Here is a 72,089-nt window from a genome sequence, read left to right on the forward strand (position 1 = left end):
CCAAGACTTCTCCCAAGTACTGCCCTTTTTCTGGAATTCTGTGCCCCAACACGTCCGATTGTCCACCACATTTGGACACTTTCAGATGGAACTTGAAAACCCATCTCTTCAAGAAAGTTACAGCCTGCAATAAACCCACCTCACCACCACCGGAGCTGCCGTAATCTTCCTAATTTATTACCTTCCCCATCACCCTGTAGGCTGTAGGCCCTCAAGGTCAAGGTCCTCTCCTTTCAGTACCAGTCTATCATTGTTAGTTTCTTGACTGTATTTTGTATGTAACCCCTTCGCAGGGAATCAATGGTGCTCTGAAAAAAAGAAATAATTTTAGCAGACCGAATTTGCACAAGTCAACCATATTCTATTTTTTTCTTGCCTATCGCTTTTGTTAGATGTACCACTTTACCAAATGTTCTCTGTAGGCTTTCTATAAAATGCAGAGCGAGTACCCTGTGATCTAGTCTGAAACAAGGTGCTGATCCAGCAGTGATCATAATCAGGATTGCATCGAACGTGCTGTGCCCTGTCTGTGCTCGGAAAATGGATGGTCTTCACAAATTAGCACACAGCATGTGCAGCTCCGCGCGCTAGGCGTTACAGATTGTACAGACATGGGGCTGTAAACAGCTTTCATGCTGCACCATCTATCATGCCATGCTCGGTTACCTCACCATCATGTTATTTTATGCTTCCTGAGCCCTAAAACACCAAAGGTTGCCCACCGCTTGCGAGTCACGTTGACGCCTGATAGCATGCAGTAATGAATGCTCAGCCAAGTGTGCCCTGTTCCTGCTTGTGCAGTGCTGTAATTTGTTTATCTGTCTAAAGATTATACAGTTGGAAATCCACAATTTTATGCTGCCTTTCTAAATTATCAAGTCTCTTTTTGATGAATGCTTTTCCACTTGCAAAGGAAGTGCCATTATGATCTTGAAATATTGGAAAGTGCTCATGCATACAATGCGGGAAGGTTATGTTTTCTTCTATGATTTTGGCAGGCAATCATAATATAAAGTAAACCTGACCTTAAGCCAGTCTAATGCATTAACATAATTTAGTTTTTAAGTCCAAACACTGATGTATATATTACACTCTTATTCATTCAAACTTGACTGATTTGAACTGGGAAAAAAATAATAATAACGGCTGACATGTCGACAATGCATGCAGCCAGAGGTTTTTTGGGTTTGGAATTTTTTTTTTTTCACGTCTCTAATATCAAAATAATCTTTTCTATTAGATATTTAGCAAGCAAATGCAATTTTAAATCTTTGGGTTTTTTCAACGCTCTTTATCCTTCGTTCTTGTGCATTGAGCGAGGCTATGTTCACACAGCGCTTTTGTTGCATTATTTTTTTCTGCAGAAAAAAAGCTGCGTTTTACAATAGCAGCAAAAGCGGAGATTTCAGAAATCTCATGCACGTGCTTGATTTTATTTTTTTTTTTGACGATTGAATTTGAGAACTGCAAAGTTTTTGAAAACTGCGGCATGTCAATTTTTAGCGTTTTTCCAGCTGTTTTTCATACACAGAAAGCAATGGGACAGTACAGAAGCACTGCAAAAAAAACTGATGAATAAAAGTAACTTTATTAAACATGTACTGTAGTCAAATCACACTTTATCCACTGCAAAAAGCCACTAAAAACACTCAAAAACTGCATTTTGAACTCCGCATCATACTGCTAAGGCTATGTGCACACAGTGCTTTTTTTTGTGTGTTTTTGATGCAGTAAATCCACACGGAATTGGCCCCAAAAACGCATTGCAAACCTTATCCCAGCATTTCCTATCAGGATTTTTCCTTACAGAATTTCATGTGCGGAAAAAGAAGCAGCATGTCCATTCTCTGCGCGTTTTTGCCTGCGTTTCTCCTATACAATGCATTGGAAAAAACACATGGCAAATCCACAGGCAATAACGCACAAAATTTTTTAAAAAAATGCATCAAAAACACGCGGAATTTCTGCAGCATTTCTGCAAGGTTCTGCATGTCTTGGCATCAAAAACGCTGCAGAAATTTCTGCAAGCAAATCCTGAACGTACGCATATAACCTAAGAGAGCAGGTTTTGGCTGCAAAAACTGTGCATGTGAATATAGCCTAAACGTTGGCTAGAAATAAGATGATTATCATTAACAACCACAAGAAGTTTACCTTCATTAATGATTTGTTTTTAGGCAAAATTATAAATTCTGACCGGTTGAACTTTAAACAAACATTTAGAAGACTTATCGTTTATCCTAAAGGGTACATTCACAAGTGCAGAATTTTTCATAATTGCAAGTGGAATATCTACGTTGGCTTCCATGTGGGTGGAATCCCTAGTGGAAATAGATCTGTGCTGTGGTTTTTACATTCACAATATGTCAATTTATGCTGTGACTTATCACACAGATTTCATATTTACAATGTGAAGGGGGAAATCTGGGACTAATTCACATTTACCAAATCCAGATTTTCTTATCCAGATTCTTATCCAGATTCAGGGCCAAATCCTCAATGGAAAATTTTTACGTGTGAATTTATCCTAAAAATGTTTGTCATTAAAATGTGCTAGTTTACGCCTTCATCTGAGTCAACAGTCACGCATGGTCCGCATACACACTGTAAGACCCCTTCTTCTTTTTTTCAATATGTCCTTTGTTCATTCCACTTGCATACGGTGCAATGCGATGAGGTTTACTTTTTGGAGACCAGGACTTTTTCTACTTTTGCCTTCAAATTTAAGGCTTTTTTTCCATGTTCACATTTTTTTAATATACTGGTTTACTCTGTGTAAAAATTAGAAAATCAGCTTTAGACCACTGCAGCCACAAGCAGCACACGTGCACCAACCAAACTTACACTTGTAAACCCCTTTAAAAATATTGCTAAATATTCCTTTCTTTTTTCTATTGAAACCAGTAAATACTGTCAAGGGAGTTTCAGTACAAAATGGCTGCTCAAACCAAGCACAGCACCTTGTAGGGGACATAACCATAATTAAAAAAATCAAACTTTAGTGTCCAAATCTGTTGCTGTGTTTGACAGAATAATGATCCTCTCTGTGCACCTTTGCCATTGGCAAGCAGTTCAGTGCACCTTCCTAATGACTTATTTTAGTTCTCTTTCCGCCCCCTGTTTCTTGATTGACAGCTCTGGTTTTATCATTCACAAATTTAAATACAGAATGACTTCTGGCAAACGCATTAATGAATTTTGAATTTACGATTGCAATTAGCTCTGAAGGTGCTGTGTTTGGCTTGAACAGTAATTTTGTGCCGATAGACCATGTAAAATGAGCACAAAAAGTGTCTGTATGGGCATAGGCACAGGTTTTTTTTTTCAGGCGAATTCCGTCTGGAATTCGGTTAAAGAGGCGTTGCAAAACCACCGCTAAAAATAATATATATATTGCACAGCAACGTCAAAATGACATTGCTGTGCACATGTTCTGTCTTGGGTTACTTTTTTAAATCGCTTCAAGGTTTCTGCTCCCTGAAGCAGTTAGAAGAAGGAATATGTTCATTATTTGGACAGCTTCATATGCTTGAAAGAACAAAGCAAAATTTACTGAAAAGAGAGCGGGCAGGATGGATAGAAAGGGGGAGGGATATAAAAATAAGTTTATGTTCTGTATGTATGTTTAGGTATGTTTATGTAAGTTGGAATCCTGAAGGAGGTTTTCTTCATTGTTATATGTCGGGTCGCAGTGGCGAGGGCGGTGGTTCTTGGAGTTGGTGTTTAAATTCTGTTGGGGGGGGATCAGATGGAGGATTCCCCCTGTAAGTATTGAAGTAATAATGGGCGATCTGACACTTAATGGGGCTCTGGACGGGGGTGGACCCTCTGAGCCGGTGGTTTGGTGTTAATTCTCACCACGGAACGTGGTTTGGTGCCCTTAGGCTTAGGCTTCATGACTGAGGGTAAAAAAGGATGGTTATAAGTTAAAAGTAATTGCTGGAGGTGTGTCAGATTTTGATAGCTCCAAGGACCTCCCCTCTTTTAAAGGTAATGGTTATTTGTCATTGTATTATTTGTTAAATAAATGTCTGCTGTGGCTAATTTGGCCAATTTATCCAAAGAAATAGGTCTCCGTGTTTGATTATGAAAAATGGTATTGGGGGGGGAAGGGGTTTAAAAAGTCAGCTATAAGGGGAAGTAATTGCGATTCGGCCATACCAGGTCAAGACGCTGGGCGAAGACCCTTTAGGAGAACGACCGCCTGTGTTTTGCTGAAGTGTATCTGCCCGGAAAAACTCAGCAGTTCCCTCGTCTACATGTTCAATCATAAAGTGCTAAAACCTTCTCTGTGCAGACTGGAAAATGGCATCCCTGTCCAGAATATCTAACGTTATTGTAAGACGGCACATTATTGATTTTACCTGTTATACATTGTTTTTCAGTCTGAAAATGATGAAAGGATAGTGATTTATGACAGCATCGGGCCAAATATCTGCATGGGGGACCACAAGGTAAAGTACAGCTTTTATTTTACTTTTTGTTTCTATTCCGCTTGATCAAATCAAAGAGCCAGCTTATAGAATAATTACATTTTTAATTTTTATTTTGTAAATCAATAGTACACGCGAAAACATCTATTACTTTCTTCCAAAACTGATCAGTCATTGTCAAAATTCTTAATTCTGATGTAAAATCTGTATTCAGTGAAGTCAGACTTTCCCATTACTGAGATAGGAGATGGCAGCTGCTACGGATACCATTCTATGTCGATGGAAGTATGGAGGAGCTTAGAGACAGAGATCCTTCCTCCTCCATCCTTCCATCTACATAGAATGGTATCTATAGAAACTGCCATCTCCTGCAGATCCTCAATTGAAAGCCATAAGATGGGTTAAGTAGTTTCAGGGCTTTACTATTTGTCCTGATGAAGAAGTGGCATACTGCGAAACGCGTTGACAAACAGATTTTATAACTCTTCGATCCTGGGATCCACTATTGAACACCCTGGATCCAAAATGCCGATATCATTGGCAGCACAACATAAAACCCCGAAACTCCTTTACTCCTCTTCTTCGGCTCAGTAATGCGTCTGATCTGAACTGTCAATCATTGGGAGCTGACCGGCCTCCCCTGTCCTCAGCAAATAGGAAATTGGAAGGGAGGGGAGCGATGCACTCCTAAAGTATGATGATGGGACAAACGTTTAATGTGCCCCAATTTTATTTTTATTTTTTCATTTTATTTTTCCACATTAGTGGTCTGATTATCTTGATGCATCATTCCAAGTTGTATTTGCCTGAACAATAAGCCATTAGGATAGTGTGAATGACTACTGCAATTCTAGACAGGGTGTCACCAATTAATCTCAAAAGTCCCCCTAGCTTGGTCATTTATATATGCACAGGCTTTTCAAATTAATACCACTTCACCAACGCAAAGACTAGGTGATATTTATTGCATACCCTTTTATGTCACGAGCAGTGACAGCAATATTTTGGCCAGCAAAAAACTTTAAGCCATGTGCAATATCGAGGACCACCATGACTGAGTTGGTGGAATGGCATTTTCTATGCTTGGCATTCACACCACAAGAAGGTTTCGCCCTAAACCACTAATTGCACAATCTGATTTAGGTCGGTGGTGGAGGATGTTTTTGGAAAGTATTGGATATGCACAGGGTAGGTACAGGTCCCAGAAGTGAAGACCAGCAATTGACTTTTGGCAAATCATGTTGGTACCTCATTTACAATAGGTAAAGGGCTCTGAAAAGTTCTTCAAACTGCATCACTGATAGATACAATTTATTCCAGCAGAAGTTCTGGACTTCTGTATTTGCTGCACATGGGGGCTGCTACATAATTACACTGCTCAAAAAAATAAAGGGAGCACTCAAATAACACATCCTAGATCTGAATGAATGAAATATTCTCATTGAATACTTTGTTCTGTACAAAGTTGAATTTGCTGACAACAAAATCACACAAAAATCATCAATGGAAATCAAATGTATTAACCAATGGAGGCCTGGAAAACACACTACAGGCTGATCCAACTTTGATGTAATGTCCTTAAAACAAGTCAAAATGAGGCTCAGTATTGTGTGTGGCCTCCACTTGCCTGTATGACCTCCCTACAGCGCCTGGGCATGCTCCTGATGAGGTTGCGGATGGTCTCCTGTGGGATCTCCTCCCAGACCTGGTCTAAAGCATCCGCCAACTCCTGGACAGTCTGTGGTGCAACGTGACGTTGGTGGATGGAGCGAGACATGATGTCCCAGATGTGCTCAATCGGATTCAGGTCTGGGGAACAGGCGGGCCAGTCCATAGCTTCAATGCCTTCATCTTGCAGAAACTGTTGACACACTCCAGCCACATGAGGTCTGGCATTGTCCTGCATTAGGAGGAACCCAGGGCCAACCGCACCAGCATATGGTCTCACAAGGGGTCTGAGGATCTCATCTCGGTACCTAATGGCAGTCAGGCTACCTCTGGCGAGCACATGGAGGGCTGTCCGGCCCTTCAAAGAAACGCCACCCCGCACCATTACTGACCCACTGCCAAACCAGTCATGCTGAAGGATGTTGCTGGCTGCAGATCACTCTCCACAGCGTCTCCAGACTCTGTCACGTCTGTCACATGTGCTCAGTGTGAACCTGCTTTCATCTGTGAAGAGCACAGGGCGCCAGTAGCGACTTTGCCAATCCTTGTGTTCTGTGGCAAATGGCAAGCGTCCAACACGTTGTTGGACTGTGAGCACAACCCCCATCTGTGGACATCGGGCCCTCATACCACCCTCATGGAGTCGGTTTCTAACCGTTTGTGCAGACACATGCACATTTGTGGCCTGCTGGAGGTCATTTTGCAGGGCTCTGGCAGTGCTCCTACTGTTCCTCCTTGCACAAAGGCGGAGGTAGTGGTCCTACTGCTGGGTTGTTACCCTCCTACGGTCCCCTCCACATCTCCTGGTGTACTGGCCTGTCTCCTGGTAGCACCTCCAGCCTCTGGACACTACGCTGACAGACACCGCAAACCTTCTTGCCACAGCTTGCATTGATGTGCCATCCTGGATGAGCTGCACTACCTGTGGGTTGTAGAGTCCGTCTCATGCTGCCACGAGTGTGAAAGCACAACCAACATTCAAAAGTGACCAAAACATCAGCCTGAAAGCATTGGTTCTGAGATGTGGACTGTGGTCCCCACCTGCAGAACCACTCCTTTATTGAGGGTGCCTTGATAATTGACAATGATTTCCATCTATTGTCTATTCCATTTGCACAACAGCATGTGAAATTGATTGTCAATCAGTGTTGCTTCCTAAGTGGACAGTTTGATTTCACAGAAGTTTGATTTACTTGGAGTTATATTCTGTTGTTTACGTGTTCCCTTTATTTTTTTGAGCAGTGTACATTTGGTAGTCCCTTCTTTTTCCTTACATGTTTGAATGTGGAAAGGAAGTTTCTAGAAACCAGTCTAACCCGTTAATATTTTACAGGAAATGCATCTGCTTCATTCTCAAAAAAATGGCCTGTATAGTCTTTTTAATATGTAGTGTTTTTAAAAGGAACCTGTCACCTGATTCATGCTGATCAAAACCATGAACCAGAGCCTGTCAGCAGCAGACTAGTCCGGCGCCACCCCTGGCCGGCTCTTCCCAGCACTGCTATAGGTGATTGACAGGTCTCTTTCATCTCACAGGTGCGTTTTAGAAGAAAACATATCTGATTTCAATCGTACAGCCAGGCTCTGATTTATGCTGCCCGCACATTGGGCAGCATGAATAGAATGACCTGTTCCCTTAAGCATTGGAGAATTCAATAACAATAACTAAATGGAAGGGCTAAAGGTTAAAGTCAAGAACTTATTAAAGGGAACCTGTCATCTTATTCATGCTACTAAACGTTCAATTGCGGCCAGGTATATTTTTCTCACATATCGGTAAGACCTGTCAATCACCTCTAGCAGCCCTGGGAAGAGCCAGCCAGGGGTGGAGCCAGACTAGACTTGTGCAGCCAGACTAGACTTGTGCAGCCCGGCTCTGATTCATGCTGACTGTAGTTTGGGCAGCATGAATCAGATGACAGGTTCCCTTGACTTCAACCATAAGTCTATGTATTAAGTCATTTTGTTGAACTCTCCCATTATATTGAGTTTTTGCTTTACTTTTGAACATATGAGATAGGAACCTTCCATATTTAATGAAGTTTTCTCGTTTTTTTCTGTCCAGCCTGTCTTCCTGTCCTTCCGAATAGGCGCTGGGGCAGGTAAAGCTAATGCACATGTGCACAAGTGTTGTATCGTGCAGTGATGTGGTGGTAAATATCCATTTCTTTTCTAATTTTTTCTTTTATTTCTTTTACTTTAATTTAGTAGTGTGATTTATTTTTCATTTTATTTTTTTTCTGTCTTTCTGCATGTTGGTCTGATGTGTTCTTTGACACAATTTCAATTTATTAACGAAATCTGCCTGTTTGACAGGGAAAAGATGCCAACTCAATGAAAAGATCTACCGAGAGACCACTCTGTGAGGATGCCCACCTGCAGTATAGCGGACTCCTTGATCGGTCCTCACGGCTACATTTGTACAGTACGGATCATCCTCTAGGCTTCATCTTCCCAACCAGGCTCACATACCTCACTATCTCTCGTACGGTTACGTAACATCCAGTAGAAACATATGGATACATGTATATATAATTTTTTTTTTTTTTTTTTACATCACTGTTGTGTTGCCAAAACGCTAGCAAGACAATGCATATCTGACAATCTCCTCTGTTATCTTGCGGCATCGCAAAACGGAAGCAGAGTTTGCGCACGCACGGTCACTTTGTGGAGGTTAATCGACAAGGGGGGGGTGTGGACAGTGCAGTGCCTGGCGCCTTCATTTCTATAAGGGTTAAACCTTTCCTGGCTGGATCAATCAATGTCATTTCCAAATTATGCCCACTACATGCCGGTGGAAATCCGCAAGCGGCCCCGTTATCACTTTTCACCATCCCCTGCTTATATTTCAAACTCTAATGACGTCCATAAAGGCTTGAAGTTTGGCAGCAGATGGGAAGATTCAATAGGCGTCACCAGGATATTGGTGGTTTTTAATACATTTTCGTTGCTGACTGCGGCCTGTGTGCCTAACGTTAGGCTAGATAGGGGTGTAGCCACTAAAGTGCAATAATCATAAAATGACCATTTAAATCAATAGCCATTACCAAAAGTCAATGGCGTCACACTCTAGATCTAACACCCCCTTTCCACCTCCCGTCTTCCCCCCATGCCACCTTCATTTTTACTGTTTTTAGAACGAATTTTTCAACATCCATGTTATTTACTACACTGCCATTTAACATGGGTTTTTTTTCCAAGTCACACAGCAGCTGCTTTTCATTTTTTTTATATATATATAATATATATATGAATATAAAAAAATATATATATATACTTTTTAAAATAATTTATAAATCTTACCAAAACCTATGCTAAGTATTCTTTCCAGTACTGGCGCATGTGCCATATCAGTAACGAACAGTCGGGAGTAGCAGTTTTTAGATATCTATATATAATTCTATATGTACATCAGCAACCAAAATTTCTATGTAACCTTTTTTGTGTCGTCCTCCTTGATACGAAAAAAAAATAAATACCCACCATAGTCGATACAATACGTATATATACAGTAGCAGTTTTCACTTTATTACTCTTGTAATAAATTATTTGTATGTGACATTGAGGACTGAATGTGAAGTTTCTAGCTAGATTTGGGTGTATCTTTTAAAGGTTTTGTAAACTTTTTTTTTTTTTTGTCATATTTTTTTTTTTTACTGTATCATGGTGCCAATTACTCTCTCTATACACAGTGATGACATGGGAGACGCATTATATAGAGTTTCTAGATTAGTTAAGGTAGTGTCAAGTTTTAGAATTTTTTTTTTTAGGACAAAAAAAAGTCACTTTTGGCAGGTGACCCTCCCCAACCCCCAACACCCCCGTCTACATCATGTAAAGGTGATTAGAGAGTTTTTACTATTAATTGTATTCAGAACACTACAGTTTTAAAGGATTATGTGATTGCATTAGATTTAAAGCTCGATATATATATTTTTGGTATAAATCACTACTATTTGGAAATTTTATTCTATGTCCTCTTGCAGAATCGGTCTTCCCAGATGCATATTTGTTAGTGTGTTAATAGACGGAGACTGTATTTTGCTAACGTGCCATGTTCGTTGTAATAGCATCACAAAAGTGTGTTTCTGCAAATGAAAAATTCCACCGATAGATGTGTGAATCGCCTTTAACATCATGGGCTATCTGGTTCTCAACTTCAAGCAATAAACTGTTTATTGTGGCAATCTGGTCTCCTGTTGTATTTTTTGTTGTTTTGTACTATGTCCTTGATGTTGTTGGTCTCTTACCATAAATGTGTAATTTTCTTACCAGGTGTTATCTGACTATCGCTGAGAGCCTCCCAACTGTTATACACGGAATAAATACATTTCTTCATGGATTTAAACACAACATGGTGATTGCCGCATTTTTATCCTTTGTGGACTACTCTGTTGTATGATTGATATCACTGGTGCCCAGTTGGTCCATTTGACTTAGAAGACTCTCTCGGCTTTCAGTCCTTTTCACGGGACTATTTTTCAAAGTAACAACATTCTAATAGTGGTCAGAGATTCTGGTCAATGTGTTCAGGATATAGTCTAGTGGCCATAGTTTTTGTGACGGGCGTAGATCTGTAAGTCAACGAGAGAAGATGAATTCTTCATAGTTTGCATACAACTTCCACAACAAATGTCACTAGTTTTAATATTGCTACTCTCTTTTTTCCTCTATATATAGCTTTAGTTAGGTGTTTCCAGGTATAGGACTTGGAGTGAGATGATTAAGAGAAACTGCCAGGGATAGACTAGTCCATGTAATGTGGATCGTACCCATGGAAAATCATCATTGCAATAAATTCAATATCTGGCTGTATCATTAAGCTGACCGTACACATTACACTCATGGGCTATCCTATTTTGGTGTAATGAACTGACAACCATCTAACTCTCCATCTGCAGATATGCACGCTTGGCTGATTTCAGCATGCATGTTTGTGGAGAAGTTTAGCACCATAGCGTTTAGCCAGACTGCTTTTATTTGCACTTTTAGCATAACTCCATGTGAAAATGAAACATCTCAGGTGTGATAGCTAGAGATGTGCCATTTAAAAGTTGGGGGTTCATCCTGGTGCTAAACGCCAAACACTGACTTCCCCCAGAAGTCCGTTGCAATGTTTGGAGTTCCAGGAGAAGTCCCGGGGGGAGAGAGAATTTTCCAGCTCAAAAGTTCAGGTCTCCATTGTTTTCAATGAGGTTCTGGTTCAAGTTCGGGAACAGTTGTGGTACCCGAACCGAACTTTGGAATGAAGTCCGGGTCTGGTACCAGAACCCAAACTTCCACGGGTCCACTCATCCCAAGTGACAGCAACTGACCTCAGTATCCACCCTCAAAACCACAGCACCTTTTGGGTAGGGAATGGTATTTTTTAGACTCTACATCCGTGGTGTTGCCTCTGAGAGTGATGATAATTAAATGGTTTCTCTATATTAATGGGTAATTGCCAGCATTTAAAGGATATCTTGTGGATCGGTGGGGAATGACCACTGGGACCCCCACTACATCTCCAACAGTCTCATAGACAATAAATGAAGCAGGGGCACTGATTCGTTACGACAGGTGCTCTCAGGATCGGTGGGGATCCTAGCATTTGCAACCCCACTCATCTGCAAGTTATCACTTATCCTTTGAATGTTGGTAAAAACTCTTTGAATATTTCTTAGTTGGGGTCAAACTGCTGAAAGTTATCATCATAGAAGTCCCATATTCCCTGTTTGCCTTAAGAAAAAGCCTATACAGATGTGAGCCCGCTCCGTAATTTTTTTTTTCTGTAGGAAATAGAAAAACAGCAGGCACTCACTGGAGTAAAATAAAAATGGTGGACTTGGGACCCCTGTTTTTGTGATCAATGGAGGTCTCCCCGTATCTCCCCTTTTAGTATCTCTCATTGGAGTGGAGTCAGTCGTTTGGTAAAAGTTGTTTAAGTGCACATTATAGAAAATAAATACATTAACATGTAGTAGTTTTGCTTTTTGGCATAGATGATGATACTTCATATGAGGAAGGATGTATGTTTTCTATGCACTTTTTACAATCAATATTACATGACCGGCTGCCTAATACTTTGCTGGCTTGAATCAAGCCTTAGTCTTTGGGTTTTTTATTTCTGGTCCACCCGCTGAAAACTTTAACAATTTTTCTAGAAACTCTAGTGCTGCTTCTTCTTCTACTCAACCATCAACCACCATCATGGTAATTTCTCTATGAGATTACATCTTTTTTTTTTGTTATTGTTTCTTTGTCGTTTTATTGCACCCTACACTACCTCTGGGGTGCGCTAGTGCAAAACAGAATCCTACTTTCAGAAAATCTACGTGTGTGTGTGTGTCCTCGTCACCTGTTCTCTGCTGGATTTCTAGCCACCACATTTCTATACTGGGCTTGAAAGGGTTTGGTCTCCCCTGAGTAACCAAGAACGAAAGTAATAAATTGAGCCTATTTATTACATCATCAAATTCTAATTAGAGATGTTGCAGCTGTGTGCTTTTCATCTGCCTGAGATGATTAATGAAATGGGTTTTAATTAGGTTGCATGCTAATCCTTCAAATGAAAGTCAATGATATTAGAGGGAGCACAAGAAAAAAAAAAAGTGCAGTGAAAAAGTTTAGTAAATTGGTTACGTCTGGTGAAATGAAGTCTCAAACAATTAGGCCAGGTTCACATACTGCATTTTCAGAACAGTTTTTCTTTCTGCCATATTTTTTTAGGAAAAGCAGTAGCATATCGTAGTGAAGGCATGGTCATGTTTCAAATTTTATTAGTACATAGGCTTAAAGTGAACTTTTACCCCACTTCCCTTGGTCCAGCCCTGATTCTCCACTGCTGCTTCATTCCTCGTTGGTCGTCTGCAGTGGTGATGTTACATTTACAGTGCTCTTAACCGCTGCAGTCATTCATTGGGCTCAGCAGCTCGTGCTATCTACTGTAAGTGCAGCGATGATGAGCGCTGCAAAGATGTCATCGGCGCAGTGATATTTTAGAAACTTGCCAGTTTATAGATTCATAAAATTTGAAATAAGACTATCCCTTTTAGTTGTCCTTTATTATGTTTTTTATTTTTATGTTTTTTTAGTGATTTTAAGGAGAAAAAAAGAAAATTAACACCCTTTTGAGATCTCATATTTACAAAAAATATATATTTTAATTGAATTTTTAAACCTATATTTTTAGTAGTTTTTCTTTTTTACTATTTATAGTAAAAAAAAAAATAATCCTGAAATTTTGCAGTTTTCTCCTTGGCAAATTAGCCTCTTAATAGTCTGACACTTGTTTTGTAGAAATCACTCCTCAATAATCTCCTTAGTCATAGACAAGATTACAATGTGAAATATAATGCCTCTATATACAGAATATACTGTTCTCATCATAACTTTATCATGACGTTTTTCAAAGTTTGTATTCTATTGGATAGATCTTAGAAGTTACTCTATGTTCTAAAACAAACCCTTTATAAAAAATATAGCTGTTATGTCATGTTTATAGCACATTTCATGGGGACACAATTTAGGTTACCAATTTGACTGTAAAGTCAGCATTTATCCAATGTGATTTGCCAGACTAGGTGTTTGCTGTGTTTGTGAGAATCTGGTATAATGTGAATGTTGCAATGCAAGATAGAGTAGTTGCTTCTTGGTAACTGGGATTCAGTTATCGTATCTCTAAAAGAAAATCTGCATTTGAGGCTCATATGAAGTTAAAAGCCCCAAAATCACTTGAAGTCCAGACCATCAATCAAATTACATTTAAGAACAGTTAGCCATGTAGGAACCAAGGGTCGTAATGAACGCAGTTGCAGAGCGTGCGACTGGGCCCGTGGATTCAGGGAGCCTGCCAATGCTATTTTCAGCTGAATGTGCACCTTCGGACGCACATTCAGCTGACATGTATTGCTACGCAGAGAGCTGCCTGCACCTCAGTCACTATACACACTACCGGCCAACTGGAGGCCAGTAACTGACATCAGCTTGCTCATCGCGGACAGTGAATTATATCCCTGGCATGCTCCACCCCCCTGTTCTGGTTATCAAGCAGAAAGTGGACTGGTAAGACTATTTGTTTATTTTTTTTTTAAATGTGTTAGCGAAGAGCACCAGAATGGGGGACATTATTACAGGAAGGGGGCCAGGATCGGGGACATTATTACAGAAAGGGAGACAGGATGGGGGACATTATTACAGGAAGGGGACCAAGATGAGGGACATTAGAGGAAGGGGACAAGGATGGGGGACATTATTACAGGAAGAGGGCCAGGATGGGGACATTACAGGATGGGGGACATTATTACAGAAAGGGGACCAAGGATGGGGGACTTTATTACAGAAAGGGGACCAAGGATTGGGGTCATTATTACAGGAAGGGGGCAAGTATGGGGGACATTATTACAGGAAGAGGGCCGGAATGGGGACATTATTACAGGAAGCGGGCCAGGATGGGGGACATTATTACAAGAAGGGGGTCAGGATAGGGGACATTATTACAGAAAGGGGGCCACGATGAGGACATTACAGGAAGGGGGAAAGGATTGGAGACATTATTACAGGAACAGGGACAGGACGGGGGACCAAGGATGGGGGACATTATTACAGGAAGGGGACAGGATGGGGGACATTATTACAGGAAGGGGGCCAGAATGGGGGATATTACAGGATGGGGGAAATTATTACAAGAAGGGGGCTAGGATGGGGGACATTATTACACGAAGGGGACCAAGGATGGGGGTCATTATTACAGGAAGGGGACAGGATGGGGGATATTACAGGATGGGGGACATTATTACAAGAAGGGGGCCAGGATGGGGGACATTATTACAGGAAGGGGGCAAGTATGGGGGGCTTTACATGAAGGGGGCAAGGATGGGGACATTATTGCAGGAAAGGGAACAGGATGGGGGATATTATTACAGGATGGGGACAGGATGGGGGATATTATTACAGGAAGGGGGACAGGATAGGGAAATTATTACAGGAAGAGGGCCAGAATGGGAGACATTACAGGAAGGGGGGCAGGATGGGGAAAATTATTACAGGAAGAGGGCCAGAATGGGAGACATTACAGGAAGGGGGCCAGGACAGGGGGCCATTATTACAGGAAGGGGGACAGGACGGGGGGACATTATTACAGGAAGGGGGCCAGGATGGGGGGACATTATTACAGGAAGGGGGCCAGGACGGGGGACATTATTGCAGAAAGGGGGCCAGGATTGGGGACATTATTGCAGAAAGGGGGCCAGGATTGGGGACATTATTGCAGGAAGGGGGCCAGGATTGGGGATACTATTGCAGGAAGGGGGCCAGGATTGGGGATACTATTGCAGGAAGGGGGCCAGGATTGGGGATACTATTGCAGGAAGGGGGCCAGGATTGGGGATACTATTGCAGGAAGGGGGCCAGGATTGGGGATACTATTGCAGGAAGGGGGCCAGGATTGGGGATACTATTGCAGGAAGGGGGCCAGGTTTGGGATACTATTACAGGAAGGGGGCCAGGATTGGGGATACTATTACAGGAAGGGGGCCAGGATTGGGGATACTATTACAGGAACGGGGACAGGATGGGGGACCAAGGATGGAGGACATTATTACAGGATGGGGGACATTATTACAGGAAGAGGGTCAGAATGGGGGACATTACAGGAAGGGGGCCCGGATGGGGGACATTATTGCAGAAAAGGAGCCAGGATGGGGATATTACAGGAAGGGGTCCAGGATCGGGGACATTATTACAGGAAGGAAGACTGGACGGGGGACTTTATTACAGGAGGGGGGCCAGGATTGCAGACATTATTGCAGGAAGAAAGACAGGATGGGGGACATTATTACAGGAAGGGGGGCAGGATTGCGGACATTATTACAGGAAGGGGACCAAGATGAGGGATATTACAGGAAGGGGGCAAGGATTGGGGATATTATTACAGGAAGGGGCCCAGGTCGGTGCACATTATTACAGGAAAGGGGCAAGGATTGGGGATATTATTACAGGAAGGGGCCCAGGTCGGTGGACATTATTACAGGAAGGGGGCCAGTATTGGGGATATTATCGTAGAAAGGGGAACAGGATGGGGGACATTATTACAGGAAGGGGGCCAGTATTGGGGATATTATCGTAGAAAGGGGAACAGGATGGGGGACATTATTACAGAAAGGGGACCAGGGATGGGGTACATTATTACAGGAAGGGGGCCAGGATGGGGGGTACATTATTACAGGAAGGGGGCCAGGATGGGGGGGACATTATTACAGGAAGGGGGCCAGGATGGGGGGGACATTATTACAGGAAAGGGGCCAGGACAGGGGACATTATTACAGAAAGGGGACCAAGGATGGGGGACATTATTACAGGAACATCTGACAACATGCTGGTGGGGGCCCAGGATGAGGGACATCTGACAACATGCTGATAGGGAGCCTAGGTTCCAATTTTGCATTGGGGTCCATAGAACTCTAGTTATGGCACTGTAGGGAACCCCTCATATCTTTCTAAATTTCTTAATTTTGGGAATATGCATTACTGTTACATGTTTTTCTACAATTGGGCACAACGATTTGGGAATTATGTTCACTTAATAGCCCAATATCTGTACAGAGAAAAATATCAAACATTTTTCACAGCTAAGCGTTTAATTTAACAGGTAAATTGTACTAGAAAATGTTTTTACAGATCATTTCAAAGTAGATTTTACCAGAAGTAAATTCATTTTTAGATACAAGATGAAAGTTAAGAACTTCTATTTTTTTGCCATCAAGATCTTTCCTGAAGTCCAGTTTAAATGGATCTGTAGCTGACATGCTCAACGACTGCTTCATTCCAACTCCGCTCTGTGGTTGTTGCACTTGGGAGGGATGGAGACTGTAGAACCTTGCTCTGGTAAACTTGGGTTTCGAATTGGAACTACATCAATTTAGCTTTTACCACCCATCCTGTAGAAAAGTGATGAAGGTTTGTGGCTGGAAAAACCTTTAGCGTATGTGCACACAGTCTTTTTTAAATGGATTCCACCTGGAACCAGCCTGAAAAGGCTAAAAAAAAGCCAAACAGAATGAACATGTGCACAGCAATGTCAAAGCGACTTTCTGTGCATATGTCAATCTTTAAAGGGAGTGTCAGCACAGAATGACTGTTCAAACCAAGTATAGGTGCTCAGTGCACCCCTGGCATGGCCAGACATTTAAGTGCACCTTCCCACATACTTGTTTTCCCTCTATCTCCACCCCCCTTCTTTGATTGACAGCACTGGCTTTATAGAGCAAGAAAATGGAGGAGATTGAGAGCGAACAAGTAGGTGGGAAAGTGCACATAACTGTTTGGCCACACCAAGGGTGCACCAAGCGCCTGTACATTGAACAGTTTGCATATATTAAAATACTTGAAGAGGTCATGTTGCCTTACGCTGAAGAGGATATGCCCTTGAAATGGGTGTTTCAACAAGACATCGACCCTAAACACACCAGTAAACAAGCAAAATATTGCATACAGTGCAACAAAATTGAGGTTATAGAGTGGCCAGTCCAATTCCTGGACCTTAATCCGATAGAACACTTGTGGGGTGACACATTAAAAATGCAGTTTCTGAGGCAAAGCCAACAATTCCCAAAAATGTTGGGATGTAGTCAAGACATCCTGGGCTGGAATAACAGTTGACAGGTGCCAGAAGTTGGTTGACTCTATGCTACATAGATGTAAAGCGGTTCTAAAAAACTGTGGGTATACAACTAAATATTAGGTTAGTGATTCACAGGAATGCTAAATCCTCAAAAAAAAAGACATATTGTGACACTATTTTTTAGAACAGCCCAATGTTCATTTTTTGTTATTTTCTGTAAAGTAGTCAAAAATTATATACATTTCCCTTCATGTTTTGAATTAGAAACCCGTGTGCAATGTTCCCAATGCAGGGAAATAAAAACTAGTATAAAGATTTTGTGCTTAACTCATGTTTTTGAACACTACTGTATATGAATTTAAAAAAAAAAAGTCTGTTGCAAAGCCGCTATAAAGATTGTGCAAAAGATGTCAAAGAACATGCTTCAGTAAAAAACACTGCAGGCATTTTCCTGAAGTGTCCTCTGGTTCAGCGACAGCCCCAAAACATCACTGCTCTAGAGGAGATCTGCATGGAGGAATGGGCCAACATCCCAGCAACAGTGTGTGCCAACCTTGTGAAGACTTACAGAAAACGTTTGACCTCTGTCATTGCCAACAAAGGATATATAACAAAGTATTGAGATGAACTTTTGTAATTGACCAAATACTTATTTTCCACCAAAATTTAAAAAAAAAATATTTCCAAATCAGACAATGTGATTTTCAAGATTTGTTTTTCTCATTTAGTCTCTCATAGTTGAGGTCGACCTATGATGTCAATTACAGGCCTCTCTCACCTTTTTAAGTGGGAGAACTTGCACAATTGTTGGCTGACAATACTTTTTTTTCCCCACTGTACCCTTAAAATCCCACTCATTCGGTTGATTCTGTCCCAGTCTCCACAGCAAAGCTGACAAATGTTCTGTAGAACATAGGAAATAACAGCCTATTGCGTGTGCTCCTAGTTTGTTTGTTTTTAAATATACATACATATTCGGATAAAAAAAAAATGTTCACAATAAATTATAATTTAGAATATTTTGCTAAGACATTCGATTTAGCTAAATGTCTAATATTGCAGATTCCCCATATAAAGGGTTAATGTACAAGAATCCTTACATCTGCTGAAATGTGTTAATTTAAAATGAAGCAGAACCTTATATATCAGTGATATGTGGATCCTTTCAATAATGAGCTGGTGAGAAGATTAATGACCGTCGCAGGCACTGGTAATGTGCTCAAGCAAAACAGTAGAGGTACTTGTCTTTAAGGGGCAATTAAGTTATCTGAAAAGTTGTAAGTAATTTTCTAAATTGTTTTGTGATCTCAGCATATCCCTTATCTTAACATTATTGCTCTCCGCGCTCTATATCTTGGCAAGCGTCTTCCCTAATTATCCCACTGTAAATGTTGTAGTAAGGGTTCTCCGAACATCTGCTACCATAATCTGGTAGGATAAATATATAAAAAGAAAAATGTCTCTCTAAATTAAAAAAAAAAAAAAACTCTTCTAATATTTTGTGTACCTTCTAAATAAAGAACCATTAATTTTTTTTAGAGTATGTTGGTTCAAGTTTGGCTCAAGATTTGTCAAACGATTTAGATGTAGGGTAGGTTTCAGATGGAATCCATAGTGCATATTCTCTACAAATCTATAAAATGTTGAAAGAGAAAATATTCCCTTTTTTTTTTCTCTGTCTGCAACCCATTCTACTGTATAACCTGTTGAAATAAAAAAAAAATGCTCTTAAGACCCCCCCCCCCCCATACACATTAAGTTAAAGTTGGCCAACAGTGGCCCTGTCCTGCCATTATGTGTGTGAAGAATATTGGGGGGGAGATGATTTGCACATTTTGTGTTCCTCAAGCTAATAAGATGTTATTAGGTATATCTGGCCTCGGCTTACTCTTCTCTGTCTATAGAAAATGCATGAACACTCCACCGAGAATTAATTTGTATGGTGGAGGTGGGAAATAAAATCAGATCTAGCAAAGGTTACCTTGACTCAGATAAAACCACATTGGGATTGGGCGGCACAAAAAATTGTGATTTGACACTTAATGTTAAGTGATGGTATATGAGAACCTTTGCTATAGTTATAGTTGTCTTTCACATTATCTAATATGTATGGACACCCTAAACGGGTTGTCCGGTCTTACGCACACTATGTGAAATCTCTGATTTACAGTCCAATATGGCACTTCTTCAGAGTCTTCTCTGGGGGGTGGGTGTGCTTTCACCCCTCCTTAAATGTTGCGAATCACAGCTCAGCATCTTGTGAGATTACTAGACTGCTAGATTAGCTGCTGAGCTGTGATTGGCAGCATCTGAGGAGGAGAGGTGAAAGTGCAAGCCTCCAAAGAAGAATGCTGGTGTCCAACTTGGTGTTTCTTCAGTGATTTCACATTCTGCGCTCTAGGAGAAACAAATGTGAAAAATCTCTGCAAAGAAGTGACGCAGTGCAAAATAGAAAATGGCAGAAGAATCCAGGGAGATCAGGGATTTTTAGAAAGTGATTTAACTCCATTTTTATAGCAAGGGAATTTTTATAGCAAGGGAATGCTCCTCTCTAAGCCGGATTCTAAATAGTCTTAATTAAAACTTTTATCCTGTTTTGCGGCTGCAGAGTGTCTTTAAGTTCTTTATCTAGTACTTTTTTGAAATGTTACAAATCCTTCAGAGTTCCATGTTCTGATGGTTCTCTGCTTCCACTCCTCTCTGAGTTAATAGCAGGAATGGGGGCGGCGGGTTGCACCTAATATCATAAATGGAAAGAAAGAAGAAGTATCTTTGAAGGCACATAAAACCAGATATGGACAACGCAGAGTGGAGATAGAGAGGAAAGTACAGCATTGGAGTTCTTGAATGAAAGCCAGTGAAGACAGCGGAGCCCTGGATCCACAGAGGTCACATCCAACCTATATTACTGGGAGAGACAATCCTACGAGAAAAATCTTCCTGTAAACTGTATATCAGGAGTGATGAAAATTAGTGAATAAAGGAAAGAAAATTGCAGACTGAAACTTTGTGGTGGTTACCTTTAGTTAGTGCAATTTTATTAACATGTAAACAAAAAAAAACTCTTCCATGTTAAATGTGTCTGTATCCTTTAATACATGTTCTACACTATGAGCACAGTTATTAGATAAGTGAGTTTTTTGACCATATCCTCATTTTTATGCAGATTTTCCCACTCCGCACTGTATAAACATGAATGCTTATTAGATGAAGCAGATCAGTTAATGTGTATTTGTTTAATGAGGGGGAGGAGACCTAAGGATACAACACCATTTATCGAGGTGCAGAATTATTAGGAGGTTTGTTTTCTTCCGGCTAAATAGGCTAAAAATAGATTTAATTGACTCTGAAAAGTAAAAAATAGTTTCAAGTCTTACTGAGAGGATGCAGCACTCTTGAAATTACTAAAATATTGGGTGTGATAACAGAACCAGCAAAAGTTTTGTTGCAAAAAATGTGTTTAGGAAAAAAGCCACACGTTAACTGCCAAAGAATGGAGAAGAACCAAAAGTGAAGTGGCCAGAAAGCCATTATCCTCTAATGCTGTCATATTCCAGAGCTGTAACCTCCCTGGAGGACCCAGAAGTACACAGTGTACAGTTCTCAGAGACACGGCCGAGGTGAGGAGGCGGATTCCAGCCACCACTGAGAAAGACACATAAGACAAACGTCAAGACCTGGGCCAAGAAATATCTGAAGACAGGTTGTTCAAAGGTTTTATGGACTGATGAGTGACTCGACCAGGGCCGGCTCCAGGTTTTTCTGGGCCCCGGGCAAAAGAGTCTCAGTGGCCCCTTTAACACATACCACGATTCATGATGCACGGATACCGCAGAGAAATATATATATAGTACAAGGCCAAAGATTTCACTTCTTACATTACATGACCGATATCTATTGTAAATTCCACAATAGCTCAGAAACCGGCGAATCGCTCCACACAGTATACTGGCCCCCATAAGATGCTCCATACAGAATACTGGCCCCCATATAACGCTCCATACGTAATACTGGCCCCCATATAACGCTCCATACAGGATATTTGCCCCCATATAACGCTCCATACAGAATACTGGCCCCCATAAAACGCTCTATACAGTATACTGGCCCCCATATAATGCTCCATGCGGGCTGTTCCCCCACATAATGCCCCATGCAGGCTGTCCCCCCCCCCTTATAATGCCCCATGCAGGATGTCACCCCCCATATAATGTCCCATGCAGGATGTCACCCCCCATATAATGCCCCATGCAGGATGTCACCCCCCCATTTAATGCCCCATGCAGGATGTCACTCCCCCCCATATAATGCCCCAGACAGGATATCACTTCTCTCCCCCCCCCATATAATGCCCCATGCAGGATATCACTTCCCCCCCATATAATGCCCCATGCAGAATATCACTTCTCCCACCATATAATGCCCCATGCAGGATGTCACCCCCCATATAATGCCCCATGCAGGATGTCACCCCCCATATAATGCCCCAGACAGGATATCACTTCCCCCCCCCCCCATATAATGCCCCATGCAGGACATCACTTCCCCCCCATATAATGCCCCATGCAGGATATCACTTCTCCCCCCATATAATGCCCCATGCAGGATGTCACCCCCCATATAATGCCCCATGCAGGATGTCACCCCCCATATAATGCCCCATGCAGGATGTCACCCCCCATATAATGCCCTATGCAGGATGTCCCTTTCCCTTCCATATAATGCCCCATGCAGGATGTCACTCCCCATATAATGCCCCATGCTGGATATCACCCCCCCCATATAATGCCCCATGCAGAATGTCACTTCTCCCCCCCATATAATGCCCTATGCAGGATGTCCCTTCCCCCCCATATAATGCCCCATGCAGGATGTCCCTTCCCCTATATAATGCCCCATGCAGGATGTCCCTTCCCCCAATATAATGCCCCATGCAGGATGTCACCCCTCATATAATACCCCATGCAGGATGTCACTTCTCCCCCCCCCCATAAAATGTCCCATGCAGGATGTCTCTCCCCCCCCCATATAATGTCCCATGCAGGATGTCCCTCTCCCCCCCATATAATGCACCATGCAGGATGTCGTCCCCCCCATATAATGCACCATGCAGGATGTCCCCCCCCATATAATTCCCCATGCAGGATATCACCCCTCTCTTTAAAATGCCCCATGCAGGATGTCACCCCCCCTCTTTATAATGCCCCATGCAGGATATCACCCCCCCATATAATGCCCCATGCAGGATGTCACCCCCCCATTTAATGCCCCATGCAGAATGTCACCTCCCCATATAATGCCCCATGCAGGATGTCATCCCCACTCTTTATAATGCCCCATGCAGGATGTCACCCCCCCTATATCATGCCCCATGCCTCCATACAAGGAAAAAAAATCAAATACCTCACTCCTCCTCACCTGCAGCCGCTGCTTAGGTCCGGACCCTCTAACCTGAGACGTCACAGAGAGCGCACAGCAGGAAGACAGCGGATCTGTGGAGGCACGCAGAGAGTTAAGTATCCGGCTGCCGGGACCCTGAGCAAGCAGAGGAGAAGGGCGGGTGCTGGCACCGCTTTCCTCTGCCCATAGTCCGGCGGGGTGCCCGACTGCGAGTGGGCCTCCCGCCTGCTCAGGGCCCCGGCACTTGCCCGGGTGCTGACGCCGGCCCTGCTCTTGACGGTCCAGAGGATGGTCCGTTGCTGGATCAATAACGGCACAGACCTTCACTTTGACTCAGATATCAGTTTTTAGAAGACACTTTCTTCAAGCAGTGGTACAGGAAAAAGTCTGCACCTTTCAAGTAAACCATGATGATTCTGCAGGACAATGCTCCATCTTAGCATCGAAGCCTCCACAGCTTGTCAGTAACGGCCTTAAAGATGAAAAAATAATGACATGACCCTTTCTTCACCGGACCTAAACACTACTGAGAACTTGTGGGCCCTTCCTAAACAGGAGATTTATGATGAAGGAAAACAGTCACCTCTCTGATCAGTGTCTGGAGGCTGTGGTTGGTGTTGCCCAAAAAGTTTATCGTCAACAGATTAAGAAATTGACAGACTCCATGGATGGAAGGTTTATGACTGTTATTGAAAAGAGGGTGGATATATTGGCCATTTTTGTAATGTCAAAAATATATTTTTGTACATGTTCTTGTTGAGTTGTCGGTGGTTATTATTCTCACTTTAACAGATGAAAATAAACAATTGAAATGGGAAAATTTACAGTTTTCATTTAGTTGCATAATAATTCTGCACACTAATAGTTGCCCGATAATTCTGCACACATAGATATTCTTCTAAGGCTTTTTGCCCATGACATGTGTCCTATAACACGCATATGTTTAGTTAACTATTTCCCGCATCTAATAACAGTCCTATGGTGAATTTACGCAGCGGAGACTAGCGCTACAGAAATGGACATCCTGCAGCTCGTAAACCCACACCACGGGTGAGTTTACACAGCGATAAATAGAAGGACAAGGGGCATTGGATTTCTGAAAATCCCATCCACTGTGTTTGCAATGTAGAACGCAGCATTTTGGACACAGCGAAAATACCCTGCGTCCAAATGCTGCACTTCCTGATCATGGACACGAAGCTGCGTCCAAAACGCTGCTCTTCCTAATCGTGGACACGCAGCCTAAGAAAGACAAAACCTCACATTTACTTTCTTAAATATTCAGATTTCAGGTTCATTAACCTTTTATCTGACAGCACTGGAGCTGTTCAATAATTAAATGAATCCTCAGAAATACCCATTGCCTAATAATTCTGCACACCGTGTATATTCTTCTGTACTTTTAGTACAAATTTTTCTGCTGCATAAAGGATTTGTATGTTTGCCTATTTCTGAAAATGTCACCAATTAGGTTAAATGTTTTAGAAATTTTCATGTAAAAAAAAATCTGCAGCACAACACTATTAGCATAGTAAATGAGATTTAAAGAATCTCACCTATAACTTGCGGACATTTTCCCACATAAATTGTCCTGCAGTGTGGATTTTGAAATTTCAATTGTTTCTCTGGAGTTTTTTTTATTGCAAATTTCACCCTTTGCATTACATTATGTAAAACCTCCATGTAACCTATGCAAATTGTATTGCCGAATTGCTGCAGAAAATCCAGCGCAAATCTGTTTAGTCTACATTTATCCTAATCAACCAGGCCAGCACACGAAGCTATGGTTCCCTATGTGTGATGGTCAGTCGGTCTTTGTAAGGCTCCCATACCCTTGTCTAGCTCATTATGAAGATCATTGCTGGATTGACCGTTTCATTGTGAGTCAGTGGTGTATGTTTTAAAAGTGTCTTAAGTAGTCAAAGGTTCAAGGCCCAGAATACTCACGTGCTGCTGTTTCTTTGGGATAATGAACTGATGAGCCGCAGTTTACATGAGTTGTTGTTTTTCAATATAAATACACATACTTCTTATCTATCCTGTGCAAAATAAATGGTTTCTATTATGTATCTGTCACAAGCTTTTGGCAGGGACTTGTCTCATTTTTCTCCAAAGATCCATACAGTGATCACACTCCGTCAATAGGATCATTCATTCATTGGGATTTATTGCATATATTCACTAAAGTACAAAAATGCATTAGAAGGAAATGATTCTTAGTTATCTGCTATTGGTTTAAGCTACATAGCATCTTATTTATTCCACTTATTCCCTCCTGAGAGTGCGATTATTAAGAATGAAATTATAGTGGCAACTAAACAAATAGTAACTATAACCCAATTTTCCACAACAGTTTTTATGATCCGTGCGCTGTCTGTTTAAAAATGGGCAGGACATTGACCCAAGAAAATCGATGAGTTCCTCGTACATGCATTCTACTATGGATCCGTGTCAATCTCGGTCATTCAAAAACCCAAGTCTCTTAGGATGGGTGCACACGACTGTTTTCTCTCCATCTGAGAAGACCGGTCCGATTATTCTGATCAGAGTTTGACCAGAGTGCCATCAGTTTTTCTCGGAGGTGGAGAGAATTTTTTTTTCTCCATTCTGTCATTCAGGTTCGGTCCGAGGTTTTTCATAAACCCATAACTTGCATCGCCGACTTTGATCAGACATTGGGATCAAAATTGGACAGGTCTCCATTTGGTTTGAGTAAAAAATCGGACATATTCACAGTCCCATAGAATATCAAGGGTGAGTGCTTTCCGTAAAAAATACGGCTAGCACTCATCTGATATAATCGGTCGTGTGCACGAGCCCCTGTAGTTGTTTCAAGAGAAAAAAAAAAAACGGAAAATTGAGGAATATTTTAAATTTTCGTGTGACCTTGTACTACAAATTGTGAGGCCCAGGGATCATTTTTGTCTGTTTGATGAGGTCGTAGTTTGGAAAGCACTCTCAGCTATTCCATCTTGACTGCGTATAAACCAATGTTCATAATATCCGGGTGTGAGGAGTTCTGTGTCAAGGGATTGTACAGAACCCCGAATGCTACCCGATCAAACTCCTTTGGGATGAATTGGAACTCTAATTGTAAGCCAGACCGTCACGTCCAATATCGTTGTTTGACTTTTGCAAATGATCTATTGGCAGAATGGACACACATTTTTTCACCAAAATCTAGTACAAAGCTTGTACCCCTGCAGCCACATATTACTATAAATTTTCTCCCCTGACTACTGGCAATTTTTCTACTCCTCACTGTATACACTATCTGACTTCTGTATGCAAAGTTTAACCCCAATTTCCAATGTTGTGTATTTATGGGACCACAATGCTATTTAAGGGTTACTAGATTAAAATTGGCCATACGTGCCGTGCTTGGTGGGACCAGCTGACTATTTCATGCGTCTAGGGCTTCCCGACTTTCTTTGTACAGATCGGGAGAGAGAAGGGTCGGGCATGTTAAATGCTAATCCCCATCCTGTTTTCTTTTCGGTATATAAGCCACCCAGAAAGGTGTCTGACATTGGCTTACTCCACTATCACAAGTGAAAACGCATGAAAGATCGACCCAAACTGCTCATGCCTGTGTGTTAAGGAGTTAGGAGAGGCATCTGTCGGCTGAACTGGCGCTTAGTTGATCACTGTCTATTGTGTATTAGCACCATAACTGACCGCTATTTCTGCTATCCATTACAACTGCCAGATAAACAGTGGATGTAGATATACAGTACAGACCAAAAGTTTGGACACACCTTCTCATTTAAAGATTTTTCTGTATTTTCATGACTATGAAAATTGTACATTCACACTGAAGGCATCAAAACTATGAATTAACGCATGTGGAATTATATACTTAACAAAAGAGTGTGAAACAACTGAAAATATGTCATATTCTAGGTTCTTCAAAGTAGCCACCTTTTGCTTTGATGACTGCTTTGCACACTCTTGGCATTCTCTTGATGAGCTTCAAGAGGTAGTCACCGGAAATGGTCTTCCAACAATCTTGAAGGAGTTCCCAGAGATGCTTAGCACTTGTTGGCCCTTTTGCCTTCACTCTGCGGTCCTGCTCACCCCAAACCATCTCGATTGGGTTCAGGTCTGGTGAATGTGGATCCCAGGTCATCTGGCGTAGCACCCCATCAATCTCCTTCTTGGTCAGATAGCCCTTACACAGCCTGGAGGTGTGTTTGGGGTCATTGTCCTGTTGAAAAATAAATGATGGTCCAACTAAACGCAAACCGGATGGAATAGCATGCCGCTGCAAGATGCTGTGGTAGCCATGCTGGTTCAGTATGCCTTCAATTTTGAATAAATCCCCAACAGTGTCACCAGCAAAGCACCCCCACACCATCACACCTCCTCCTTCCTGCTTCACGGTGGGAACCAGGCATGTAGAGTCCAACCGTTCACCTTTTCTGCGTCGCACAAAGACACGGTGGTTGGAACCGAAGATCTAAAATTTGGACTCATCAGACCAAAGCACAAATTTCCACTGGTCTAATGTCCATTCCTTGTGTTCTTTAGCCCAAACAAGTCTCTTCTGCTTGTTGCCTTTCCTTAGCAGTGGTTTCCTAGCAACTATTTTACCATGAAATCCTGCTGCACAAAGTCTCCTCTTAACAGTTGTTGAAGAGATGTGTCTGCTGCTAGAACTCTGTGTGGCATTGACCTGGTCTCTAATCTGAGCTGCTGTTAACCTACGATTTCTGAGGCTGGTGACTCGGATAAACTTATCCTCAGAAGCAGAGGTGACTCTTGGTCTTCCTTTCCTGGGGCGGTCCTCATGTGAGCCAGTTTCTTTGCAGCGCTTGATGGTTTTTGCAACTGCACTTGGGGACACTTTCAAAGTTTGCCCAATTTTTCGCACTGACTGACCTTCATTTCTTAAAGTAATGATGGCCACTCGTTTTTCTTTACTTAGCTGCTTTTTTCTTGCCATAATACAAATTCTAACAAATTCTAACAGTCTATTCAGTAGGACTATCAGCTGTGTATCCACAAGACTTCTGCACAACAAAACTGATGGTCCCAACCCCATTTATAAGGCAAGAAATCCCACTTATTAAACCTGACAGGGCACACGTGTGAAGTGAAAACCATTTCTGGTGACTACCTCTTGAAGCTCATCAAGAGAATGCCAAGAGTGTGCAAAGCAGTCAGCAAAGCAAAGGGTGGCTACTTTGAAGAACCTAGAATATAAGACATATTTTCAGTTGTTTCACACTTTTTTGTTAAGTATATAATTCCACATGTGTTAATTCATAGTTTTGATGCCTTCAGTGTGAATGTACAATTTTCATAGTCATGAAAATACAGAAAAATCTTTAAATGAGAAGGTGTGTCCAAACTTTTGGTCTGTACTGTATCTGCTACTTGTCTGGACACCATATGACACAATTTATGTAAATGCTGTATTTCACTATATATTGTGTATACATTATAGAACAGGTGCGATTTGAGCATCTGATCCATTTATGAGGTATCTAACATCATCTCACTAGTCTCTGAAAAAAGCTGACCCTTCTTATTTTGCACAGATGCCTTTTGAGCTTTACTGTGTACACTTTTAGCAGTCATCTCTATCATCACAGATAGGGATACAATTAATGGTTGTAACACTTCCATTCTAATGGAGGCAAAACATGGGCTCCCACTACTAACGATAGATAATGAGCTCCTTCTCCCAACTGGTATTCATTATGGTGAGCGAAATGATATCTATTATGGAAGCAAGTTTCTACTGCAAAGAAACATGAAAAATCGCAGTAGATATTAGTCCCATGATTACTTTTATGGGAACATATTATCCTTGATGCTTAGGTTATTTATCATTCAGGAAAGCAATATAAACTGTATTTTATTATAATACACTCCTCAACATTAAAATCGTGACACCAAGAAGGAAAAGTCGTGAAGTCATGGAAATCACAATGGTTGTCTGAGGTATCCTGTAGCGCTGAATGCAAGCGGGCAAATCATCAAGATCTGCTGATGGAAGCTCCCTTTGCATTTGCCGATCAATGGCGTTTCAGCTGTGCTCGGTAGGAGACAAGTCTGGAGACGCTGCAGGCCAATGGTAGTACGTTTAGGCCATGCAGGCTGCACACAGTAGTAAAAGCAACATGCAACCTGACATTATGTTGAAAAATGGCTCCTGGGATGCTTTGGAGAAATAGCAGTACCACTGGTTCCACAACCAAGTTAATATAACGCCAAGCTGTTAGTATACATGGAATGAAGACTAGAGGGAACTGGCTACAATATAAAATTCCACCCCACTACATAATCCCAGGAGTAGGACCAGTGTGACGTTCCTTTATGAAGGCCTTTTCACGTTATTTCATTACCCACGTGGTCTCCAGATGAAGGCTGGAATGGAGCAATGGAGGTTGAATGGAAGTTTATTGTCTTTAGTGATGAATCCAACTTTTATCTTGGGCATAATGATAGCCAGAGATTAGTCTGAAGACCATGTTGGCAATCATTAATAACCACATTCTTAGCAGTCAATGTGTGTAATTTTGGGAAATTCTGCACGTGGTACTCATTCTCAATACTGAATAAATCTAGATATTTTGGAAAGATTTTTGCAATTTTTTTTACAATTTGGATACCATTAACATGTCTATCCAACCTGTAATTTCCTTAATTCTATAACTTTTCCTACTTAGCTTTCCAGTTCAATGTTTAGGAATGTATTTACCCCAAGCAGTACCAATACACAAACTATACCACAAAGCGCATTACTGCAGTACAATCCATACAACAAGTTGATACATATTGGGAACCTACTTTGGGAGTTAAATGATTACAATTTATGTGGGTGATACAGCTAGCATGTGGAAGAAGGTGTTCTGGTCAGATGAGACCAAAGTAGACCTTTTTGGGCTAAATGCAAAATGCTATGCTAACAATGCATCACCATAAAAACACCAACCCCACTGTCAAACATGGTGGTGGTAGCATCATGCTGTGGGGGTGATTTTCTTCAGCAGGGACAGGAAAACTGGTCAGAGTTGATGGGAAAATGGATGGAGCTGAATACAGGGCAATTCTGGAGGAAAACCTGTTAGTCTGCAAAAGGCTTGAAACTGAGGTGTAGGTTCACATGCCAGCAGGACAACGACCTTAAACATACTACCAGAGCTACAATGCAAGGTTTAGATCAAAGCATATTCTTGTGTGTGAACGGCTCAGTCACAGTCCAGAATGAACGAAATCCACTTGAGAATCTGTGGCATGACTTGAGGTTTGCTGTTCAGACGTCTCCATCCAATCTTACTAAGCTAAAACTATTTTGCAAAGAAGAATGGGCAAAAATTTCATCCTCTAGATGTGCAAAGCTGGTAGAGACAGACCCCAAAATACTCACAGCAGTAATTGCAGCGAAAGGTGGTCCTACAAAGTATTGGCTCAGGGGGGCTGAATACAAATGTATATCACAATTTTCATATTTATATTTTTAAAATATTTAGAAAATCATGTATCACTTCCTTTATACTTCACAGATACTTGCTACTTTGTGTTGGTATATCACATAAAATCCCAGTGAAATACATTTAGCTTTGTGGGTGTAACGTGAAAAAATGTGGAAAAGTTCACATTTCTGTACGAATACTTCTTCAAGGCACTGTATCTTGGTGCACACTGTGGCTGCTGCACTTTTGCTGCAGTCACATTAGCTTCTGCCTGTTCACATTTGCTTTAGTATGTTAGGAGATGCTTGTTGAATTTGTTTCTTTGCAGCATACATTAGGGGGTGGCGACTGCTTCATATTTGACTGAGCTCCTCCTATCGGACCACGCCTGTTTTTAATTAGTGCTGTCCTACTTAGTAATTACCCTTTAAATTTGTAGACTTTTGTTCCAGAAGAGGTATGTTTGATAAAACAAAGGTTAGGGTCCTATCAGAGAAAGGTACACCCTGTGGCTGGTGGGCACACACGAATTGGCCAAATCATGTGCAAAGTACCTTAATTTTTTAAGTATAGTCTACAGGTGCATCTCACTAAATTAGAATATCATGAAAAAGTTAATTTATTTCAGTTCTTCAATACAAAAAGTGAAACTCCTATATTATATAGAGTCATTACAGAGTGATCTATTTCAAGTGTTTATTTCTGTTAATGTTGATGATTATGGCTTACAGCCAAAGAAAACACAAAAGTCATTATCTCAGTAAATTAGAATACTTCATAACAACAGCTTGAAAAATGTTTTCAAAATCCGAAACGGCCTACTGAAATGTATGTTCAGTAAATGCCTCAATACTTGGTCGGGGCTCCTTTTGCATCAATTACTGCATCAATGCGGCAATGTGGCATGGAGGCGATCAGCCTGTGGCACTGCTGAGGTGTTATGGAAGCCCAGGTTGCTTTGATAGCAGCCTTCAGCTCGTCTGCATTGTTGGGTCTGGTGTCTCTCATCTTCCTCTTGACAATACCCCATAGATTCTCTATAATAGATTCTCTATGGGGTTGAGGTCAGGCAACTTTGCTGGCCAATCAAGCACAGTGATACTGTTGTGTGTAAACCAGGTATTGGTACTTTTGGCAGTGTGGACAGGGGCCAAGTCCTGCTGGAGAATGACATTTCCATCTCCAAAAGCTTATCGACAGAGGGAAGCATGAAGTGCTCTAAAATTTCCTGGTAGACGGCTGCGCTGACTTTGGTCTTGATAAAACACACTGGACCTACACCAGAAGATGACATGGCTCCCCAAACCATCACTGATTGTGGAAACTTCACACTAGACCTCAAGCAGCTTGGATTGTTGCCTCACCACTCTTCCTCCAGACTCTGGGACCTTGATTCACAAATGAAACTTGGAACTCTGGGACCTTGTGGAGTGTGTCAATGACTGCCTTCTGGACATCTGTCAAGTCAGCAGTCTTCCCCATGATTGTGGAGACTACTGAAACAGACTAAGTGGCCTTTGCAGGTGTTTTTTTGTTAATTATTTTCATTTACTGAGATAATGACTCTTGTGTTTTCATTGGCTGTAAGCCATAATCATCAACATTAACAGAAATAAACACTTGAAATAGATCACTCTGTTTGTAATGACTCTATATAATATATGAGCTTCACTTTTTGTATTGAAGAACTGAAATAAATTAACTTTTTCATGATATTCTAATTTAGTGAGTTGCACCTGTATGTTACCTTGTGTATCTTAGTGATTTGTACTTTCTGTTGTTTGTTACAGAAATATATTTTCCAATGTGTTAATATTTTTTTCATTCTGACTTAGAGAGAAAAAAATAATACAGTGGCTTGCAAAAGTATTCACCCTGTTGTCATTTTTTGTGTTTTACTTCCTCACAGCCTGGAATTTTGCTGTTTTTTGAGGGTTTGCATCAGTTAATGTAAAAAACATGCCTACAACTGTGAACATTTGGTTCTCTTTATATTTTGAGGCAAACAACAAATAGGATAAAATAACTGAAAACTTCTGTGTGGATACCTAGTCACCCCTCTAAAGTCAATACTTTGTAGAGCCTTCTTTTGCAGCAATTATGGCAATTATAACTGCAAGTCGCTTTGGATAAGTCTCTTTGAGCTTTCCACATCTTGGCACTGGGATTTTTGCCCATTCCTCAAGGCAAAACTGCTCCAGCTCCTTCCAGTTAGATGGTTTCCTCTGGTGAACAGCAATCTTCAAGTCTGACCACAGATTCTCAATTGGATTAAGGTCTGGGCTTTGACTAGGCCACTCCAAAACATTTACATGTTTCCCCTTAAACCACTCGAGTGTTGCTTTAGCAGTACACTTTGGGTCATTGCCTTGTTGGAAGGTGAACCTCCGTCCCGGCCTCAAATCACTGACAGACTGAAACAGGTTTTGCTCAAGAATATCCCTGTATTTCACACCATCCATCTTCCCCTCGACTTGCACCATTTTCCCTGTCCTTGCTGCTGAAAAACATCCCAGCATGATGCTGCCACCACCATATTTCTCTGTGGGGTTGGTGTTTTTGGGGTGCTGAGCTGTGTTAGTTTAGTGCCAGACATAGCGTCTAACTTGGTGGGCAAAAAGTTCAATTTTGGCCTAAACTGACCACAGCACCTTCCTCCATACATTTGGGGAGTCCGCCACATGTCGTTTGGCAAACTCAAAATGAGCCTTACATTTTTTGTGTGTAAGTAAAGGCTTTTTTTCTGCCCACTCTTAGATAAAGGCCACCTCTATAGAGTGCATGGCTTATTGTGGTCGTATGAACAGGTACTCCAGTTTCTGCTTGGGAACTCTGCAGCACCTTCAGGGTTACCTTTGGTCTCTTTACTGCCTCTCTGATTAATACCCTCCTCGCCTGGGCTGAAAGTTTTGGTGGGCAGTCCTCTCTTGGCAAATTTGTTGTGGTACCATGTTCTTTCCATTTGATGATAACAGATTTAATGGTGCTCCGGGGATAATCAGAGATTGGGATAATTTTTTATAACCCAACGCTGACCTGTACTTCTCAACAACTTTGTCCCTGACTTGTTTGGAGATCTCCTTGGTCTTCATGGTGTTTGGTTAGTGGTGCCTCTTGCTTGATGGTGTAGCAGCCTCTGTTGCCTTTCAGAAAAGGTAAAGTGTATAGTTGTGCTCAAAAGTTTACATACCCCGGCAGAATTTTTCCTTTCTTGGCCTTGTTTCGGAGAATATGAATGATAACAAAAAAAACTTTTTCTCCACTCATGGTTATTGGTTGGGTGAAGCCATTTATTGTCAAACTACTGTGTTTTCTCTTTTTAAATCTTAATGACAACCAATGACAACCAATATTCTCTGAAACAAGGCAAAGAGAGCAAAAATTCTGCCAGGGTATGTAAACTTTTGAGCACAACTGTATATACTGACAGACCATGTGACACTTAGATTGCACACAGGTGGACTTTCTTTCACTAGCTATGGAACTTATGAAGGTAATTGCTTGCACTAAAATAATTTAGGGGCTTCATAGCAAAAGGGGTGAATACATATGCACATGCCAATTTTTAGTTATTTGATCCCATAAATCTAATTTATGCCTATTGTTTTCTCACTTCACCAATTAGACTATTTAGCGCTGATGCATCACACTCAAATCGGATTACAAAAATATTTAAACACAGGTTGTAACGTAACAAAAAAGATAAAAAGCCAAGGGGGTGAATACTTTCGCAAGCTGCTGTTAGTCTTAACTTTCTGAAAATACCAATGTGTTTTACTGTGCTTGTACAGATCCAAAAAAAGGCTCCCAATATTTTTGCTAAAATTTTCTCTCCTCACACCACCATGAAAAAAGGGGGTTGGTTTATCCAAGGGTGAATAGACCATTACTTTCAAACTAACTATGAATTATGTCAAGTATTGCCACAAATTATAGTGAAAATCTACTTCACATTACATAATTCAATTTTTAAGCCTCTCAAAAGCCACCAAGTCTATTGTGAGATGAGCACATCTTAATCCAATGCATATCCGTCTAAAGCTGACCATACACATGAGATGGCTGTTGTCCAAATGATGCTTTGTGCCCAACTGTTTGGCCGACAGTCATGTCTGCCATCTCTTCCAAACACAGGAACGCTCGTTCGGCCAAGTGCTCCTGTGTTCTTTATGAGAGAGCCCCGACTGACATCTTTGCCCGATGGCTTATCTGTGTAAGAACAAAGCGATCGTCAACCTTAAATTGGACATGCCCAATTGCCAACTTCCTCGACCATCAGTCGACAAGCGCCCCACATACAAACCTAAAATAATGTGGTTGCATAAGTGTGAACACTCAATTTAAATTAAGAATGAGGTTGTGTTTACTATTTAACATGAGTTTATATGTGCATGGCTAATTATAGTCAGTACACAGCTGCCATCATTTACAGCGATTCTGATTAACCCATATAAAGTTTAGCTGTTTTAGTAGGATTTTCTTTGCATTTTCTGATTTGCATTTTACAGCAAAAGCCATAGTCTGTAAACAGCTTACAACACAGCAAAGGGATCTCAGGTTGAAAGTTATCAGTCACGAGATGGGTAAAAAAAATATTTAGATTCATTACCTAGAATTAAACATCCATCAAAACTGAAAAAAAAATTGGTCTGGGAGGCTGCATAAAAGCCTACATTAAATGAGCTGCAGGAATTTCTGGCAAGTACTAGTTGTGTACTTTATGTAACAGCAAACTCCCGTATTCTGCATACGTCTGGCCTGTAGGGTAGGATGGCAAGATGGAAGCCTTTTCTTACAAACAAAAACATCCAAGCCCGACCTATGTTTTACCAAAACCTACATCAGGTCTTTCGAAAGCATGTGTGAAAACGTGTTACAGTCTGACCAGACCAAAGTTGAACTTTTTGTCCATAATTCCAAAGAGTATATATGGTACAAAGACAACACTGTGCATCACCAAAAGAACACCATACCCACAGTGAAGCATGGTGGAGGCAGCATTATGCTTTGGGGCTATTTTTTCAGCAGTTGAAACTGGGGCTTTAGTAAAGGTGGAAGGAATTATGAACAGCTACAAATATCAGTCAATTTTGCAACAAAACCCTCAGTCTTCTGCTAAAAAAATAATAATAGAAACGATGAAGAGGAATTTCACTTTTTAGCACGACAATGACCCTAAGCATACCTCAATATTAACAAAACAATGGCTTTGCCAAAAGATTATCAAGTTTTGGATTGGCTCTGGCCTGAATCCAATTGAAAATCCATGGGTGACCTGAAGAGGGCGCTGTACACGTGAGATGCCCTAGCAATCTGAAAGATTTGGAGCTGCTGCAAGAAATAGTGGGCAAAGATTGCCAATTCTAGATGTGCCATGCTGATAGACTCCTACCCAAAAGATTGAGTGCTGTCATCAAATCAAAGCTTCAAAAAAAGTATTAGTTTAGGGGTGTGCAACCACCTTATTTAAGTTCTTTATTTTTTCTTTTCCCACCCAAAAACAATCAGTTTCTTTTTCAATTAAATTGTACAGATTATGGGTGACATTAAAGTTGGAAAAGTTCAGAAATGATTCCTCTTGGTATGATTTTTTACATGACAAAAAGCTGGCATATTCACAAGGGTGTGAAGACTTTGTATACGCACTGTAATACATGAAGTGAAAAATTGTATATTCTAGCACAAATATGATGTGCACCGCAAAAGCTGTTAACAAATTCTCCCTTTTGTGGCTATATTCAACACATCTATTTTCAGTGTAGGAGTGCGCTCAAACATGCAACAAATTTTTTAAAGTAAGTGCAACATTTTCTACATAAACAGACAACCTCTGCTGGGTCAATCTAAAGGAGCTTCACATTGCGCTTATCTTCACGTTCATGGGTCCCCATCAGGACTTGCATCCGAACTCCCCTGCAAAACGGGATTCGGACATATGCGCCGATGGGGCCATAGACTATAATGGTTCTGGGAGGGCAAACGTGCGCTCTGCCATGCATCATTTTCGGGCGTCTGATTGTCCTCCTCCAGTAGGTGTATATGCCCAAAAATGATGCACGTCACAGCACACGTTCACTCTGCCGGCACCATTATAGTCTTTGGCCCCGTGCGAATTCCATTTTGCATGGACGCAAGTTCCAACGGGATCCACGACAGTGAAGATAAGCGCAATGTGAAAGCGCCCTAAGACGTACCACTGTAAAAGCATTCTGTAAAGCGTTGGCCAAATTCACATATGTCCATGTAGTATTTATCAATTCGTCACACAATACATTGCACAATTTTAAACAATGAAACCTGATAACATCAAGGTTCTGTAGTCGGAGTCAGAAGAAATGTACGAACTTCAGCTTCCAAATAAATATTATTAATATTGTATAATTCACGTATTAAATTGCTTATTGCATATTGACTTGTATAAGAATTTAGGAATAATGGTAATAAAAACACTGGTAATATTTCATTTATATCTCCGCAAAAGAAGCTCAGATTTTTAAGTCTACAGTAATGTTTATAGCTGTAATGCAAATAAAAATGAAAATATTCAATGTACACTTATAGCTTAGCGTACAGTTGCATTTGTTTGTATGTTGAGCAAAACAAAAGGCTGAAGTTACCATTTTACTGCAGTAAATGAGTTATTCATTATTATAGATGAGCCAAGTATGGAGGAGTCGGAGCTGGAGTTGGACGGAGGGTGGGATAACAGAGGGCTGGCAGAAGTTTGGCAGCCCTGGGTGCAACTTGTTCATGAATGTGTCCAATATTGTAGCACTAGAAATATCGCTACAATAGACAAGATAATCTCTTGTTGCAGCTGCGGAATCATAAGTCTCCAATAGAAAAGCTTGTCTAAATCTTATAAATAAAATCCCATATTATCGCAGCAGAGCATAGAGTAACATAGATACATAAACACTAGGCAGAGGTCACATTTATTACTATGATTTATAGATTTACTGTTTACTTCCTCTTGGTGTATTTAGGGTTTAATTATTCACAAGAGCCGGAGGCTTTACTATACTATGTATCATTTACTACACATCCACAGCGATCAATATCCTGCTGTAGGATAATATGTAGCAGCTAGGATGTCTTTCACTTTGACATTACTGGAACATGGCTGTTAGAATTTCAGTCAGATTCTTGGCAGACACCGACAGCGAGGTTCCCCCCATTTATGACTGACGCCTCTGTCAATTGTGTCCACACTGCTGGCTCTGTCAATATCAGAGTATGTCAGATTTGTTGCAAAAACTACTACAACTGGGTTCAAGTATGGGGGATGCAAACATTTGCAAAAATGGAATTGAAATTTCTGCAACTAATCTGCAATGTTTGACCATAATCATTTAATTTTACAATATATATTGTACAACCATAGTCAATTAGTATTACTATATATCTCAATGTATATTATATTTAAGGGGCATCATCTAATCATTTATTTAACCAACTATCTAGTCCTTTCTATCTTAACACTGCGTTTGTATGTACTGCATGTATTTATGTACAGTATATACAGGGGTGGACATGCCATGGGTTTAACCGCACAGGGGGCCAATAGATACAGGGGGCCATTACCACCATCATCAAATAACATGGAATTGTGATTTTATAATGAGCTAATGGACTGCATGGGGGCCATATATTGTTCTTGCACAGAGGTTTCTTCTGTCTGTGTCCTCTCCTGCATGTGTGTGTGTGTGTGTGTGTGTATGTGTATGTATATTTATATATAAAATATGCTAGGGATTCACCTGTTCTCCTATGGGCCAGTCCGAGCCTATATATACACATACTATAGTGCATGTGCTATATATTGAAAGTATTGGGATATATAATAAAAGTAATTAACTATAGTTATACAATTTATTGTAAAAATTATATACATACATTAATGCATATATATATATGGATTGGGTTTTTCTCATACATTTAATCCATGATTTTATATGTAATTGTTTAACACACTCTATAGCTGCTGTACATAAATTGGTAAATTGATTTTTTACGAGATGTAGGCTTTAGTGCTTATAATTATATACTTCTAGATATATACAAAAAAGCAGGTTTTCTTATGTATTTATATTATAATATATGATATATATATTATTTATATTATAATATATATGCAAATTTATGCAAAAAAATTTGCTATTTTTTTTATATATTAATATATATGTTACATTTACGTGTGGATTTTTATATATATATATATATATATATATATATATATATATACACACACACATACATATACAATCTATGTACAGCAGCCATAGAAAATGTGTTAGATGATTACATATAAAATCCTGGATTAAATTTACGAAACTGGAACATACGCAATCTGTAATCGATATGTCGAACATCCCTATCATCTATCTATGTATCCATCTACATATCTTTCTACCTATCTATTTAGCATATATTTAGAATTTATCGCTAAAAATAAAGTGTAAACATATGAATCTACTCATCATTCATTGCCTATTGGTACAATTAAGAACCAGAGAAGAATTCCATAGTAAAACAGTATAAACAAAACATATGCTGACAATCTCTAGATAAGTTGTTAAATAATTTATTTTAATATACAAAGTTGTTTTTTTTCCAGCAACTGGAGCACAATATTTTAATCTAACGTCAAAATCATTGAGTCGTTTTTTTTCCTCATGTCACTGTATTTTTGGCAGATTTGTGGGTACAGACCTTTTTTTTTGGGGGGGGAGGGGGAGGGACTTGAGAGAAATGCAAAGAGCTTTATTTTATTGCCTTGGAAAATAACACACCAGAAAAAAGTCTATAATTTTCTATTTACAAAGTGACAGGAAAATCTGTACAAAACAAGTAACAAAATGTCTTTTTATATATAGGGGCAGTGTAATAATAGAAGGGCATGGGCTCGACGGGTGACAAGGATTATTTAACCCTTCTCCTTCTCTGGGGACAGAAGGGTGATATGGATTATTTAACCCTTCACCTTCTCTGGGGACAGAAGGATGATATGGATTATTTAACCCTTCTCTCCCCCGACAGAGAATCATTCAGAGTCCTTTTCAGTCTAATTTACACAAGCGATAAGATTTTTATAACTTATTCTGTAAAAAATATATATACATCTCAACATACAATTTAGTCTGTACAACACATAGCACTTACATACACATACAACTCTTATTTATAATGTGAATACCCTGGTCATCTCAGCTGGTAAAGCGCTTTAAAAAGAGGTTCCTGGGATGAGGAGAGAAGGGATGAGCTGCAGCCATTGGAGAAGAAGTCTTGAGATGAAGGCAATCAAGACGAGGCCCCCTCTCTGGATGTGAGGTCCTGGGGTGAGGAGGGGATGTAAAAGGTGCAGGCTGGACTGGAGCTCCTGCAATGGGAAGGAAAAGGGAGAGGTGCAAGCTCTAGAGGACGTGGAAGGAGGAAAGAAAGAGGTTCAGTCTTTGGGGTTAGGTGAGGTAGTTGGAAAAGAAAGTGTGCAGTCTCTGGGGTGAGAAAGGTGAAAGAAGAGATGCAGGCTCTGGGGGAGAAGGGTGAAGGAAAAGGTGCAGGCTCTGGAGGAGAAGGGTGAAGGAAGAGGCGCAGTCTCTGGAGGAGAAGGGTGAAAGAAGAGGTGCAGGCTCTGGGGGAGAATGGTGAAGGAAAAGGTATAGGCTCTGGAGGAGAAGGGTGAAGGAAGAGGTGCAGTCTCTGGGGGAGAAAGGTAAAGGAAGAGGTGCAGTCTCTGGGATAGAAGGGTGAAGGAAGAGGTGCAGTCTCTGGGGGAGAAGGGTGAAGGAAGACATGCAGGCTCTGGGAGAGAAGGGTGAAGGTAGAGGTGCAGGCTCTGGGAGAGAAGGGTGAAGGTAGAGGTGCAGGCTCTGGGGGAAAAGGGTGAAGGAAGAGGTGCAGGCTCTGGAGGAGAATCGTGAAGGAAAAGGGACAGGCTCTAGGGGTGAAGGAAGAGGTGCAGGCTCTGAGGGAAGGGTGAAGGTAGAGGTGCAGGCTCTAGAGGAAGTGGAAGGAAGGAGGAAATAAAGGTTCAGTCTTTGGGGTTAGGTGAGGTAGTAGGGAAAGAAAATGTGTAGTCTCTGGGGGTAGAAGGGTGAAGGAAGAGGTGCAGGCTCTGGGGGAGAAGGGTGAAGGAAGCGGTGAAGTCTCTGGGGGAGAAGGGTGAATTAAGAGGTGCAGGCTCTGGGGGTGAAGGAAGAGGTGCAGGCTCTGGGGTTGAAGGAAGAGGTGCAGGCTCTGGGGGAGAAGGGTGTAGGATACTGTAAAGTCTCTCAGGGAGAATGGTGAAGAAAGAGGTGCAGTCTCTGGGGGATAAGGGTGAAGGAAGAAGTGCAGTCTCTGGAGATATGAAGAAGAGAATAGGTGCAGAGTCTGGGGGTTCAGTAAGGAAGGAGTTTAGGAAGAGGTGAAGTCTCTGAAGCAGAGGATCACAAGGTGTCCGAGTTATTGCTGCATGGACTCAGCAGATTCAAGTTTGTGTTTTTGTGCTTTTTCAACAACCTGGAGATTTTCTCATCATCTGAGTTGGGGTCCAGGGGTTTGTTGTACTCATCATCGTCCTCATTGTCTGAGCTCTCCTTCATCTTCTCTGTTTCTGAGTCATGCTTTTTCTTGGCTGAGGCCATCTCTGCTGCATGTCTTTTCCTCCACTTTGTCCTGCGATTTTGGAACCAAACCTACATAAAAAACAGGATAATCACCCATGAGAAACTACAACTATGTGTCCTAGCAAAATATACAATGTATGAAGTGTATGTGATAAACAACCGCTACTAATAACACATCTATATACTCTCTAAAGTTATATCTACGGTATAACAAATTATACTTATGTTGTACAAATAATATTTTATACATTGTATATAATAGTAATGCAAAGTGGAAGCAATAAAAGCATGAGGGAAAATCCATTCACTGTTAAGACATAATTATATTAATGATAAAGTAAATTTTATATATATATATATATATATATATATATATATATATATATATATATATATATATATATATATATATATGAGAAAAGGCAGTCCCAGATATATCTATCCTGGAGCATATGACTACCATTAAAATAAAAACTAGGAAAATAAGAAAAAATTAAAATGTAGGCTTACAGATTACATTTAAAGCATTCAAGTACTATTGCAAATGATTAAAATGAATAAGTAAAATAAATTGCATCGAATTTACATTACTGTAATAATATATTTTGTGTAATGTATTATTTTTTATCTTCAACAAAAAAAATATATATGAAAGTCCACTTACATTATATATTAACCTACCAATCGCTCCATGTCAGTTCCTTGCACTTTTGCTACTTATATTATTGACCAGTGCAATGCTGCATTATACTGTGCCCTTACTATGTGTCTGTATATTTTATATGTATTATACTGTAGGCTAATCATGGACACAGTGAGCGGAGCAGTAGATTCGCATATTAGGAGCATTAAAATCAAGATATTTAGACTTTAGTTTTTGCAAGTAGATATAAACTATGTCCGCTATCGGGATATATATTGCAATTCCTTCTTTATATCCAGCAAACAGATTATTATTACATTATTAGGAAAAGCAACCTGTTTGCATTAAATCTAGTAATTCGATGTACAGGTGTCGCCAGCACTGCAGTCACATAAAGGCATTCAGATATATACATTATATGGTGATTATTATTATAGACCAGTGTATATTGATTTTTCCATCTGCTTTTTATTTCAGATAGTTTAATTCTCATTTGTGCAAGAAATTTGCAATTAAAATAAAGCAATAAGTTATATGAAATCCCTCCTCCCTTCCCATCAAATAAAGGCAAATATGAAGTAAAATGCGACAAGACTGTAATTGAAATGTAGAATAAAAGTGACAGCTCAGTGATTTGTCATTATCTGTGATAGACTTGTCATTTATAATTATTACTACCTATCAGGAGCACTTCATGCTAATCATATCCAATAGATTGTATATGGCAAAACCTGCTTATTATTATTCTTTTTATTATTATTATTATTATTATATAGTTGTCAGATTATATTAGATTCCCCACAAGCAGTGTGTTTTTTAGAATCGTTGTAGAAAAGATGAGAACCATAACATGAAATAATATAATTTCATATAGAAACTTTCTAATTATGTAAGAAAGCCATCAATAATCTGTAATATCAATAATATTACACTGTATATAGTGTCATTTATTATCTATTATTTTTATCACAGTAGCTATATCAGTAATATCACACTATAGTGTAATATATTTATTATTACAGTAGCTAGATCAATAATATTACACTATATATAGTGTCATATTTATATATATATATATTATTACTACACTAATTTAATAATACACTATAATATTGCACTATATGTAGTAAATGGTTATATATTATTACTACACTGCAATCTATAATGACAGTAATATACTATACATAGTATGATATATTATTACTACGCATAATAATAATATTACATTATATATAGTAAAGAGTGTGTGTATGTATATATATATATATATTACTACACTAACTTATGTACTATATATATAGTGTGTATATAAGATCACTGTATAATAGTAATATTACCTTATATATAGTAACTCGTGTGTGTGTATATATAACTACACTAATGTATGTATTATATATAGTGTGTATAAATTATATTATTACTATGTATAATAGTAATATTACATTATATATAGTAAAAAGTGTGTGTGTATATATAACTATTACTTATGTACTATATATACACTACATATACTATTATAAATGTATCGACAAATGTAAGTGATATACTATGAATATATAATAATGTAGATGTTTTAATTATATTTTAGATAATGAAATACTGTGCTTTATACGCTGAAAACTGCAGTTTAGAAACACATATTGTATTACATATAAAAAGTTACTTTTACAACCCTGACACCAATATCTATAAGTTACAGAATATATATAGATTTGCAAATATATGTATGAGGCAGTGATACAAGAGGAATGCAGATGTGTAATGCTAGGTGCAGGGGTCTTACCTTGACCTGAGACTCGGTCATGCCCAGGGAGTATGCCAGTCTTGCTCTTTCCGGTCCTGCCAAGTATTTGGTCTGTTCAAAGGTTTTCTCCAGTGCAAAAATCTGTTGCCCTGAGAATGTGGGTCTGGAGTGCTTCTTTTTGCCGTCTTTGTCCAGCATCAGCCCGGCTTGTACTAAAGACATTACCAGTAATAACAGCAATTTATAAAGTGTCCACTGTACCAGACATCGGTGCTGTCAGAGCCTGCTGGGTGTTGTAGTACCACCAGAGAAGCAGGAAAGCACCATCATAGTAAAATAATTTTTTTGGATAAGCAGCTTGGAATTTAGGATTTGTTTTCCTGGTATAACTATTTATAATGAGATCATGCAGCAACTTATGTGAGAACAAGAAAGCAGTAACTATGGGGACACTTGTAATAATAATACTGTTACATAAGTTTCTAACATCCAGGATATAGATCTCTAATTATTAACTCTATAAGGCAACAACCCATCGTGTTTATATTGTGGTGTATACGGTACTATATAGTATATATTATGGTATATACTGTACTATATATACTGTATATATTGTGGTATATACTGTACTATATAGTATATATTGTGATATATAAGCTACTATATATATAGTATATACTGTACTATATAAATATGTATTGTGGTAAATACTGTACTATATACTGTATATATTGTGTTGTATACTGCACTATATAATATATATTATAGTATATACACATTGTACTATATATACTGTATATATTGTGGTGTATACTGTATTATATAGTATATTGTGGTATATACTCTACTACATATATATTATATACTGTATTATATAAATATCTATTGTGGTACATACTGTACTATATATTATGTACTGTGGTATATACTGTACTATATATAGTATATATTGTGTTGTATACCGTACTAAATAGTATATATTCTGGTGTATACTGTATTATATAATATATGTTGTGGTATATACAGTACTATATATATATATATATATATATATATATATATATATATATATAGTGGTGTATACTGTAATATATATAATGTATTGTGGTGTATATTGTAATATATATATGTATTGTGGTATATACTGTACTACTATTTATATAGTATATATTGTGGTATATACTGTACTATATATATATATATATATATATATATATATATATATATTGTGGTATATACTGTACTATTTCTATAGTATATATTGTGGTGTATACTGTAATATATATATATATAATGTATTGTGGTGTATATTGTAATATATATATGTATTGTGGTATATACTGTAATAATGCAGGTTATTATGAATGATACACATTAATAGTAAGAATACATTGTATGTTTATTTTGAGGTTACAACAATGTTGCAATGTCACAGGAATGTTCTATTCCTAGTAATAATGATATAATCCTCATCCTGTCTACCTGTGATTAGGGGGAGGATGCACTTACCAGGACAGGCCAGCCTGGGATCCCTCCATGGAGAAGCCTGCATAACTCCTGGCCAGAAGATAGGGGGTCTCCCTGGCAGCTCAGCCAATGGTTTGGGGTATCTAGACACAGCTGCTGGGTTAAAATACATCCCAGTGGAAGTGGCGAGTCCATTAATGCGAGGCAGGCTGGAGAGCAGGTTGCCGGTTGCCCCCAGGGCTGTGCCCAGGGGCCTGCTGAGGATGTCACTAATCCCATGAGGTGTCCCCAGGGGGAACTGTGCGTTTAGAGCGGACAAGTTTGGGGCTTTGAAGTTAGAAGGATTCTGCAAGGCATAAGGGAACAAGGTTGTCTTCATCTCTGCCATGTTGTGCAGGGCTGCCAGGGGGGTACTGCTCAGCACGAATGCACTCTGTCTGTTAGTATCCATCTGCCCCACAGCTAACATTGGTGTTGAGCATCCAGAGCAGCCTCAGCCTGTGTGGGAAAGCCAGGCAAGTCCTGCAGCCTCCAGGGGAACTTTCTGTGGATTACCACTGATGTCTCAGGAGCAATGATCAGCCACAGGCATCCAGCCTAGTCTATGGTGTCCCTGCTGCTGCTGCTGCCTGCTGGGTGCAGTGGATTAATCCTGGAGGAGCTGAGTGTCCCCAGCCTGAGTCCTGCACACATCCCACTGCCACCCAGTCATTCTGTAGCACTGATAACTGGCCAGCACCTGCCAGCCTCAGCCCCTGATTGGCCAGCCCCAGCCCAGGCCCCTGCTCTGCAGCCACGTCACTGCCTGCACTAAATGAAGCTCTGATGATAAAGTCAGGTGCTTTACATGGCTGTAAATCCACACACTGATTTATCTCTCCAACCACTAAATAAATCCCATTCAATGAGAGTTTAGTGAGGCTCTGGCTTTAAAAAGGAATATATAGCCCTGGATCTCATCACAGGGTGGAGAATGGAAATGTGATGGTCATTATGGGCTGAGGATTAATTTGTCTTAGTTAAAAAGGCAAGAAATAAAGTACAATAATACTGCATCTATTACAGTGATCTATAGTAAATAATTATCCACAGAGAAGCAGCAGCCACACGTGGATATATATATATATATTGGGTTCTTATAAATCACCAAGAGCAAATATATCTCCACTGGATCTCATTGTGCTCAATTATCCTAAACAGCTACAACTTGTAGCATCGATGTGGAGTCTACTGCCAAAATCGAAATGTAGATTATTATTTATTATTATAAGTAGTAGCATCATTATTCTGGAGGTTCTTGGTAGTATCACAGCTTTTGTTATTATTTTATTATTATCATTGTTGTATTATTGTATTATTATTATAGTATTATTATTGTTGCATTATTGTAGTAGTATTATTGCTGTATTCTTGTATTGTTATCATTGTTGTATTATTATAGTTTTATTGTAGCATTGTTGTAGTATTATTATTGTATCATTGTATTATTATCATTGTTGTATTATTGTTATTTTTATTGTATTATCATTGTTGTATTATAGTAGTATTATTAGTATTATTGTAGTATTATTATAGTATTATTGTAGTAGTAATATATATAACATATATCTATATGTATATATATACACACACATATATATATACATAAATATATATGTTATATATATATTACTACTACAATAATATATATATATATATATATATATATATATATATATATATATATTGTTAGCAATGTTATTTATTTTGTTGGTATTGCTAAACAGCAAAAGTTTTATTAGTGTTAGTATTTATTTATGCATTAATATGTTTGTTTATGTATTTATTTGCTGTTGCTTAATGTGTTTTATCGTTTTTAGTAACAGTTTGAGTAGTTGCATTATTGTTCCTATTATCGGCATTATAACTTTTTTTATTACTACCAGTCATACTGCTGATATGGTTGTATTGTAGTAGTCCCAACATTACAGAAATTTCTAAGATTTATTAGATTATTTCTATCACTTCATAAATATGTTTCTCTTTTACTTTTCGGACATTTGAAACTGCCAACCTTTGCAGACTCCACAGTGCGACTTTTGCTTTTTTGCAGAGAGAAGAAGTTGTGCAGCAGCCGCAGCAGCAGGCGGGGGGATACTCCAGGCGCACACATTGGAGGTAGGTACTTTACAGGCAGAACACAATAGAGACAGTAAATGAAGATTGTGCATTCAGCCATCACACACTACAATGTCTTCTCATCACTGGGAGCTTTTTGTTTTCAGGCTTCCATTGTATATAGTCTGAAGACCCCCTTCTCTCTCCTGGAGATATTATTATGTGCTGAGACCCTCCACATGGAGAGGGTTATATGTGGATATAGGAGAGGGCCTGTCTGCTAGAATGAATGAGAAATGATGGGATGTGACCTGTCCTGATTGCCCAGAGTGACAAACTGCTGCCATTAATATAGTCCTGAAATGACAAGGTCCCCAGCTCCCTCCCAGACCTCTGTCCCATTATACACACAGAGTATACACACCATATACATTACACCAACATCTCCATTATTAATATCCATCCATCTATCCATCTATCTACTATATCTCTATCTCTCTATCCATCCCGCCCCTCAGTTTCTTTTCTGCTGAGGTCTCTTCTCTGGCAGATCTATTCTATAGTCAGAGCCTACATGGAAGCTAGAAATTGCACCAATATTATTAATTCATTTATTTTCGGATATACCTGTACCCATTTTTTTTTTGTATTTAAACATAAAGAATTGTGATGAAACTCTGAATATCACTGCTGCTGACATCATTGTGCTTAGTTGCAGTTTAATACAATGTGTATTCATTTTCCTTTGATACCTAAGAATTAGGATAATTTCAACTGATTGCTATAGATGGTGGATATCTGTAATTGTACATATGGGTTTATGGATGGATAGAACCATAGAATACACACAAACATAATATTTCCCCTCCAAAATTCTATTTTGTTTCCATGTTCTAACGGGTTAAGTGTTTTAATCACAATTATAATTTAAAGAGTAAGTGGAATGTTTATGATAATGGTGATCCGTAATCTACTATTATATAATTATTATTAATATTTACTATATAAAAAAAGAGACATAAATTGTCCCTTTAATTACACAGTATGAATGATAGGAGTGAGAAAGCCCCATAATAAAGGGGCAAGTAAAGAGCAGGCTCTGCTGTATTCCTTCACATCTATAGATGGGGATTTTTCTGATCCTATGTAACTGCTTTCACACAAATGTCTATTTGTATTCAGTACAGAAGGGTGGTATATGGTTATTAGCTATTAAATGATATATTTGCAATTTTAAAATATATATATTTTTTATTTTTTTTTACTGTCATCCTGTGTTCATACATTCTGCAGATCTCCTGCACAAGCCCCATATCCTCCTTCCTCTGCAGTTAGTATGGCAGGAGCCAGCAGTCACTGACCTGTATACAGCCAGGAGTCCCTCATCAATGTATATATATCAGGATGCAATTGATCTTATATCGGGTAGTATTAGCTGATGGGTGAAATGTCGCACATACACTATAGGCTGCGAGAGCAGATCTCACTGTCACATCTGTCATTTGTCGCTGTCACTGACACTTGTTGGGCAGTGATTGTGCCCTGCTCCTCACTCCTCTGCTCGGATTATCCTGCAGTCTGCAGAGGGATATAGAAGATAATAGTGGACTGCGCAAAATAGTGTTTTATATCCTGAGATGACCTGTATTGGGGAGAGGAAAAGCTTTATACACAATTATTAATGAGATTTAGAGCTAATAATATATATATTGTTTTTTTTTCCTGATATTAATTATTATTATATCTACATTTAACAATACAAATAATAAAAACACAATACTAAATACCGCCGAGTACTGTTAGTGCAATATTGAATAATTCCAATATAATAACAACATACAATAAATATTGTAATGCTATGATTATTGCTACAAATGATAACAATTCTCTTTGTTTATTATTATTATTTGAATTTTAGTCATTTTAATATTTCGAAAAAGCAGAGCTATGTGAACACTTTTTATGCCCCAAAAGACAAAAAAGTATTATCGGAGTGATACCTTTATTAGCTAATCAGAAAAATGATATTTGCAAGTTTTCAGAGCTCAGAGGCTCCTTCATCGGGAAAGTTTGGAACAATATATATTTTTTAATTGTACAGCATGAAAAAAAACAAAAAGAGGTTACAGTGACCTATTCATATAATGCTAGTACTATTAGTATAGGATTATTAAAAATAAGGTCAGTGATTTATATTATTATTATTATTATGAGCCACATAATCTTTACTACCAATATCACTGTTATAGGATCTCATTAATTTATAGTACGATGATTATTATTTGAAGATATTTTCACTCCTGAACAGAAATAATAATAATGATGATAATAATAACAATAATAATAATAATAAACCTGATAATTAACCTAATACATAATAACAACAATAATAATAAAAACAATAATAATAATAATATATTATCATAATACACATTATAATAATAATTAACCTAATAATAAACATAATAGTAATACCCATAATAATAATAATTAATAATAATAATACTCAACATAATTAATATTCAGAAGAATAAGCATCATAATAATAACAATACACATAATAAAAAACTAATAATAAACATAATACATATAATAATATTACAAATAATAATAAAACATAATTAACCTAATAATATCATTTAATAATAAATATTACAATAAATATAATAATACATATGATTGTGATAATAAACATCTGCTAATATTTAATTATGAAACTATTTGATTTCATTATTATAATAAAATATTGAATTATTCTTGTAGTTTTAACACTTGAGTAACAATGCAGAGATATTTCTATACTGATACATATTTTTATTATGTAAGCTCCTATATTCCTATAAATCAATATGTATGTGTGAATTTCATCAGCATCATTATTGGCCACATTAAATGGGCAGTCCTGGTATAAAAGCTGCTGGATCAGAACCTTCAGTCACAGGGAGGTCTGTGGAGGGGGGATGTCATTGTGTGGATGGGCAGGACTCTCATTGCTGTCAGTAGATGCAGAGATATTAATGGCTCTTTATAGACCCCATCTCTTTATGTTCAGACCTGTAAAATCATCATAAGTTCTCCTCTGAGTTTATGTAGAGCTGATCTGTCATCCAGCCCATAATGAATACCAGGACAATAGCCAGATAAAGTGTCCCTGTTACCCAGGGATGTCATGTAAATGCACTTCTTCTTCACATTCACTCTCTCTGCTCCTGAGAAATTCTCCTTTCATTACAAGCCTAATGCAAAAATAATCCAAGCTGGATACATTGTAGTAACACAGTGATCACTTTCATCACAGCTACTCGGATTTGTAACCAGAAAATGTCAATAGGAAACAAGTTTTACAGGATTGAAGATGGATTAGATGAGTCTTTCTGTTTTATTAATATTATGTTTGTGTCTTTTTTTTAATATTTAATCTATTTGTTTTTTTTTTTTTTTTTGAGTGATAATTTGGAAGTGGAAAGTGGCAGGAAATGTACTATTTATCCACACAACTCATCTCATTATTTTTTTGTTGTAAAGTTGTATCGGAAAATTTGTATTTATACAATATTTATTAATACTCATATTCTACACTCATTTTTTTTTATACTGTTGTGTGATCATATTAACATAAAAAAAATTCCAGAAATGCAAACATTTATTCATTTACTGGGTCTGTTGCTAACCAGGTCCTTGGCACACAGGAGGCTCAAACAGGCTGGTCTTTCAGCTCCCTCTAGTGGACAATGTTGATTAAAGCATGAAAACTGTTTATTCTTACAGATAGATCATATCCTCACTGATTGCAAATAATATTATATAATTTAACTATTATTTATATAATTCCTTGAATTTAGTATTTACCTGCTTGTGCGATATATAGCTTTTTCAATAGTTACATAGCTACATAGGTTGAAAAAAGGCACAGGTCCACAAGTTTAACCTTTACCCACCAATAATACATTATCTATCACAAGATCATTTATAAACTAAAATACCATTTGTTATGATAAAGACATTAAAAGGTTTTTATCTTCATTTAAAGGGCTTATCCAGGACTATATATATATTTTGCTATCCTATGGGCCTCAGAACTAACAGGCATGTAGTTGCTAACTACCTGATTGTTCTATCCCGCTCCAATCACTGCCAGCACAAAGTGGTCATAAACAGCTTCTGCCGGCGATTCAGAGGCTTCCACTGACGTCATGTCAACAGAGCTGCGGCTTATCTTCAGCTCTGCTCTGTTGACAGGGCTTCACTGCCAATGTCATGCTGATTGACAGCTAGCCCCCCACTGCCCACCTGCAGGGAGCCGGCTGTGAATCGGCATGATGTTGGCAGTCATGCCCTGTCAACAGAGCAGTCCAGAAGAATTAAGAAATGGAACGTCCTCACCCATTGATGGTGGAGTATTAGTATTGCATCGAGGGGGTCATCTCTGGAGGTGTTTTGCAGAAGTCCAGGAAAATGGCATATGATTCTGCCCCTATAAGATCATCAATGGGTGAGGACGTTCCATTTCTTAATTTTCCATTTCTTAATTTTTTCTATTGCAAGCCTATATTGTGTGTCTTTGCGACATAAGCATGTGGATCAGTCAATGTATGCTTTTGGTACTTTGTTAACACTAAAGTATGCACATGGCATATAGGTATTTATCATTGTGACACCTCATTATATCCTAATGTCATCTTTTCCAGGCAAACAATCCTAACATTGTCACACTGTTTGTCCACTCTGATTATTTGACTGGACATCTCAGATGGGTGACCAGTTGATTTTGATCACATTTGTCTATTCACTTATGGGTTTAAGGAGGTTTTGGCATCATTCTCCATTTGTGGTTTCCAATGCCAAGTGGATATAAACTGGTGCTATCTCCACAATCGTGCTTTTAATTGATTAGTGTTTTATTCTTATCTAATTAAAAGTTATGTCTTAAATTGCCTATTATACCATAGTAAAAAAAATAGTCACTCACAACCCCTTTAAATGCATCAAATTGGGGCTAAAAATATTTTTTTCAACTCAGTTTCATTAAAAAATGTTGCACTGTTTGCCCTCTATAGCCTCTGTGTTGCACTGTCTACTACCAGCTGTAGAATGAGTTAACTGAGAAACCATCAGTCAGTCTGCTATGATTGTCTGACGAGTTTTTGGAACTATTTTATCTGTCTTTTTCTGAACTCCTCTCAGCTCATTGAAGATCACAGATCACATCAAATTAGAATGTGAAGTGAAACAAAGAGCCTGTAAAAGCCAAACACATTTTTTTGTGAAACCGAATTACAAAAATGATTTTTAGCCTCAAATGCACATATTTAAGTAAAAAAAGAAAATGTCCCCAAAGGAGGAGAAACCTATTTAATAATATTTAATCTTTTAGTAGGGTGTTCTAAGAAATATTACAAAGTTGCTTATTTTCATGTGTGCTATTTATCTATGAAATAAAAATTAAAACGACAGTTACACTTTAAGGTTAAGTTCAGACAAGAACTGAACTTATCGGACCAGTCAAGTGTGATTGACGGTGTATTCAGCTCCATGTAGAAGCGCATCCATGTGCAATAGCACATATGCTACATTGGTCGCTGTGTTCAAATACATTCATGTTATCATACCCTGCAGCTGGCTTCCCATGTATCTCTTGTTTCTGGATGTAAAAAGGTGTGGACTGGACTGTCGCGTTCCTACCTCTGAAGACAGCAATCACGTCATGTGTATAGTGTCCTATGTCTTTTGTATATATTGTGTCATGTTGTATGTTCCTGTGTGATGTAGTAAAGTTGGTAATGTATAGTGTAGGATATAGTGTAAGTATAGGATAAGACGTTGTTTAGGGCTTAGGACATAAGATAGGTAGGATAAGATATTGACTGTAGTTAGGTAATGACATTAGGGTAAGATAGTGTTAATGTTTGGAACTAGCCCATAGTAGGAGGGGCTTAGTGTTAGGGAAAGAGACCACTTCCTGTAGATAGTCAGATAGGGACTAGTTCAAGTAGCAGTAGGAAGTGTCTGTGAGCAGTGCTGCCATTGTGGTTTAATTACAGCAAAGGAGACTAAGGGACAAGGGGAGTGGTGCGACTTTGAAGTGCCCGAAGAGACAGAGTGGCCTTCCACCTAGGATAGGACGGTGTGTCATGAGAAACCGTGAGCTTGCTGAACGCTGAAGGTTGCGGACCTAAACAGGACTGAGTTAGTGGGATTACTAGGGGTCCCGAACGGTAGATCCAGGGCGCCAGTAGTGGAAGAACCGCTGAGCAAGTAGAAAGACTTGCTGATCAGGACTGTGGCGACAAGCTAGGCTGTGACGTAGTAGGACGAAACAGTGTGCTATACCGGCCCTGGAGTAGACTACAGTGAAAGGATATTGTGTTTGTGAAAAATGCTTTACACTGCAAAGGAAACGTCCATAAGACTTGGCTATCCTTTGTACATAGGAAAGATGGCGACCATTGAACGGAATAAGATGGCACTGAGCAAGGACTGCAAGATGGCGGTGAGTGGCGCGAAATAGCGAGACGGATCTGCCCATCACGGGCGAGTCAGAAGCAGACCTACCGAGAGGAATAACGGAACCAAAAGCACCCGCCCACAATAGAGACTGGTCATCGTCACAGAGTGAAGTGGAAGGAGAAGATCAGCCAAGTAAGGTGTGGCTCGAGGAAGTGGGCAGGGATATTAGAGAAATGGGATGGTGAGTAAGGGCGGACTCCACTCAGTGAAAGGCGGGGCCATGATGGGCCTCAGGAGGCAAAAGAGACCATGCTATTCGTGGGTAGTAAGTCATCGAGAGAGCAGCAGAGTGAAATAATGGCAGAGTCAAGTGAGACCTTTGAGGGTGCGTCAGGAGGAGTGGAGGAACTGGAGTAGTCTGGCTCATCAGCAGGTGCTTGCGGCCCAGAGTGGAGCGATTCGGCTGGGCAGCCAAGGCTCAAAGCGAGGATGTGTCCTGCATCTCTGGGGTTCCTGAGGACTGAGGATGGGAGAGCCAGGATTCGGCAGCTGGTGAGCGACTTAAGGGGCCTGGGTTGGACATAAGAGAGAAGGAGATGGAGTCATGCTAGTGGGTCCGCTAGCTACAAGGTATCAAGAGCTGGCCTCCTGGGGAGAAGTCGTCCCCTGTGACCCGCAGCATAAACAGGGGTTCATAGAAGAATTTGGGACTCGCCACAACATTCTTTTTGACCAGAGGGTGGTTGAAACGGAGAACCTACCCCGAAGGCTGCAGAAACTGACGGCCGGTACTAGGGCCACCTTCTTGAAGATGGAGGGACGTCATCGACGGTATGCCACTGGTGGGATCCGTGAAGGCAGGGAGCAATATGAGTCCTACTTGCGAAACGAGAGGCCTGGGAGAGGGTCATAGAAGCAGCCCAGGTTAGGGCTACTGCCTCCGGGCATCAGAAAGACCCTGGGTGTCACTACCTTCCACATGAGAATCAGCTGTGGTACAGATAATGCGGGGGGCTGAGGCACATTTCTACATGTCGGGAGCCCCAACTGTGTCCGAAGCCAGTACACCTGCATCCCAGATGCCTGGGAACTGAGCCCCAGGAGCCACTGAAGGGGAAAACGCAGACACCTGAACCAGAAACAAAGACGAGTCGAATGTCCAGTTGTGCCAGTAATACACGTGTGTGTGGACCTAGATCTCAAGTTGGTTAGCAGACCCACATGATCCAGGACTCTCCCATATTGATTAGAGTCAGTTTCCCCCCCTTCCTAGTTTTGTTGTGCTCGTTGCACATACACATGCTGGATTGCAGAGACGATGCAGCACTTGGAGAGTCCTACACCCTCAACCAAGGACTGAATTTCAGCAGGCAGGGGAGGAAACACTTAAGATACTGTGCCACTTGTGGACTGTGTCCTTGCCAGAAGGATCAATTTCTGGGGGGAGAGGGATTGATAACCCGATGTCCCAACAGGGTTGAAGCCTCATGGATGGCTTGTGAGCCTTGGTGGAGCAGGGTACTGTTGCGGGAATTGGAGTTGGGTCGTGCCCATGAACTGTTGGGCAGTTGTTATGTTGGCCTATGGGCCTGTTAAGAAACTTGGACTTTCGTTTCTGGGGTCCCAACCTAGTGGGACTGGGGTCAGTGCTGACTCGTATCGAAAGAGACACTATATTCCCCTGGAAGAGGAGACCATTGTTTAAGTGTTTTTGTGTGCATTTGGTGTCTTCTAGGTTCCCAGATGGTCGAGGATGACCATAATTAAAGAGAGGAGGAATGTAAGAGGTGTGGACTGTACTGTCACGCTCCTACCGCTGAAAACACCAATCACTTCATGTGTAGTGTCCTGCATCTTTTGTATATATTGTGTCATGTGATATGTTCCTGTAGGAAGTAGTAATGATGGTAATGTATAGTGTAGGACGTAGTGTAAGTATAGGATAAGACGTAGTTTAGGGCTTAGGACATAAAATAGGTAGGATAAGATAGTGACTGTAGTTAGGCAGTGATGTTAGGGTAAGATAGTGTTAATGTTTGGAACTAGCCCACAGTTGAAGAGGCTTATTGTTAGGGAAAGAGACCACTTCCTATAGATAGTCAGATAGGGACAAATTCATGTTGAATTACACAGTGTCTGTGAGCAGTGCTGTCGTTGTGGTTTAACTAGAGCAAAGGAAACTAAGGGACAGGGGAGTGGCGTGTCCTTGGAAGTGACCCACGAGTGGCTTTCCACCTTAAAAGGGGTCCTTGGATAGATTGACGTGAAACGAGAAATCCTGAGCTTGCTAAACACCAAAGGTAATGGACCTAAACAGGACTGAGTTTGTGGGCTTAGTGGGTGGTCCCGAGCGGTAAATCCAGGGCGCCAGTAGTGGAAGAAATAGGATGCTGAACCTCTGAGCGAGTAGAGACTTTCTTTTCAGGACTGTGGCGACAAGGGAAAAACAGTGTGCTTCACCGGCCCTGGAGTAGACTACAGTGGATGGATACTGTGTGTGTGTGAAAATGCTTTACATTGTGAAAGTAACGTCCATAACACTTTGCACCTGCTACCCCTTGTACATAACCCTTCCCAAGTTACTGTTCAGTAAAGACTGTGTTTTAGAACGGGAATCTCTTTTATTGAACTCTGAAACCTATGGTCCTGGCCAGCCAACACCATCGGCTACAGGAGGCCTGCACGGGCGCAAGGCCCTCATAGCACCATCAACCAGCCAGGGTCCATTCTTTCATGTAGCACTCCAGGGCATGACAGGAGAAGACGAGTGCCTCACCTGCGGCTACCGCTCCACGCTACATGGGCACTCCATAAACTCCAGCATTTTTCCGGCGGCCCACCCGGCGGTCTGCAGAAGGCCTAAAAATTGCCCAAATCGATGGGAATAGTGCTCAAATGACATAGGAACAGCATGGGGAAGACCCCTGGAAGCATCTCTGACTCCCAGGTCACTGCTGTCAACAGTTGTCAGGGGTGTTACGCCAGTTTTACCGACTCACAATATCACATACAAAAACGAAACCAAAATGGATTTTCCTGGGAAAAATGTTAAGGAACATTCTTTCCAGGGTAATGACCTGTATATAAGACAAAATAAATATACAAAAACAAAAAGGCTCCTTCACGTTTTTGATGTGTTTTTGCACTTTTGCATTGCTTTCAACAGTGAAAAATGCATTCACAGGGAAATGTCATTTTAACATTTTACAACCTTATATTGGCCATGTGGTGTGTGAGACATGATCAGACACATTCATACAATGCTGAAAAGACATGGGAACAGCGTGGGGAAGACCCCCGGAAGCATATCTGACTCCCAGGTCACTGCCTAAAACTGTGGTCATCTCATCAGACGTGATCCTATATTACTGCAGTAATAATACAGACATTTTTGGCAATGTGACAAATCTTAAACTTAATTTAAAATGGGCAAGGTGTGTGTGTCACGCAAGGTGTGGGAAAGACTTAGTGCAACACAAAGGGAAGAGAGAAAGGAAGTCCAGACTCTAGGGAAAGGGGGGAGTGGAGACCTCATTGCTGATAGAATTTCACCCTGTCTCCCTAACGTTAATATATTGGCTTTTCACCAAGCGCCGCACGCGTTCCTCGCCCTGTCTTTCCCTGGTGTTTGGCTAAGGCTAGGGAAGGGAGGAGATGAGAGCTAGGAGTGATAAATATCGCCGGCACCTCCCTCTGGAATACAGCAGGTATTTATACACCCAGGCCAGAGTGTTAATTAGCCAGAGGAAGGTAGCCGCTGGGTCCTAGAGACAGTCTCTAAGAAGGTGTCTGTAATGCCAAACATAGAGATCTCCTGCAACCAACTGCAGGGCGACTGTCTGTCACTTCTGACACACCTGTGACAGTACCCTCCTTCCTCTAACAGTGGCCTCCGGACACTCAGGACCGGGTTTCTCAGGATAAGAGGTGTGGAAAGAACGAACCAACCTGGGAGCGTTCACCTCTGATGCTGAAACCCACATCCTCTCCTCTGGACCATAGCCTTTCCAGTGCATGAAGTATTGTAGAGAATGACGATGGAGAGGAGAATCTACAATCCTTCAAATCTGGAACTCCAGATTACCATCAACCATTAATGGGGGGGGGGGGTGGCAGTGGTAGAGGTGAGGGCTCAAGAGGTTCCACATACTTTTTGAGTAAGAACCTGTGGAACACGTTGTGGACCTTAAGGGCCTGAGGAAGTTCAAGACGAAACGCTGCTGGGTTAATGATGGCGGTTATTTTATAGAGACCAATAAACCTAGGTCCCAGCTTCCAAGATGGAACTTTGAATCTTATATTCCTGGTAGACAACCACACGAAGTCATTCACATTCAGGTCCAGACCTGGAAAGCGTTTTCTGTCAGCCATACGTTTATACCATGATCTTTAAATTACTCAGAAAACCCTGCCATACCAAAGAGAGCAACGAAGCAAACCATTCCTCCTCAGCAACTCCTGAAGCTCCTCCCCCACGAAAGGTACCAAACTGTGGGTGATAACCGTATGCACCGAAGAACGGTGACCTGCCAGTGGATTCTTGACAATGATTATTAATGGCAAATTCTGCCAGCGGTAAGTAGGATGCCCAATCCTCCTGATTTTCGGAGCCGAAACACCTGAGGTAGGTCTCCAAATTCTGATTGACACGCTCGGTCTGTCCATTCGACTGAGGAAAAGGAGGCAGAGGAAAAGGACAGCTGCACCCCAGTTGAGAACAGAATACCTTCCAAAACTTGGAAACAAACTGGGTCCCCCGATCTGACACCACATCGGAGGGAACCCCGTGAAGCTTAACGATCTCATTTATGAACTCCCGAGCAAGTGTCTTGGCATTTGGAAGTGCAGGTAATGCAACGAAGTGAACCATTTTACTGAACCTATCTACAACCATCAAAACCACCGTTTTACCTGCAGAAACCGATAGGTCAGTAATAAAATCCATGGACAAATGTGTCCATGGCCTACTAGGGATAGGTAGCGGAAGAAGAGTACAAGACGGACGGGTATGCGAAACCTTAGAACGCTCGCAAATACTACAAGCAGCTACGTGTTCAATCACATCCCGCTGCAACCCCGGCCACCAAAAATGATGAGAGAGTAGGTCCACGGTTGACAGTCATGTCAATAAGGTGTTTCACAATTACAGCGTAATTTTGGATGAATTTCCGGTAAAAATTAGTAAAGCCCAGAAAGCATTGTAGAGTCTTCAGGTTCTCGGGACGTTCCCAATCAAGGACTACACGGATCTTCTCCGGATCCATCCGAAAACCCCAAGATGACAACAAGTACCCCAAAAACTGCACCTCCTGAACAGTGAAAACACATTTTTCCAGTTTGGCATAAAGTTTGTTATCCTTTAATATCTGGAGCACCTGCTTAATATGTCCCCGATGTGTCTCAAAATCAGGTGAGTAAACTAAAAATATCGTCCAGATAAACGACCACAAACCTTCCTACCAAATGATGGAAAATATAATTTATGAAATGCTGGAATACCACAGGTGCATTGGTCAAACAAAAAGGCATAACCAGACTCTCAAAATGTCCTTCCGGGGTATTGAACGCTGTTTTCCATTCATACCCTTCTCTGATTCTAACCAGATTGTAGGCTCCCCTTAAATCTAACTTGGAGAATATCTTATCTCCTACAACCTGGCTGAACAAATCAGGAATCAGAGGAAGAGGGTATGGATCACGGATGGTAATTTGATTTAGTTCCCAGAAATCTAAACAGGGACATAGACCGCCATCTTTTTTCTCCACAAAGAAGAACCATAACGCCACAGGCGAAGACGAGGGTCTGATATGTCCCTTCTCCAGACTTTATGCAATGAAATCCTTCATGGCTTGTCTCTCAGGGCCAGAAAGATTATACAGTCTGAACTTCGGTAGTTTTGCTCCAGGGGTCAGGTTAATAGGACAGTCATAAGCACAATGAGGAGGCAAATCATGACACACCCTCTCAGAAAAAACGTCCTCAAAAGCAGGTAATATTTCCATAGAGACAGTAGCAAGGGAAATATCTAAACAGTTCTCATGGCAGTAATTTCCCCATTCAATCATCTCACCGGCTTGCCAATCCACCAACGGATTATGTTTAACAAGCCAAGGAATACCCAAAACAATCGGTGTGGGAAGATTGTCCAGGACATAGCGAGGGATTATTTCACAATAAACTGACCCCACCCTCAGTTTTACATTATGTACAATCTGAGTAAACGCTTTCTGTGCAAGTGGCGTCGAGTCCATGGCGAAGATGGAAATAGGTTTATCTAAAGTACAGCAAGCAAGACCACGAGTTTTCACAAACTCAGCATCAACCATGCTGACTCCGTCTCCACTGTCAACCAACACAGAAATTTTCTCGGTTTTGCTCTCTAGCACCACCTCTGCTGTCAGGACAAAGCGGGAACTGCAGGTTGCCAACAAATGCACCCCTTGTTTATTCAACTCCAGATTACCAAGAGTTAATCGAGTCTCCTTTTGTTTAAGAATTGAAGGACAGGTCCCGACAAAATGTCCCTTCTTCCCACAAAAAAAAGCATGCGCCTTTTTTCTCCGGGGAGATGTATGATGCAGAGACACCCCCTGGCTGCATAGGTTCCTCCACCCCCCCCAGTACTGGTTCACCCCCAGACTGCTCCCCCGACAGAACCTGTACACAACCCCGACAAGAAGCCCCGGAGAAGGTGGTCTCACCCGTCTATCCCGAAGGCGTCTATCAAGACTTATGGCCAACGACATGGCAGCCTCCAAGGACTGAGAGGTTTCATATACTGCCAAGGCATCTTTCAACCTTTCAGTAAGCCCCTCACAAAATTGACTTGGGCTGAGTCATTCCATTTAGAATCCATTGCCCATCTACGGAATTCCGAACTGTACGTCTCCACTGACCAATTCCCCTGCTGAAGGCGACGTAGCCTAGACTCAGCCAAGGCGACTCGGTCAGGGTCATCATAGATGAGGGCCAGAGCCCCGAAAAACCCCTCCACAGACTGGAGACAAACCGAGTCCTGTGGTAAAGAAAACGCCCATGACTGAGGATCTCCCTGCAGTAGAGAGATCACAATTCCAACTCGTTGCTCCTCATTTCCGGAGGAGTAAGGACGAAGTTTAAAATACAGTTTGCAGGCCTCCTTGAATACAAAAAACTTGTCCCTACCTCCTGAAAACCTGTCTGGGAGGGCAACCTTGGGTTGAGGCTGGACAGGTCTACCTGCAGAGACCCCCACATTGGCAACCTGTAGCCGCTGATGCTGCTGCTGAACCTTACAGCGGAGGTCATTCACCTCCAGAGACAGTCTGTCCAGCCGCTCTGCGAGTTCTGCAACTGAACCCATACCAAGGGAGAAAGGAAAAAAAAGGTCCACGCCCAAAAACACACAGAAAAAAACCCCAAAGTGTCAGTTTTTTTTTTTTCTTTTCAAAATGTGCTAGCCTGGCAATAATGTCACGCAATGTGTGGGAAAGACTTAGTGCAACACAAAGGGAAGAGGGAAAAGAAGCCCAGAGTCTAGGGAAAGAGGGGAGTGGAGACCTCCTGGCTGATAGAATATCACCCTGTCTCCCCTAACGTTCCTATATTGGCTCTTCAACAATCGCCGCACGCCTTCCTCGCCCTGTCTTTCCCTGGCATTTGGCTAAGGCTAGGGAAGGGAGGAGATGAGCACTAGTCGATCCACACTGACACTAAAGACAACAAGGGGGGACAAACAAAGGGGAATTGCTTAGCTTTAGATGACTCCAGACAACTGCGCACACGTCCTGAACACCAGAGAGGAAGAAGTACTGCTCTTGCTCAAGCCTTCGCGAGGAGTAATGAATATCGCCGGCACCTTCCTCTGGAACACACCAGGTATTTATACACCCAGGTCAGGGTGTTAATTAGCCAGAGAAAGGTAGCAGCAGAGTCCTAGAGACAGCCTCTAAGAAGGTGTCTGTAACACCAAACGTAGAGATCTCCTGCAACCAACTGCAGGGTGACTGTCTGTCACTTCTGACACATCCATGACAGTATGTCAAGGGACGGGGAAGTAGACGTTATGGTGATGGTGAAAGTGCACGAAGAGGCCGTGGGCAAGATGAAACTGTGCCTGCTGAGGGAGCATAACACACACCCACGTCATGTCGAGCTACCTTCCTGTCCCAATTTCTAGGGGGCCGCAGAATGCCACTATTGAAGCAGTGTGAAAAGGTTGTTGGCTGCATAGCAGATAAAGCTTCCAGTCAGTTTGCCACCACCACCACCCTATGTTCCACATGGTCCAGTCTCAGTAGATGTCAGTCTGGACCACATTATTATTATTACTTAATCGCCATTTATTCCATGGCGCTTTACATGTGAAAAAGGGTATACATCGCAAAAACAATTACAATAATCTTGAACAAAAATGTGACAGCGACTGGTACAGGAGAGTAGAGGACCCTGCCCGCAAGGGCTCACACTATACAAGGGATGGTTGAGGATACAGGAGGTGAGGGTACAGCTGGTCGTGCAGCGGTATGCTGGAGCAAGGGTTACTGCAGGTTGTAGGCTTGTTGGAAGAGGTGGGTCTTCAGCTTTCTTTTAAAGGTTTCAACAACAAGAGTCTGATATGTCTTATATGCGATTGTGGGAAGAGGAGAGAAGACGGGAGTAGAGAAGGAGATCTTGTGAGGATCGGTGGTTGCGTGCAGGTATGTACCGGGAGACTAGGCACAGATACAGTACAGACCAAAAGTTTGGAAACACCTTCTCATTTAAAGATTTTTCTGTATTTTCATGACTTTGAAAATTGTACATTCACACTGAAGGCATCAAAACTATGAATTAACACATGTGGAATTATATACTTAACAAAAAAGTGTGAAACAACTGACAATATGTCTTATATTCTAGGTTCTTCAAAGTAGCCACCTTTTGCTTTGATGACTGCTTTGCGCACTCTTGGCATTCTCTTGATGAGCTTCAAGAGGTAGTTACTGGAAATGGTCTTCCAACAATCTTGAAGGAGTTCCCAGAGATGTTTAGCACTTGTTGGCCCTTTTGCCTTCACTCTGCGGTCCAGCTCACCCCAAACCATCTCGATTGGGTTCAGGTCTGGTGACTGTGGAGGCCAGGCCATCTGGCGTAGCACCCCATCACTTTCCTTCTTGGTCAAATAGCCCTTACACAGCCTGGAGGTGTGTTTGAGGTCATTGTCCTGTTGAAAAATAAATGATGGTCCAACTAAACGCAAACCGGATGGAATAGCATGCTGCTGCAAGATGCTGTGGTAGCCATGCTGGTTCAGTATGCCTTCAATTTTGAATAAATCCCCAACACCAGCAAAGCACCCCCACACCATCACACCTCCTCCTCCATGCTTCATGGTGGGAGCCAGGTATGTAGAGTCCATCCATTCACCTTTTCTGAGTCGCACAAAGACACGGTGGTTGGAACCAAAGATCTCAAATTTGGACTCATCAGACCAAAGCACAGATTTCCACTGGTCTAATGTCCATTCCTTGTGTTCTTTAGCCCAAACAAGTCTCTTCTGCTTGTTGCCTGTCCTTAGCAGTGGTTTCCTAGCAGCTATTTTACCATGAAGGCCTGCTGCACAAAGTCTCCTTTTAACAGTTGTTGTAAAGATGTGTCTGCTGCTAGAACTCTGTGTGGCATTGACCTGGTCTCTAATCTGAGCTGCTGCTAACCTGCGATTTCTGAGGCTGGTGACTCGGATAAACTTATCCTCAGAAGCAGAGGTGACTCTTGGTCTTCCTTTCCTGGGGCGGTCCTCATGTGAGCCAGTTTCTTTGTAGCGCTTGATGGTTTTTGCAACTGCACTTGGGGACACTTTCAAAGTTTGCCCAATTTTTCGCACTGACTGACCTTCATTTCTTAAAGTAATGATGGCCACTCGTTTTTCTTTACTTAGCTGCTTTTTTCTTGCCATAATACAAATTCTAACAGTCTATTCAGTAGGACTATCAGCTGTGTATCCACCTGACTTCTGCACAACACAACTAATGGTCCCAACCCCATTTATAAGGCAAGAAATCCAACTTATTAAACCTGACAGGGCACACCTGTGAAGTGAAAACCATTTCCGGTAACTACCTCTTGAAGCTCATCAAGAGAATGCCAAGAGTGTGCAAAGCAGTCATCAAAGCAAAAGGTGGCTACTTTGAAGAACCTAGAATATAAGAAATATTTTCAGCTGTTTCACACTTTTTTGTTAAGTATATAATTCCACATGTGTTAATTCATAGTTTTGATGCCTTCAGTGTGAATGTACAATTTGCAAAGTGATGAAAATACAGAAAAATCTTTAAATGAGAAGGTGTGTCCAAACTTTTGGTCTGTACTGTTTATGGAGGAGACAGGTTGTGGATGGATTTGCATGTCATAGTTATGGTTTTGAACTGAAGTCTCTGGCCAATGGGGAGCAAGTGAAGGGATCATAGATTGCAATCTTACAGATTGCTGGAGCCAGTCCACAGTAAAAAAGCAGCCATAGAGTGTCCGGCAACCTTTCCACAGACTTTTCTTAGCCAGGGCTGCTTTTTGGCAGGGTTGGACGGGCCCACCAGAGAACCGGACCCTGGCTTCTCCTTCAGGAGAGTTCAAAGTGCTGAGGTGATGTCGTGATGATGATAGAGGCCACCATCTCCTTAGCTTGCTGCTGGTACTTTTCTATGGGAATCAGCTTGGCTCCAACCAGCCTGGAATATTTCCAGTGAGCTATGGCACGACGCCATAGTATTAGCACTGCCCCCAGTACCAGTAGCGAAGCCATCCACAATTTCCTTTTCTTCTGCCCAAATACATTAGTTTCTCACAAAGGAGCTGAAGATACTGAGTGGCAGTAGGTGTAAGCTTCTCCAGCATGTTAGACATCAGAGGGAGAATAGAGAGGGCAGCACAGTGGCTCAGTGGTTAGCACTGAAGCCTTGCAGCGCTGAGGTCCTGAGTTCAAATCCCACCAAGGACAACATTTCCAAGGATTTTGCAGTAAAAAAGCAGCCATGGAGTGTCCAGGAACCTGCCCACAGACTTTTCTCAGCCAGGGCTGCTTCTCGGCAAGATTGGACGGCCCACCTGAGAATCCTCGGGTGGGCCCTGGTTTCTCCATCAGGAGAGTTCATGATAGCGCAAATTTTGCAGCTGCTATGGGGCTCTTGATTGGGGGAGAAAGGTGGGCCCTCAGTATCAAATCCTCTGGTGGGCCCAATGTTTTTCAGTCTGACACTGCTTCTCGGTGAGAGTTGTATTTCACCATAGCCATATTCTTTAGCTCGGTGAAAGGACTAGCCTAGAGGGACACCGTATCTACTCCGGCTCGACTTGAAAGCCCTTTTTCTTTACCCTGGGAGATGGACTTGGAGTCTGGTCCTGTGATGGAGAGATGGGGTGCAGCCGTGGCCCGGACCCGACCCGTGCTCAGGGCCGTCACATTAAAAGGATGGTGTGGGCTTATCCGGGTTGAGTGGCTGATTCCGACTACGCCACCTGTGGCACCTGGTGACGGCCACCAGCGCCGCTGCAGTCCCCTGAGGCATGGTGGTATAGCGGCCAACGTTGTTACTACTCCCCACAGGCAGAGCAAGGCCTCAGGGCAGAGAGACAGGATGACAGGGGCAGTAGTAGAGGAGTACGGGTGCCGCGTCGTGTCGTGTTGCGCAGAATAAACAGTCCGGAGGCCATAGGGGTGAACTTCCAAGGCTTTACTCACATTAGAGATGGCAGAGGGAAGGCGACTCCCTGCTCCCCGCGGAGTCCTGCGGTCACCAGGGACGGGGGTCCGACTACCTCCGAGCAAGTCCAGCATTCAATCAGGACCCCGCACAAGAGTGTTCCTGAACTACAGACCGTATCCTTTCCTGTCTGTGTGTGTAGATAGGCCGGGTCTCCCTCTGAGCTCCTCTCAGAAAAAGGGCACGGGTGGCAGCTCCTCTCCTTCCGATACCCGGTGGGATCCTCAGGGCCTACCGGGCTTTCCCGACCAGGACATGGAGTAGCAAGGTCAGGTGTCGGGGGCTGGTACTGTGGGGGTCGTGATGACATTCCACTCGTCCTCCAGTCACTCCAAATTAAGGCTATGAGCATGGGTCAACCATTCAAAGAATGAGTCAGACAACAAGCTGGTTCAAACTCAGAGCATGCTCAAAAGACTACTACAGACAACGTTCTCAGCAATGTTCTGTGTTTATTCCTACATACACAAAACTAAATACACTACATAATGGGGAGGGGATAGGGGTTGTCCGGGGCGGGGTAAGCCATGAAAGTCCAGTGTCTGGCCACTCCTGATTGGTCCACATCTCCTTATCTCAGTCTATGGGCAGATATTGCAGCCGTCAGCTTATAATCTTGTTTCGTTTCTCTGGAATAAGTCTTGGCAACACTGGAACTGTCTTAGTTTAAGTTTCGATTTGAGTAATATGTAGCAAGGAAAGCTTATTGTTATAAAACACAAAATGGTGGTTAGTACATAAGCAAAGCGTATAAAAGTATAAAAGTAGAGAAAATATATATATATTCTTTTTTACCCTGACATTCCCCCCTAAACACTAAGCTTTCCCTTGCTTCGGGGCCTTTGAGACTGTCCATGTGTGGGGAGAGGGGAGGTGGATTTCTTCACCCAATCATCTTAGAAACTGCCCCCTTATGGGACGCCCCCAGACAATCGAGCCCTATCCTGGGTGACACATGGAGTTCTCCCAACTGTCCCTAAACTAAATCTCTCAATTGAACTTTGTCATGGGGGGGCTGGTCAGACTTGTTCAAAGGAGTGTATTTCTCCATATCTTCTCTTGATTCAGAAAGGTCCCGGAGGTTGGGACAGCATTGGTTATATTTTTCCTGTATAAGGGGACTATGCAGCACAGGACCACCAGGCCCAATACTAGTAGACCTCCCATTACTAGACAAACTTGTTGGAGGAATCCCTTGAGCCCTCCCAACCAACCTGAGAAAAAGGAGGTATCTACCCCTGTGTGGTAGCTGTCCACCCTGGGACAGACAGTAAGCATATGGAAAGGATATAGAAGAAGGTAGTCATTTCTTATAGACTCGTTCTGTCTCTCTTGCAGTGGGAGGCGTGAATACAGGTGCTCTTGCCCTCAAGCTTCAGAGCCGTCGGGGTGGTGAGAAGCACAGTGTACGGTCCCTCGAACTGAGGCTGGAGGCTGTCTTTCCGGACAAACTTCTTCACATACACTAGATCGCCTGGGATGAAATCATGTACTGCATCACCTGTAGATTCTGGGAGAGAAGCAGATACTGGAGAGCGGGTGTTAGTCAATTCTCTAGACAAGGCAATCACAAATTTTACCACTCTATCATGTGTTTCAGACAACTCTTGGGGCCTAATCTCTCCTATCTTGGGTGGGGGTCCCAAACAAAATTTTTATAGGGAGTCAGCCCATGTTTGGCCTGAGGAGTGTGTGTGATATGATACAATACTATGGGGAGTAGGTCGGGCCAGGGGAGGGGATGATCTTAGGTCATTTTCAAGAGCTGGGTCTTGAGTGTGGAATTCATCCTTTCCACTTTGCCTGAACTGGCAGGATGGTATGGAGTGTGGAGGCCCAAATCTGTTCCCAACATGTTCCAGAGTTCTTCGTAGATATTTGCTGTGAAAGCTGGTCCTTGATCCGATTCTATGACTTGGGGAACTCCAAATCTGTAGGCAATTTCAGTGATCAGTTTCTTGGCTGTGACTTTAGCAGTCATGTTGACAACCGGGTAGGCCTCGGGCCAGGCTGAGAACATATCCACGGCTACCAAAACGTACTCCTATTTTCCTGCTTTAGGCATTTGGATATGGTCGACTTGTATTCTCTGCCAAGGGTAGTCTGGTTTAGCCAGGTGTTGGAGAGGGACCCGTGCCGTACACGTTGGGTTGCAGGTAGCGCAGACAGAACAGGATTTTGAGTACGCAGTCACAGTGGAAGAGATTCCGGGTGCAAAGTACAGTTTCTTGATACATGCCAAGGCTTGATTCTTTCCTCTGTGTGTAGGCCCGTGAGCCCATGCTGCCACAGCTGAGTACATGCGTCTAGGCAAGCAAGGCTTCCGATCCACTTGGTAAAGAGTCGAGTTGACCTTTGAATCTTTGCGACTTGCCAGCACGGCTCCTGACGCTTTCCATTGCTTAACTTCTTCAGTGGGGGTCTTCCTTTGTTCCTCACACAATTTTTCTTCAGGCATCCTGACCCCCCTGGATTCCACTCGTGTCTCCGCTGGACTTGTATGGTCTTCCGCCGGCTGTTCTTTGGCTCTTGCTCTAGTGAGCGCCACAGCTACGGTTTGCAGGGTTTCCCCCATCTCTTCTTCCTTTTCCTGCCACTTTGATGACACATTCTCTACTGCTGCAGTCTTGGCTGCTTGGTCAGCTAGGTGGTTGCCCCTGGCTTCCCTGGAATCTAGTCTTCCATGAGCCTTGACCTTGATAACAGCAACCTGAATGGGTAGTTCCAGGGCCTTCATTAGGGCCTTAATCCATGAGACATGTTTCACTGGTGTACCTGCAGCTGTGATGAATCCTCTAGACTTCCACAAGAGTCCAGAATCATTGCAAATTCCATGTCCATACCTGGAATCGGTATATATATATTCGCCTTTGTTCCTGCTGCCAGGTGGCAGGCCTCTGTGAGAGCCACAAGTTCAGCTTCTTGTGCAGACATGTATGGTGGTAGAGCTTCAGCCTTGAGGACTGTTAGGTCCGTTGTGACAGCATATCCCGTGTGGAACTTCCCTTGAGGGTCTGCGAGACGGGATCCATCAGTCCATAGGTGCAAGGCAGGGTCTGCGAGCGGATGTGCCACCATATTCTCTGGAGCAGAAGTCTCTTCCTGCAAAATTTTTATACAATCATGAGGTTCCACCAATGGACCTTCACCCTCTTCACCTTCCCCCCTAGAAGGTGGAAGCAAAGTGGCAGGGTTGATAGTCAGACATCTGATAAATGTTATATTGGAGGGCAACAATAGGGAACACTGCAGCCGCAGGTGTCTTTGGTTGGTTAGATGTTTCGGAGATGTTTGTTGCAGAACAGCCGAGAGATCATGGCCAGCCTGTATAACTAGATCATGTCCAAGGATGATATCAGCTGACTTGTCAAGGAGGATGTGAGCAGCGTGGACCGCCTTAAGGCACGTGGGGGCAGTTCGGGCGACAGGGTCCAGGTGGGCTGAGTAGTAGCCCAAAGGCCGATACTTATGATCATAGCTTTGTGCTAGAACTCCAGAGGCATGACCTTCCGATTCCGAGACAAAAAGGTGAAATGGCTGAGTATAGTCTGGTAAGCCCAAGGCCGGGGCAGAGACAACAGCCTGTTTAAGGCGGTCAAAACATAGTCTGTGTTGATGAGAAACACGTGGATCTTCAGCATGAAGCCAAACTGAGCCTTCATTCTTGAGACAGTCGTACAGAGGTTGCATGAGCTTTGAGGCATCAGGGATCCATTGCCTGCAGTAAGTGATGAGGCCAAGGAAAGTCTGCATAGCGGAATAGGTGGTTGGGAAGGTGATATCCATGATGGCTTGTTTTCTTTCTTCAGTCAGATGTCTAGCACCTTGTGATATACAATGTCCGAGGAAAGTGACCTTGGGCAGACACCATTGGACTTCGCCTTTCGAGACTTTACAGTTAGCTGAGTGAAGAAACCAGAATAGGGATGCTGACATCTCTGGCAAATTTTCTTCAGTGCCACAGAGTAAAAGATCATCCACACACTGTAGAAGGGTGACCTGAGGGTTCTCTTGAACCCATGGCTCCAGAATAGACTTCATAGAATGAGTGAATTGGTTAGGAGAGTTCTGGGCTCTTTGCGGAGTCCTGGTCCATGTAAGCTGTGCTCCTTGAAAGGTGAAGGCAGAAAGAAACCACGAATCTTCATGTAAGGGTATACTGAAGAAGGCGTTGGCCAGATCTAACACCGTAAACAAGGTGGCCGTTGGAGGCACCTGAGACAAAAGGGTGTTTGGGTTGGGTACCACTGGAGTTTCTAAAATGGTAGCTGCATTGACGGCTCTGAGATCCTGAACCAACCGGTATCTTGGAGGCTCTCCCGGAGCGGTTTTCTTTTTTACAGGAAAGAGGGGTGTATTGCATGGAGAAACACATCTGACAAGGACTCCTGATTCCAGGAGGGAAGCGACTTGGGTACCCAAGCTTTGTTCTTGTGCAGCCTTGAGGGGGTATTGTGGCAACCGTGGGTACCTGTGTCCAGGCTTGAGGTGTACTCGGACCGGGGGAACCTGTAGGAGGCCGACGTCCTCTGGCCCACTGGACCACAGAGAGTGAGGGAACTGTGAGGTATCAAGAAGAGTGTGAGGTTGTATGGTCATCATCATGAGAGGGAAGGCTTTAAGAACACAGCAGTCTTCAGTCCCTTGTTCGGAATGAGGGTCCCGCAAAAGAAGCTCCATACCATGGTTTCCGAAGGTAATAGTTGCCTTCATCCGCTCTAAGAGATCGGCTCCCAACAGATTGACAGAGCAAGTTTCAGAGACCAAGAATCTTGTGAGTACTCCGGTGAACGGTCCTGCAGACACAGGGACTGTGAGTGGAGAAGAAATATGTTGGCCTTCCACCCCAACACAGGTGAGGGTATCCGGTGATAGGGATACAGAAGGAGGGAGCTGTGCAGAGGAAATGACAGATGTGGCCGCCCCAGTGTCCACCAGGAACTCCAGTGGTTGATGGTCCACCTGTAAAGTGACAGTCCCACAGGCGGCCGTGAGATGCGTAGCCGGGAAAGTGGACACTGGTTGACCGAGCCGTCATTGGCGTGGATGAGATGGTTCACGGGAAGGTCCATGGTTGTGTGGACCGTCACGGAACGACCGGTCATGGTACTGTCTGCGGGTTGGACAGTCTCTGAGGATGTGGTCAAGGCTACCACACTCCCAACACAACATTCGTCCTCCAGAATCATGAGATTGTCTTCTGTTTCTAGATGGTCCCTTGTCATTTCCTCTGTCTTGTCTTCTATATGTGGGAGGAGTATCATCACCTGTGCCTTTAACCATTACCCACTTGATTCCATGTTGGTTGCCAGGGGGTGGGTAGCTTTCATGAGCTTGATATACCATGGCAGGAGTGGCTTTCTTCCTTGGCTTAGTATCCTTTTCCATTTTTAGCATTGATTTTTGGAAAGCTTTAACGATGTCCACCGCGTCGTTAAAGGAAGAAGAACGAATCTCGGGCCGTACTCTCAGGACTTCATCTCTGAGAGCGTCTTGTAGGCCATCTACTAGGGCCTGAACCAACAGGACGGCCTGCGTCTTGACGTGAGGACTGTATCCGAGATCCTCAAAATGCATGCTGAGTCTTGCAGCATATCTTTCCACAGATTCATCAGGGTCTTGTTGAACATCTTGTACAGACCCAGCTTGATCTGACAAGCGATTCTGAACCCAGACTTTTAACTGTTTCATGTATTCTAGGCCGGATTCATACGTACTAAGAGATCCTGCTTTTGTGGAATCCATGGCCTTTTGAAAGCTCTCCGTTTTCGGCTAAGTGAGCCTGGCATTCTGCAGCCAGAGTAGAACCAGCAGCAAGGGAAATTTTGCGAGCCAATCCTCCAACATGGCTCATACAGGTGTTTGCAGGGTTGACTATGGCCCCCACCCGATGTGTAAGGATGTCACCATAGCCTATTGACAGAGTGACAGGGCGTCCTGATGGGTCTACTAGATTATGGGAGCGACAGGGGTCCCAAACTTCTGAGAGGCTGGGGGGTGGTGTTCTTTCAGCAGTTGCTTGGAGCAAGGGCCGGAGTATGGGTAATGGATGTGGGGTGGAGGATGCCATAGGAGACGTATGGGGTAAAGGAGGGGGGGCTGGAGTATCTTGAGCCCATCCCTCATCTGGCTCCGTCGTCTTGAGTAACAGTATGTTGGCGGAGGGAGAGCAGTCTGGCCTGAAATTCTGGGGAGTTGAGGAGGATATCCCCAGGGTTGTGAGTGACTCCCATAGGAAACAGGGGAAGCGTCTCAGCATCGTGGACTGGAGCAGAGGGTGTCACATTAGTTTCAGATGGGTGCTCTGGGACTGCGGGCTTTTCCACCTGTGCTGGTGGCTGGTAATATGCACCGGACGGATCTAGTAGTGGATATAGGCCGGATTGGGGCTTTCCGGGCCTCCCACAACAAGTAAGAGGTGTAGCAAGATGGCCGTTGGAGGGAGGAGGTGGAGTGGGGTTGTTCTTGGAGGCAGGAAAAGGTGTAGTAAGATGGCCGTTGGAGGGAGGAGGTGGAGTGGGATTGTTCTTGGAGGCAGGCTGGGCATCGTGCCATGGGCGGCCCGCCCCAGAGACACAACAGAACTCCGCCCAGGGTGGGTTTTGCTCTCCACACACCCGACACGTCCACCCCTCCGGTGATTTGTTGCTGGTACCATTATAGGGCGGTGGCTGAGGGCTCGGTGTAGTGACAGGCATCAAAGGTGCAACGGCCATTTTGGGGGCACATAACAAATCACAGTCTGCAGCTTTCATGTATCCGAACAAAGGCTCGGCATTCTCTGTCCCCCCCACACCATCTACCTTTTTCCAGCCTTCAGACTTCAAATCACTCGCTACTCT

The 72,089-nt window shown here is 41.7% G+C and overlaps 2 protein-coding genes across 4 annotated transcripts in view; one reads left to right on the forward strand and one right to left on the reverse strand.

Moving 5' to 3' along the window:
* The window catches only part of INPP5A (inositol polyphosphate-5-phosphatase A), a 452,670-nt gene extending 442,692 nt beyond the window's left edge, over positions 1–9,978 (forward strand). For 2 of the 3 annotated variants that reach the window (XM_073685120.1, XM_073685122.1), the window contains exons 14-16: positions 4,386–4,454; positions 8,167–8,203; positions 8,418–9,978. In XM_073685120.1, coding sequence (XP_073541221.1) covers positions 4,386–4,454; positions 8,167–8,203; positions 8,418–8,467 — 156 coding nt within the window. In that variant the 3' untranslated portion in view covers positions 8,468–9,978. Of the gene's footprint in view, positions 1–4,385; positions 4,455–8,166; positions 8,255–8,417 lie in introns of all 3 variants that reach the window. The other variant, XM_073685121.1, reaches the window with a different exon arrangement.
* Positions 9,979–39,092: 29,114 nt separating this feature from the next.
* NKX6-2 (NK6 homeobox 2) lies at positions 39,093–45,726 on the reverse strand. Its single transcript, XM_073685124.1, has 3 exons — positions 45,028–45,726; positions 43,558–43,730; positions 39,093–41,200 (listed from the first exon to the last, which is right to left on the reverse strand). Exons 1-3 carry the CDS (start codon positions 45,452–45,454, stop codon positions 40,952–40,954), a joined length of 849 nt encoding a protein of 282 aa, XP_073541225.1. The 5' UTR covers positions 45,455–45,726; the 3' UTR covers positions 39,093–40,951.
* Positions 45,727–72,089: the final 26,363 nt, after the last annotated feature.

Source organism: Phyllobates terribilis, unplaced genomic scaffold (genome assembly GCF_046119375.1).
Source record: "Phyllobates terribilis strain yellow unplaced genomic scaffold, ASM4611937v1 Scaffold_5__5_contigs__length_657084704, whole genome shotgun sequence".
NCBI lineage: Eukaryota > Metazoa > Chordata > Amphibia > Anura > Dendrobatidae > Phyllobates > Phyllobates terribilis.

Coding starts and splice junctions, on each gene's coding strand:
- NKX6-2 (XM_073685124.1), bottom strand. CDS start 45,454: ATGTTAGCTGTGGGGCAGATGGATACTAACAGACAGAGTGCATTCGTG. Junction 43,731..45,027: donor TCCCAGGCTGGCCTGTCCTG/GTAAGTGCATCC, acceptor TAATGTCTTTAG/TACAAGCCGGGCTGATGCTG. Junction 41,201..43,557: donor TGACCGAGTCTCAGGTCAAG/GTAAGACCCCTG, acceptor TTTTTTATGTAG/GTTTGGTTCCAAAATCGCAG.